The sequence below is a fragment of the Phyllobates terribilis genome, unplaced genomic scaffold (genome assembly GCF_046119375.1).
Source record: "Phyllobates terribilis strain yellow unplaced genomic scaffold, ASM4611937v1 Scaffold_2__4_contigs__length_985480577, whole genome shotgun sequence".
NCBI lineage: Eukaryota > Metazoa > Chordata > Amphibia > Anura > Dendrobatidae > Phyllobates > Phyllobates terribilis.
The window spans coordinates 963,198,128-963,270,216 of NW_027362762.1; the positions used below are offsets into that span (position 1 = coordinate 963,198,128).

Genomic DNA, 72,089 nt, shown 5'->3' on the forward strand with positions numbered 1-72,089 from the left:
CAGCTCCTCCTCTGTCAGGCGATGCACATGGAGGGCGTAAGGTCCTTTGGCACACTTGTGCCGGGTAAAGGTGACCTCGTCCCCGATATAAAGGTCACGACCTCTGTGCCCCTCCGGCAGATGGGACTCAACGTCTCTGCGCGTTACAAAAACGTCGCCGGGGGTGTTGTGGTCTCTGATGAAGCCCCACCCATGCTGCAGGTTAAACTTTATTACAGTCCCGGTGGTACGGGGACTGTGCGCTGCACGGGGGTCCCTCCTGGTTCGGCTCTTCTGCTCGGCGCTCCTTATTTGGGCCTGTTGCTCCCGGACCCGCCTCTCTCTCCGCTCCCTCGCAAACTCTTCGAGCTGCTGTCGGCAACACTCAGCACGCTCTGCTGCAGCTGCCCTGGTTTCCTGAGTGAACCCCATTAGGTCTTCTCCGGTGGGGTCCCACTCAAATTGGGCTTCTTCCAGAGGAGGCGAGATCCTTATCACGGGCTTCGGAGCCGGAATCAGGGGTGCACACATGGCCCCAACTCTCCTCTGGTGCTCCAGTTCATAATATTTCTGGGGCCAGATGAAAGGCTGCCCGTCCGGCCACGTGTGCTGGGCAAACAAGTCCTCTCCCAGACGCGGCACCCTTGGTTTTACGGGTGCGGGCGCGGTGGTGGTGGCGCCCGGGTTGCCCAGGCCTTGCGGCCAGGCCTGGGGCACCTGGAAGGTGAAGGGCACCGTTAGGACGGCGGCACCCTGGGCTACCTGGCCTTGCGGCCAGGCCGGAGGCTCCGCGGAGGTAGGGGGCGCTGTTGGTATTGCGGCGCCCGGGGGTACTAGGCCTTGCGACCAGGCTGGTGGTACTTCCTGCTTGGTCACGCTCGGGGTCGAGGCGTGTGACGTCACAGGGGTCGCGGCGGCGGCTTCCGGTTGGGGCCTAGTCTGCGTCGGTGACATGGCGTTTTCGGGCACAGCAGGGGGACTTTCGGGCTCTGCGACGGGGAGCTGGGGCAGGTGGGCGGTGTCCCGGCTTGGGGTGTAGACGTCCCCTTTACCTGCCTCCATGCGTTCGGCTCCCTTCTCGGCGCCGTCTCCGGCCTTTGGTCCTCCCGCGCCATCCTCAGAGGCGGTCTGTCTCCTCATCTTGGCTGGCGTGCTCCGGGTCTTGGTTTCAGCTTGCTGGGCCATCTCCCGGCTCCATTCCGCCAATATCTCGCGCTGTACCCGGGCCATCCTCCGTGCGAGGCCCTCCAGGGCAGTCTGTGCACACTCCCGGTCTCGGGGGAGCTGTGCAAGGACCTCCACTAGGCCTAGTGGGGTCGTGGTGTCTAGCAGGCTCCTGACCAACGGGTCGGTGCTGCTCTGCTCTTCTTCCAGCAGGCTCCTGGCCAGCGGGCCGGTGCTGCTCTGCTCTCTGGACATCTCCGGGTGAGCTTCTCTGCTACTCCTCTCCAGGCTTCTTGCCTCCGGGTGCGCTCGCTCCAGACTGCTCCAGGCGGCACCCATCTTCGTTCTTTTCTTTCGTCTCCTCCCACCTCGAGGGCGGTCCCGGGGCAACTCGGTGACTGTCAGCTCCAGGGGTAGTTCTTTCACGCTGACAGACACCTCCAGCATCACAGTCTCTGTTGGTGGGGGCGGTTTCCACTTTTGGCGCCATTTTCTGTCCCGGCCCACGATGGGAGGCGGCCTCTTGCCCTCCTTTGGCACGCCCATAATGGCGTCCGCTGCTCTTCCAAGGCGGGAAATCTTCGGATTTGGCGGGAAGCGTCGCCCAGTGGCGGGAAACTCTGCAGATGGCGGGAACAAGCTGGAAATGGCGGACAATCGGCGGGAAACGACCTGTGATGGGGTCCGATGGCGTGGACCCTCCGGAACCGGCGGGAGACTTCTTTCTGAGGTAAACTTGCACTTTTCTTCAGGCACGCAGTACCCGGTTGTTGTGGGCACGTAATCCTGCCGACTACGCCAAAGTTGACGCGCCCCTTGGGACATATTCCTTTTTGAGGGGAATACCCGGCACCGGATCAGATGGGGGGGTTGTAGTCTCCGAGCGGCTGTGACCCGGCCCGTGCCCAGGGCGTCAAACTCAGTGTTATGTGGCAGTCCTACAGATGTTATTAAGAGTTCTTTTGTGTCGACTACGCCACCCGTTGTGATGCGGTCACTGTGGCCGCCGCTGCAGCAGGGTCCGCTGAGGCTGATGGTGCAGGTGCAGCTTGAGATGGTATAACCCCCAACGGGTGGGGTATAGCCTCAGGGGGGACAGGTGCAGAGGATGGGGGTTGTGGTGGTGCAGTGCAGACGGCAGTGAAGACAGAGTCGGGTTGTGCAGTTAAGGGTGTTTACTTACTGCAGATGTTGTACTGGTCACTCCAGCTTCGAGTGACCACCCGAGCCGTGCTGCGTCCACCAGGTCCTGGATCCAGCCAACCCCCAAACAAGTCCGGAGCGTGGCCCTGAGCTCTCCTTCTGTCCCGTTCTCTGGCCGTCCCCACTATTGATCCACCTAGGTCCAGCTCCCTCGGGCCTTCTGTTGGGACACCCTTGGCCTTGGGTTCCCTGACCCTTCATGTGGTGTGCCTTCGGGGTGGATGTGGTGGGTGACCGTGGCAAACGCTGCCCACGGTCTCCGGTCTCTGGCTGGGGAATGTTTTTACCCCCACCAGCTTGGGTTCCGGTACCCTGATGCCGACTCTTCACCCGGGGGTTTAAGTTGGGATCTTGGAGTCCTTTTCTCCTGTGCCTCTGGGTCTCTCTCTCTCCTCTCTCACTCTGGGTCTTTCCTTCTCCTCTGCTCGCTGACTTGTTCTCTGCATCTGACCCTGTTCTTAGTTGGTGCCCACCTTATATACACCCTCTATGTGTGAGCTCAGGTGACCAGCACCCAATGAGCTCCTAACTTTACCCAGGCTGCTCCCCCTATCTGCCCCTACACTACTTGGGATGTACCACCCCCCTCCCACTCCAGCCAGGAACAGACTCGGTCGTACCTGCACATTTCTAAGTGGGAGTACCGTCGGTCTGCTCCTCGGAAATGGGATGTGTGTAGTGCATGCAGCCTACCGAGCTCAGTTCCACACTCCATCCTTACCCGGGAGTGGAATATCACACCTCTGGATTGAGGTGCAATACCCCTGTAGCAGCCGAATCCTCAGGGTGCTACATTCTCCCCCGCGTTCACACACTGCGCTGCTCTCTCCGCGCTCACATACTGCGCTGCTCTCCCCCGCGCTCACACACTGCGCTGCTCTCTCTGTGCTCACATACTGCGCTGCTCTCCCCGCGCCCACATACTGGACTGCTCTCTCCGCGCTCACACACTGCACTGCTCTCCCCCACGCTCACATACTGCGCTGCTCTCCCCCGCGCTCACATACTGCTGCGCTGCTCTCCCCCGCGCTCACATACTGCTGCGCTGCTCTCTCTCCCGCGCTCTCACACTGCGCTGCTCTCCCCCATGCTCACATACTGGGCTGCTCTCTCCGCGTGCACAGAGTGCGTTGCTCTCCCCCGCGCTCACATACTGCGCTGCTCTCCCCTGCGCTCACATACTGCGCTGCTCTCCCCCCACGTTCACATACTGCACTGCTCTCCCCCGTGCTCACATACTGCGCTGCTCTCCCCCGCGCTCACATACTGCGCTGCTCTCCCCCGCGCTCACATACTGCGCTGCTCTCCCCCGCGCTCACATACTGCGCTGCTCCCCCTCCCGCGCTCACATACTGCGCTACTCACTCCCCCGCGCTCACATACTGCGCTGCTCTCCCCCGCGCTCACATACTGAGCTGCTCTCTCCCCCACGCTCACATACTGCGCTGCTCTCTCCCCCACGCTCACATACTGCGCTGCTCTCACCTGCACTCAAATACTGTGCTGCTCTCTCCCCCGCGATCACATACTGCGCTGCTCTCCCCGGAACTCACACACTGGGCTGCTCTCTCCGCGCTCACATACTGCACTGCACTCTCCTGCGTTCACATACTGCGCTGCTCTCCCCCGCGCTCACACACTGTGCTGCTCTCCCCGACGCTCACACACTGGGCTGCTCTCTCCGCACTCACACACTGCGCTGCTCTCTCCTGCGCTCACATACTGGACTGCTCTCTCCACGCTCACACACTGCACTGCTCTCCCCCACGCTCACATACTGCGCTGCTCTCTCCCGCGCTCACATACTGCGCTACTCACTCCCCCGCGCTCACATACTGTGCTGCTCTGCCCCGCGCTCACATACTGTGCTGCTCCCTCCCCCGCGCTCACATACTGCGCTACTCTCTTCCCCGAGCTCACATACTGCGCTGTTCTCTCCCCCCGCGCTCACATACTGCTGCGCTGCTCTCCGCCGCGCTCACATACTGCTGGGCTGCTCTCTCTCCCACGCTCACATACTGCTGCGCTGCTCTCTCCTGCGCTCACATACTGCGCTGCTCTCCCCCGCGCTCACATCCTGCGCTGCTCTCTCCACGCTCACACACTGTGCTTCTCTCCCCCACGCTCACATACTGCTCTGCTCTCTCCCCCCGCGCCCACATACTGCTGCGCTGCTCTCCCCCGCGCACACATACTGCTGCGCTGCTCTCTCTCCCACGCTCACATACTGCTGCGCTGCTCTCTCTCCCGCGCTCACATACTGCGCTGCTCTCCCCCGCGCTCACATACTGTGCTGCTCTGTCCCGTGCTCACATACTGCGCTGCTCTCCCCCACGCTCACACACTGAGCTGCTCTTCCTCGCGCTCAGACACTGCGCTGCTCTCCTCCGCGCTCACATACTGCGTTGCTCTCCCCCGCGCTCACATACTGCTGAGCTGCTCTCCCCCGCGCTCACATACTGCGCTGCTCTACCTTGCGCTGCTCTACCTTGCGCTCACATACTGCGCTGCTCTCTCCGCGCTCACACACTGCGCTGCTCTCCCCCGCACTCACATACTGTGCTGCTCTCCCCCATGCTCACATACTGCACTGCTCTCAACCGCGCTCACATACTGCGCTGCTCTCCCCCGCGCTCACATACTGCTGCACTGCTCTTTCCTACGCTCACATACTGCGCTGCCCTCCCCCGCGCTCACATACTGCGCTGCTCTCTGCGCTCACGCACTGCGCTCCTCTCCCCGCGTTCACATACTGCGCTGTTCTCTCCCCCGCGCTCACATACTGTGCTGCTCTCCCCCGCGCTCACATACTGCTGCGCTGCTCTCTCTCCCGCGCTCACATACTGCGCTGCTCTCCCCTGCGCTCACACACTGCGCAGCTCTCTCCACGCTCACACACTGCGCTGCTCTCCCCCGCGCTCACATACTGCGCTGTTCCCTCCCCCCGCGCTCACATACTGCGCTGCTCTCCCCCACGCTCACATACTGCGCTGCTCTCCCCCGCGCTCACATACTGCTCTGCTCTCCCCCGCACCACATACTGCTGCGCTGCTCTCTCTCCCACTCTCACATACTGCTGCGCTGCTCTCTCTCCCGCACTCACATACTGTGCTGCTCTGTCCCGTGCTCACATACTGCGCTGCTCTCTCCACGCTCACACACTGCGCTGCTCTCCCCCGTGCTCACATACTGCGCTGTTCTCTCCCCCCGCGCTCACATACAGTGCTGCTCTCCCCCGCGCTCACATACTGCGCTGCTCTCCCCCGCGCTCACATACTGCTGCGCTTCTCTCCCCCGCGCTCACATACTGCTGCGCTGCTCTCCCCCGCGCTCACATACTGTGCTGCTCTACCTTGCTCTCACATACTGCGCTGCTCTCTCCGCGCTCACACACTGCGCTGCTCTCCCCCGCACTCACAGACTGTGCTGCTCTCCCCCCATGCTCACATACTGCACTGCTCTCAACCGCGCTCACATACTGCGCTGCTCTCCCCCGCGCTCACATACTGCTGCGCTGCTGTCTCCTATGCTCACATACTGCGCTGCCCTCCTCCGCGCTCACATACTGCGCTGCTCTCTCTGCGCTCACGCACTGCGCTTCTCTCCCCCGCGTTCACATACTGCGCTGTTCTCTCCCCCGCACTCACATACTGTGCTGCTCTCCCCCACGCTCACATACTGCTGCGCTGCTCTCTCTCCCGCGCTCACATACTGCGCTGCTCTCCCCTGCGCTCACACACTGCGCTGCTCTCTCCACGCTCACACACTGCGCTGCTGTCCCCCGCGCTCACATGCTGCGCTGTTCTCTCCCCCGCGCTCACATACTGTGCAGCTCTCCCCCACGCTCACATACTGCGCTACTCTCTCCCCCTCGCTCACATACTGCGCTGTTCTCTCCTCCCGCGCTCACATACTGCTGCGCTGCTCTCCGCCGCGCTCACATACTGCTGCGCTGCTCTCTCCCGCGCTCACATACTGCGCTGCTCTCTCCACGCTCACACACTGTGCTGCTCTCCCCCACCCTCACATACTGCTCTGCTCTCTCCCCCCGCGCCCACATACTGCTGCGCTGCTCTCCCCCACGCACACATACTGCTGCGCTGCTTCCTCTCCCACGCTCACATACTGCTGCGCTGCTCTCTCTCCCGCGCTCACATACTGCGCTGCTCTCCCCCGCGCTCACATACTGTGCTGCTCTGTCCCGTGCTCACATACTGCGCTGCTCTCCCCCACGCTCACACTGCGCTGCTCTTCCCCGCGCTCACACTGCGCTGCTCTTCCCCGCGCTCAGACACTGCGCTGCTCTCCTCCGCGCTCACATACTGCGTTGCTCTCCCCCGCGCTCACATACTGCTGCGCTGCTCTCCCCGCGCTCACATACTGCGCTGCTCTACCTTGCGCTCACATACTGCGCTGCTCTCTCCGCGCTCACACACTGCGCTGCTCTCCCCCGCACTCACATACTGTGCTGCTCTCCCCCATGCTCACATACTGCACTGCTCTCAACCGCGCTCACATACTGCGCTGCTCTCCCCCGCGCTCACATACTGCTGCGCTGCTCTCTCCTACGCTCACATACTGCGCTGCCCTCCCCCGCGCTCACATACTGCGCTGCTCTCTCTGCGCTCACGCACTGCGCTTCTCTCCCCGCGTTCACATACTGTGCTGCTCTCCTCCGCGCTCACATACTGCGCTGCTCTCCCCTGCGCTCACACACTGCGCTGCTCTCTCCACGCTCACACACTGCGCTGCTCTCCCCCGTGCTCACATACTGTGCTGTTCTCTCCCCCCGCGCTCACATACTGTGCTGCTCTCCCCCACGCTCACATACTGTGCTGCTCTCCCCCGCGCTCACATACTGCTGCGCTGCTCTCCCCCGCACCACATACTGCTGCGCTGCTCTCTCTCCCACGCTCACATACTGCTGCGCTGCTCTCTCTCCCGCACTCACATACTGTGCTGCTCTGTCCCGTGCTCACATACTGCTGCGCTGCTCTCTCTCCCGCACTCACATACTGCGCTGCTCTCTCCTGCGCTCACACACTGCGCTGCTCTCTCCACGCTCACACACTGCACTGCTCTCCCCCGTGCTCACATACTGCGCTGTTCTCTCCCCCCGCGCTCACATACTGTGCTGCTCTCCCCCGCGCTCACATACTGCGCTGCTCTCTCTGCGCTCACGCACTGCGCTTCTCTCCCCCGCGTTCACATACTGCGCTGTTCTCTCCCCCGCACTCACATACTGTGCTGCTCTCCCCCGCGCTCACATACTGCTGCGCTGCTCTCTCCTACGCTCACATACTGCGCTGCCCTCCCCCGCGCTCACATACTGCGCTGCTCTCTCTGCGCTCACGCACTGCGCTTCTCTCCCCCGCGTTCACATACTGCGCTGTTCTCTCCCCCGCACTCACATACTGTGCTGCTCTCCCCCGCGCTCACATACTGCTGCGCTGCTCTCTCCCGCGCTCACATACTGCGCTGCTCTCCCCTGCGCTCACACTGCGCTGCTCTCCCCCACGCTCACATGCTGCGCTGTTCTCTCCCCCCGCGCTCACATACTGTGCTGCTCTCCCCCACGATCACATATTGCGCTGCTCTCCCCCGCGCTCACATACTGCTGCGCTTCTCTCCCCCGCGCTCACATACTGCTGCGCTGCTCTCTCCCATGCTCACATACTGCTGCGCCGCTCTCTCTCCCGCACTCACATACTGCGCTGCTCTCCCCCACGTTCACACACTGCGCTGCTCTCCCCCGCGCTCACACACTGCGCTGCTCTCCCCCGCGCTCACACACTGCGCTGCTCTCACCCGCGCTCACACACTGCGCTGCTCTCACCCGCGCTCACACACTGCGCTGCTCTCCCCCGCGCTCACATACTGCGCTGCTCTCCCCCGCACTCACATACTGCGCTGCTCTCCCCCGCGCTCACACACTGCGCTGCTCTCCCCCGCGCTCACACACTGCGCTGCTCTCCCCCGCGCTCACACACTGCGCTGCTCTCCCCCGCGCTCACACACTGCGCTGCTCTCCCCCGCGCTCACACACTGCATTGCTCTCCCCCGCGCTCACATACTGCGCTGCTCTCCCCCGCGCTCACACACTGCGCTGCTCTCCCCACGCTCACACACTGCGCTGCTCTCCCCCGCGCTCACACACTGCGCTGCTCTCCCCCGCGCTCACACACTGCGCTGCTCTCCCCCGCGCTCACACACTGCATTGCTCTCCCCCGCGCTCACATACTGCGCTGCTCTCCCCCGCGCTCACATACTGCACTGCTGTTTCCCCAGCGCACACATACTGCGCTGCTCTCTCCGCGCTCACATACTGCACTGCTCTCCCCCGCGCTCACATACTGCGCTGCTCTCCCCCGCGCTCACATACTGCGCTGCTCTCCCCGCGCTCACATACTGCGCTGCTCTCCCCCGCGCTCACATACTGCGCTGCTCTCCCCGCGCTCACATACTGCGCTGCTCTCCCCCGCGCTCACATACTGCACTGCTGTTTCCCCCGCGCACACATACTGTGCTGCTCTCTCCGCGCTCACATACTGCACTGCTGTTTCCCCCGCGCACACATACTGCGCTGCTCTCCCCCGCACTCACATACTGCGCTGCTCTCCCCCGCGCTCACATACTGCACTGCTCTCCCCCGCGCTCACATACTGCGCTGCTCTGCCCCGCGCTCACATACTGCACTGCTGTTTCCCCCGCGCACACATACTGCGCTGCTCTCCCCCGCGCTCATATACTGCGCTGCTCTCCCCCGCGCTCATATACTGCACTGCTCTCCCCAGCACTCACATACTGCGTAGCTCTTTCCCCAGCACTCACATACTGCGTAGCTCTTTCCCCCGCGCACACATACTGCGCTGCTCTCTCCGCGCTCACATACTGCACTGCTCTCCTCCGCGCTCACATACTGCGCTGCTCTCCCCCGCGCTCATACTGCGCTGCTCTCCCCCGCGCTCATACTGCACTGCTCTCCCCCGCGCTCACATACTGCACTGCTCTCCCCCGCACTCACATACTGCACTGCTCTTTCCCCCGCGCACACATACTGCGCTGCTCTCTCCGCGCTCACATACTGCGCTGCTCTCCCCCGCGCTCACATACTGCACTGCTCTCCCCCGCGCTCACATACTGCGCTGCTCTCTCCCCAGCACTCACATACTGCGTTGCTCTTTCCCCCGCGCACACATACTGCGCTGTTCTCCCCCGCGCTCACATACTGCGCTGCTCTCCCCCGCGCTCACATACTGCGCTGCTCTCCCCCGCGCTCACATACTGCGCTGCTCTCCTCCGCGCTCACATACTGCGCTGCTCTCCCCCGCGCTCATACTGCGCTGCTCTCCCCCGCGCTCATACTGCACTGCTCTCCCCCGCGCTCACATACTGCACTGCTCTCCCCCGCACTCACATACTGCACTGCTCTTTCCCCCGCGCACACATACTGCGCTGCTCTCTCCGCGCTCACATACTGCGCTGCTCTCCCCCGCGCTCACATACTGCACTGCTCTCCCCCGCGCTCACATACTGCGCTGCTCTCTCCCCAGCACTCACATACTGCGTTGCTCTTTCCCCCGCGCACACATACTGCGCTGTTCTCCCCCGCGCTCACATACTGCGCTGCTCTCCCCCGCGCTCACATACTGCGCTGCTCTCCCCCGCGCTCACATACTGCGCTGCTCTCCCCCGCGCTCACATACTGCACTGCTGTTTCCCCCGCGCACACATACTGCGCTGCTCTCCCCCGCGCTCACATACTGCACTGCTCTCCCCCGCGCTCACATACTGCGCTGCTCTCCCCAGCACTCACATACTGCGTTGCTCTTTCCCCCGCGCACACATACTGCGCTGCTCTCTCCGCGCTCATACTGCGCTGCTCTCCCCCGCGCTCACATACTGCGCTGCTCTCCCCCGCGCTCACATACTGCGCTGCTCTCCCCCGCGCTCACATACTGCGCTGCTCTCCCCCGCGCTCACATACTGCGCTGCTCTCCCCCGCGCTCACATACTGCGCTGCTCTCCCCCGCGCTCATACTGCGCTGCTCTCCCCCGCGCTCACATACTGCGCTGCTCTCCCCCGCGCTCACATACTGCGCTGCTCTCCCCCGCGCTCACATACTGCGCTGCTCTCCCCCGCGCTCACATACTGCGCTGCTCTCCCCCGCGCTCACATACTGCGCTGCTCTCCCCCGCGCTCACATACTGCGCTGCTCTCCCCCGCGCTCACATACTGCGCTGCTCTCCCCCGCGCTCACATACTGCGCTGCTCTCCCCCGCGCTCACATACTGCGCTGCTCTCCCCCGCGCTCACATACTGCGCTGCTCTCCCCCGCGCTCATACTGCGCTGCTCTCCCCCGCGCGCTTTTCTTCCCCCAGCAGGATATATGTTTTCTCTTCCTCCTTCATGGAGCTGAAATCCGGGATAAGTATTTGGTGCAGTGCAGCAGGAGCTGGGTCTCATCCTCCAGGTCACAGCGTGGGAACAGTCTGTGCTCCTTGTAGCTCTCTGTGCCGGCCGGACTCTATGGCCATATTGTGTCTATACCGGCTCAGGATCTGGTGGTCTCTGGGGTCCGGGAGTTTCTCCAGATATGGAGCCAGTCTGTAGTCTCTCTGACTATCTCTCCTGGCCCTCGTCTACCATCTTCCTGATTGATATCTATATGCATTTTGGCTGACACACTGGGTGTTGTAGTTATGCAGTTGTAGACCCCTCCTCTGTATATTCAGCCCATCAGATGAGGCCCCCGTGGTTCAGGGCCCAGATATCAGGCTGTATCTGTATTCCCGTGTCTCGGTGTTATGTGATGGTCGCTGATTGTTTTCTATAAACGAATCTCTCTGACAAAATCGGCTTCACCCATCTGCCCCTTTTTGGGCACATTGATATAACCTGGCCGCTCCCAGGACTCATGCGCAGATGATGTGGTGTTACCGGCTGCACTCTGCTACATGTTGGGCTCTGCTGCATGCTCGGCTCTGCTACATGTTCGGCTCTGCTACATGTTCGGCTCTGCTACATGCTCGGCTCTGCTGCACTCTGCTACATGCTCGGGTTGCTACATGCTTGGCTCTGCTACATGCTTGGCTCTGCTGCGCTCTGCTACATGCTCGGCTCTGCTGCGCGCTCGGCTCTGCTGCGCTCTGCTACATGCTCGACTCTGCTGCGCTCTGCTACATGCTCGGCTCTGCTGCGCTCTGCTACATGTTCAGCTCTGCTACATGCTCGGCTCTGCTGCGCTCTGCTACATGCTCGACTCTGCTGCACTCTGCTACATGCTCGGCTCTGCTGCGCTCTGCTACATGCTCGACTCTGCTGCGCTCTGCTACATGCTCGGCTCTGCTGCGCTCTGCTACATGCTCGGCTCTGCTGCGCTCTGCTACATGCTCAACTCTGCTGCGCTCTGCTACATGCTTGGCTCTGCTGCGCTCTGCTACATGCTCGGCTCTGCTGCGCTCCGCTACATGCTTGGCTCTGCCTTTCCCAACCGGATAACTTGACGCAGGAGTCGGATCGTTCTGTCTCCGCCGCTTTCACTTTGGCAACAATTCCAGTTGTAGAAATGATCGCAATCTCCACGAGAGACGCTGATAATTGCCGTTTTCAGACTCCGAGTTCCCGGGGACTGCGGGGAGACCTCGAGGAGCGGCGCCCCCTGCACATGCCGCTTCTCTGCTGGTTAATACGATCACCGCCGATCGCCAATATTAATAAAGCCGCTGCCACGGTATCCTGGGGGTCACAGCGCGGCCCCCCAAATCATCAAGTAAGTTCTAGAAAGTCATCTCTACTTATTCTACGACTGGTTTAGCCATTTTTCAGTCCTGTCTGAACCTAGAAAAGCTGGGAAATATCCACTATGGCCGCCAATATACAGCGGGCGAAATAAGTATTGAACACGTCACCAATTTTCTAAGTAAATCTATTTGTAAAGGTGCTATTGACATGAAATTCTCACCAGATGTCGGTAACAACCCATCCAATACACACAGGCAAAGAAATCACCATAGATGTCCATAAATGATGTGTAATAATGAGAAATGACACAGGGAAAAAAGTACTGAACACATGAAGAAAAAGAGGAGCAAAAAGCCCCGGAAAGTCCAGACACCGGCTGAGATCTATCAGTAATTAGAAAGCGATCCTGCCACTTAGTGCCCAATAATATTAGCTGGGGCAGTGATATTAGGGTTCATCATCCCGACAGTCCAGACCCGGCTCCCAGTCATCACAACCTGAAGACATTTCTGTGGGGGCAACGATTCACACAAAGAGGCAGTAAGGCTATGTTCACACGTTGCATTTTTGCTGCATTTTTTCCTGCAGGCAAAACCTGTTCTCTTTTTTTTCAGTAAAGAAGCTGCCTACAAAAAGCAGGTTTTGCTGAGTTTTATCAGGTACATTTGTGTCTTGTGGATGTTGATAAAGTTTAAATCATAACAAAAAAAAAAAAACACTTCCTGTAGTTTTTGCACCAAAAAGGCAGCAAAACCCGATCCCTGCAGATTTTGCATTATGGGTGAAAAAAAAAATGCTGGAAAAACAATGAATTCCAATTCTGTCAGGAAAAAAAAGAACAACACAATGTGTGTGCATGAGATTTCTGAAATCTTTTGCTGTTACTGTAAAATGCAGCTTAAAATTTGCATTAAAAAAAAGCAGCAAAAACGCAACGTGTGAACATAGCCTAGAACAGGGAGCAAGAAGTCTTCTATTCGGAGGACATCCGATCAATGGAGGCGAAGTGGAATAAGTGTGGAGAAGTCAAGGGCGATTACATTAAAAGTTGTGAGATCAATTTTCTCAGAAAAGTTTATTTTCATACTCGGGTAGATAAATTATTGAACACGCCTCGTACTTGCACAGAAAGGGGATATCAGCTACAGACATGGGGGCAGGCAGACGTTTAGGCTCCGGCCTATGGTCTCCTCGATCCCTCGCTGCACATGAACATTTCAAACATTTCTAATCTTAAATTAATATTTTAAAAACTACAGAGCAGTGCCGGCCGGACAACAACTTGGTTTTGATTCCTGTTTGGTTTGTTTCTTGTCCGCGCATCCTCATTGTCAGTTTCATTGCTTTTCATCCCATTCATACACAAAAGGGCAAGAAGGGAAGCACTGATGTAGCAGAGCTGGAAGCACCGACGTAGCAGAGCAGGAAGCACTGACGTAACAAAGCTGGAAACACCGATGTAGCAGAGTAGGCAGCACCGATGTAGCAGAGCAGGAAGCACTGACGTAACAAAGCTGGAAGCACCGATGCAGTAGAGCAGGAAGCCCTGACGTAACAAAGCTGGAAACACCGATGTAGCAGAGCAGGCAGCACCGATGTAGCAGAGCAGGAAGCACTGACGTAAGAAAGCTGGAAGAAACGATGTAGCAGAGCAGGAAGCCCTGACGTAACACAGCTGGAAGCACCGATGTAGCAGAGCAGGAAGCCCTGACGTAACACAGCTGGAAGAACCGATGCAGCAGAGCAGGAAGCACTGACGTAACACAGCTGGAAGCACCGATGCAGCAGAGCAGGAAGCACTGACGTAACAAAGCTGGAAGCACCGATGTAGCAGAGCAGGAAGCCCTGACGTAACACAGCTGGAAGCACCGATGTAGCAGAGCAGGAAGCCCTGACGTAACACAGCTGGAAGCACCGATGCAGCAGAGCAGGAAGCACTGACGTAACAAAGCTGGAAGCACCGATGTAGCAGAGCAGGAAGCACTGACGTAACACAGCTGGGAGAACCGATGTAGCAGAGCAGGAAGCCCTGACGTAGCACAGCTGGAAGCACCGATGCAGCAGAGCAGGAAGCACTGACGTAACACAGCTGGAAGCACCGATGCAGCAGAGCAGGAAGCACTGACGTAACAAAGCTGGAAGCACCGATGCAGCAGAGCAGGAAGCCCTGACGTAACACAGCTGGAAGCACCGATGTAGCAGAGCAGGAAGCACTGACGTAACACAGCTGGGAGAACCGATGTAGCAGAGCAGGAAGCCCTGACGTAACACAGCTGGGAGAACCGATGTAGCAGAGCAGGAAGCCCTGACGTAACACAGCTGGAAGCACCGATGCAGCAGAGCAGGAAGCACTGACGTAACAAAGCTGGAAGCACCGATGTAGCAGAGCAGGAAGCACTGACGTAACAAAGCTAGAAGCACCGATGTAGCAGAGCAGGAAACACTGACGTAACACAGCTGAAAGCACCGATGTAGCAGAGCAGGAAGCCCTGACATAACAGAGCTAGAAGCACTGACGAAGCAGAGCTGGAAGCCCTCACGTAACAGAGCTGGAAGCACTGATATAGCAGAGCTGGAAGCACTGACATAACAGAGCTGGATGAACTGATGTAGTAGGACTGGAAGTCCTGACGTAACATAGCTGGAAGCCCTGATGTAGCAGAGCTGGAAGCACTGACATAGCAGAGCTGGAAGCACTGATGTAGCAGAGCTGGGCTTGTTTGAAATACTCGGGATGAAGGCGTCAGATGTGGCAGAAGTTTATCAGCTGGGTAAGAAGGTGATGATCAGGTGCAGAGGCGCTGAAGGTAACAGATCTAATAGGGAGGAACATTCCTGATGCAGCAGAGATATATTTGTACGGAGAAACATAATGGTGTAACAACAGAACAGACATAATCTCATCAACAAAATATATTGAAGCGGAGCATCGGAAATCCACATGAAGAGGCGTCTAATACCAAACCCGTCACCAGCAGATGTGGATCCCTCGATGACAGGATTGCTGCAGTACACAGAACGGTGAGATCTACAACCCCGGCAGCAGACAGTCCTCCTTTACAGACCCGACCAGTGCAGAAATATTCACGCCCAGGGAGCAGCAGTTATAAGATCTCCTGGTACAGCGGCGTTATACCCCAGGCCGGAGCTCAGGACGATTGTCTCTGGATCATCTGCTTCAGGTGGGAGAACTTTCCGTCACTCATCGCCTGACGCACGGACCGGAAGAAGCTGAAGTATTGCTGGAAGTTGTGCATCATGAGGAGGATCCCGGCCAGTAACTCCTTGGCGGTCAGGAGGTGATGGACGTAGGCGCGGCTGTGGTGGCGGCAGCAGTAACACGTGCAGCCCTCGAGCAGCGGCCCGAAGTCTTCACGAAACCTGCGAGACGAGGAAACACTTAGATTTATTTCATCCACATTCCGACATTTTCTATTATCACAGCTGCTGTCACTGAATATGAGGCGGCAGGAGAGGTCCTCAATGATCATTCACTGACTGCGAGCAGAGACCGTGTAACCTGCGTCATCAGGGTGTAGACCCATCACCGACTGCGAGCAGAGACCGTGTAACCTGCGTCATCAGGGCGTAGACCCATCACTGACTGCGAGCAGAGACCGTGTAACCTGCGTCATCAGGGCGTAGACCCATCACTGACTGCGAGCAGAGACCGTGTAACCTGCGTCATCAGGGAGTAGACCCATCACTGACTGCGAGCAGAGACCGTGTAACCTGCGTCATCAGGGCGTAGACCCATCACTGACTGCGAGCAGAGACCGTGCAACCTGCGTCACCAGGGCGTAGACCCATCACTGACTGCGAGCAGAGACCGTGTAACCTGCGTCATCAGGGCGTAGACCCATCACTGACTGCGAGCAGAGACCGTGTAACCTGCGTCATCAGGGCGTAGACCCATCACTGACTGCGAGCAGAGACCGTGTAACCTGCGTCATCAGGGCGTAGACCCATCACTGACTGCGAGCAGAGACCGTGTAACCTGCGTCATCAGGGAGTAGACCCATCACTGACTGCGAGCAGAGACCGTGCAACCTGCGTCACCAGGGCGTAGACCCATCACTGACTGCGAGCAGAGACCGTGCAACCTGCATCATCAGGGCGTAGACCCATCACTGACTGCGAGCAGAGACCGTGTAACCTGCGTCATCAGGGCGTAGACCCATCACTGACTGCGAGCAGAGACCGTGTAACCTGCGTCATCAGGGCGTAGACCCATCACTGACTGCGAGCAGAGACCGTGTAACCTGCGTCATCAGGGAGTAGACCCATCACTGACTGCGAGCAGAGACCGTGCAACCTGCGTCACCAGGGCGTAGACCCATCACTGACTGCGAGCAGAGACCGTGTAACCTGCGTCATCAGGGCGTAGACCCATCACTGACTGCGAGCAGAGACCGTGCAACCTGCGTCATCAGGGCGTAGACCCATCACTGACTGCGAGCAGAGACCGTGTAACCTGCGTCATCAGGGCGTAGACCCATCACTGACTGCGAGCAGAGACCGTGCAACCTGCATCATCAGGGCGTAGACCCATCACTGACTGCGAGCAGAGACCGTGTAACCTGCGTCATCAGGGCGTAGACCCATCACTGACTGCGAGCAGAGACCGTGTAACCTGCGTCATCAGGGCGTAGACCCATCACTGACTGCGAGCAGAGACCGTGTAACCTGCGTCATCAGGGAGTAGACCCATCACTGACTGCGAGCAGAGACCGTGCAACCTGCGTCACCAGGGCGTAGACCCATCACTGACTGCGAGCAGAGACCGTGTAACCTGCGTCATCAGGGCGTAGACCCATCACTGACTGCGAGCAGAGACCGTGCAACCTGCGTCATCAGGGCGTAGACCCATCACTGACTGCGAGCAGAGACCGTGTAACCTGCGTCACCAGGGCGTAGACCCATCACTGACTGCGAGCAGAGACCGTGTAACCTGCGTCATCAGGGCGTAGACCCATCACTGACTGCGAGCAGAGACCGTGTAACCTGCGTCACCAGGGCGTAGACCCATCACTGACTGCGAGCAGAGACCGTGTAACCTGCGTCATCAGGGCGTAGACCCATCACTGACTGCGAGCAGAGACCGTGTAACCTGCGTCATCAGGGCGTAGACCCATCACTGACTGCGAGCAGAGACCGTGTAACCTGCATCATCAGGGCGTAGACCCATCACCGACTGCGAGCAGAGACCGTGCAACCTGCATCATCAGGGCGTAGACCCATCACTGACTGCGAGCAGAGACCGTGCAACCTGCGTCATCAGGGCGTAGACCCATCACTGACTGCGAGCAGAGACCGTGTAACCTGCGTCATCAGGGCGTAGACCCATCACTGACTGCGAGCAGAGACCGTGTAACCTGCGTCATCAGGGCGTAGACCCATCACTGACTGCGAGCAGAGACCGTGTAACCTGCGTCATCAGGGCGTAGACCCATCGCTGACGGCGACGTCATCAGACAGCGGCGTATGTCACAGGTGCGGCCATTGTGAGAGGGGCCACGTCACGCGTGGGAGGGGCCACATCACGTGTGGGGGGAGCCACCCACCGTTTCTCCCTCAGGCAGATCTCGTAGGAGGAGACGTTGGAGCCGTCGCTCTCTGGATCCTCAGATTTCTCTTCGTTCTTCTCATTACTCAGCTCCTGCTGATCTAAGACTGGAAAAAAGAAAATTGTGGTCACAGCAAATATAAAGAACAACAAAGAAACGCTGCGCCGTTATCAGATAATGAGGTGCTGGTATTTTATAGAGGTGGAGTAGAGGCCGTTATATTACTGTAACGGTGGAGTAGAGGCCGTTATATTACTGTAACGGTGGAGTAGAGGCCGTTATATTACTGTAACGGTGGAGTAGAGGCCGTTATATTACTGTAACGGTGGAGTAGAGGCCGTTATATTACTGTAACGGTGGAGTAGAGGCCGTTATATTACTGTAACGGTGGAGTAGAGGCCGTTATATTACTGTAACGGTGGAGTAGAGGCCGTTATATTACTGTAACGGTGGAGTAGAGGCCGTTATATTACTGTAACGGTGGAGTAGAGGCCGTTATATTACTGTAACGGTGGAGTAGAGGCCTTACCATGCAGTGACTGTGCGTCTACTGGAGGACAATCCTCGGGGGGCGCTGTGCACTGTGAGACCAGAGGCGGCCTCCATAATGCGGGGGGCGTCAGTGGGAGCTCAGCAGGTGCATTAGTGAACACTTTGGTGATTTTGGGCAGGAAAGCGACACCCAAACTCGTGTGATGTAGAGGACGGTCACCCTGGTGACACCAAGCACAGCCTCCACTGTCAGCCTCCACCCCGTCGTCACGCTGTCTTGTGGGATATCTTAGACTCCAGGGTGTAATGGAGCGGATGGATAATCTGGAATATAATCTCTCTACGCTCATGTGCCGGGGATGATCGCCCGCGGGTTCGGCCCATTAACCCCGTGTCCTCCTCCGCTCGTCCTCAGTGCATCTTGCTGGGTTTGAATATCGCGTCTGATCTCTAGACCTTCACGCCCTTTACCAGACGGTGGCCGATCGCTCAGCCGGCAGCCATCATGCCCGCCTCTGCCATACACAGCAGCGCTCAGGCGGCCTCTATGAGACAGCCTCTATGAGACAGCCTCTATGAGACAGCCTCTATGAGACAGCCTCTATGAGACAGCCTCTGCTACACGTCTGCCAGGAGAACAATGCGGTCAGAAATCAGACATGTGATCGACATCTCCACACACATTAGAGTCAGCTGAACCCGTCGATATCGGCGAGTGTGACCTCCATTAGTCCGCTGTGTACGGGGCCTCCATTAGTCCGCTGTGTACGGGGCCTCCATTAGTCCGCTGTGTACGGGGCCTCCATTAGTCCGCTGTGTACGGGGCCTCCATTAGTCCGCTGTGTACGGGGCCTCCATTAGTCCGATGTGTACGGGGCCTCCATTAGTCCGATGTGTACGGGGCCTCCATTAGTCCGATGTGTACCGGGCCTCCATTAGTCCGATGTGTACCGGGCCTCCATTAGTCCGCTGTGTACGGGGCCTCCATTAGTCCGCTGTGTACGGGGCCTCCATTAGTCCGCTGTGTACGGGGCCTCCATTAGTCCGCTGTGTACGGGGCCTCCATTAGTCCGCTGTGTACGGGGCCTCCATTAGTCCGCTGTGTACGGGGCCTCCATTAGTCCGATGTGTACGGGGCCTCCATTAGTCCGATGTGTACGGGGCCTCCATTAGTCCGATGTGTACGGGGCCTCCATTAGTCCGATGTGTACGGGGCCTCCATTAGTCCGCTGTGTACGGGGCCTCCATTAGTCCGCTGTGTACGGGGCCTCCATTAGTCCGCTGTGTACGGGGCCTCCATTAGTCCGCTGTGTACGGGGCCTCCATTAGTCCGCTGTGTACGGGGCCTCCATTAGTCCGCTGTGTACGGGGCCTCCATTAGTCCGCTGTGTACGGGGCCTCCATTAGTCCGCTGTGTACGGGGCCTCCATTAGTCCGCTGTGTACGGGGCCTCCATTAGTCCGCTGTGTACGGGGCCTCCATTAGTCCGCTGTGTACGGGGCCTCCATTAGTCCGCTGTGTACGGGGCCTCCATTAGTCCGCTGTGTACCGGGCCTCCATTAGTCCGCTGTGTACGGGGCCTCCATTAGTCCGCTGTGTACGGGGCCTCCATTAGTCCGCTGTGTACGGGGCCTCCATTAGTCCGCTGTGTACGGGGCCTCCATTAGTCCGCTGTGTACGGGGCCTCCATTAGTCCGCTGTGTACGGGGCCTCCATTAGTCCGCTGTGTACGGGGCCTCCATTAGTCCGCTGTGTACGGGGCCTCCATTAGTCCGCTGTGTACGGGGCCTCCATTAGTCCGCTGTGTACGGGGCCTCCATTAGTCCGCTGTGTACGGGGCCTCCATTAGTCCGCTGTGTACGGGGCCTCCATTAGTCCGCTGTGTACGGGGCCTCCATTAGTCCGCTGTGTACGGGGCCTCCATTAGTCCGCTGTGTACGGGGCCTCCATTAGTCCGCTGTGTACGGGGCCTCCATTAGTCCGCTGTGTACGGGGCCTCCATTAGTCCGCTGTGTACGGGGCCTCCATTAGTCCGCTGTGTACGGGGCCTCCATTAGTCCAATGTGTATGGGACGTCACACCCCGAGGTTACGGGGGTCCAGGTCTCCCATTACTCCGTCCTCCACGTCTTTTTGCTCAGTCCCCAGTGCATTGGCTTCTCATTATTCGGAGGTTATTCAGATATTGGTTTGGAGGAGACGACACTTTAGTAAACTGCGCGGCTCTAATATTACCGGACGATTCAGTCGCTACTTTACCCGAAAAAACTGCTGCAACTTCTTGAAGGGACGATCGGACGCACTGAAATCCGGACTGTAGATAACTTGGGTCATGAGAAGCTGATGTTGTAAAGCAGATGGCGAGCGACAGGTCAGCGAGACACTCGGCGAGAGGATGATTGCACTCTCGCTTCTCATGAACCAAGTTACGTACAGTTGGATTTCAGAGCGTCCGATCGTCTCTTTTAGAAGTTACAGACTCTTTCCCGGGTCAGTGGTGAGTGAATCGCCCTGGATGATGGTGACGCCCGGATAACGTGTAACAGACAGATATGAAGCACATTTACCAGGGTGCTGCGGTTCACCTGCGGTCTCGGGGTCCGGCTGGTATTGGTGGGAGAAGCACAGGGCGCAGCCTCTCTCTGTCACTTCATAGGGGAAAGTGCTGTCAAACAGATCCACGCCGCGCTCAATGCAGTCCATGACCTGATCCGGCCGCCCCATGCCGTGGATGACCCTGGAGAAAAGAAGAGGAAAAGTATGAGAGTGATAAGCACTAAAAGGAAAAGACAGAAGAGTCATTGTCCCAAATTATCAGGTGGATTTCTGATCCCCAGTGACATAATACAATTCCACCGGCAGCCGCCACTAGGGGGAGCTCAGGAACCTACAGCATACTGTGCACAGGCCGCTGGCACTGAGCTCCCCCTGGTGGCGGCTGCAGGTAGAACCCTACATGACTTCACACCAGGCAGGGCGTGCGGAGTTCTGTATCACAAATGTGATGAAATGGATAAAGACTGTTTTTCAGGATCTCTGCCGGCTGTCACTGAATGTGGTTATCAGACACAGCGGAGGGATTGCTGCAGGCCATGCTGTGATGTGCCGGCTGCTCACCGCGGTTTGTCCTCTGGTAGCTCCGCCGTGACCGCGGAGATGAGCTCCAGCTTGGCCTCGTGGTTGGCACTGGGCCCCTGGAATCCGTCCAGCAGGAAGCCGCTCACGGGTCTCTTGGCCGTCTCCCGCGCTGACCGCAGCCGCTCCTCCTGGAGGTCTCCTCCCTCGATGGCTCCAATCACAACCTTCTGCTTCAGGGCCTGGAGGAAGAAGAAGAAGCCGCTGCTTACAGAGAATCCCTTTAAGAAGGAGTCATGGCTGCGTGCCCCCCGCGCCCGATCTCAGCTCCCCTTATCCTCACCTCGCTCTCCGACATCAGCCGGAGACATTCATCCAGAAACGCCAGAGATCGGTCCACGGACTTCTTCGCCCTCTTCCTGGAGCAGCCGTCGGCCATCACCTCCCCGTCAGACAAGCACTGGATCCAGTCCACCCTCAGGGCGCTCTGCAAGGAGACGAACTTCTGGGGCGTCAGCTCCAATCGCCCCCCTGACCCCCAGACTGACACGGTCTGTGGAGGGAGAAGAACATCAAGAAACAGGAGGCCCAGGATGAACAGTCCCTCCACGGGAAGGTCAATGCTCTTACATTTCCAATATCTCTGCTAGCAGTCAGTGAATGGCAGCGTCTTCTTTACAAAATATAGTATGAGCTGAGGGTTTGTTACAATTGTGTCCAGTCTACACAATCTTCTGTCACATTAGCCTTACAGTGGGCTGTCTTGGCTGGACACAACTGTAGCAGACCCTCAGCTGTGAGAACTATTGAATTAGGAACAGTTTTTGACCTCTGGTTGAGACGTCCTCCGGGTTCATGTTACCTTGTTGGTGTTAAATCCGGGGGCGGCCGGAGCGGCGGGGTCGTGTACTGAGCAATAGAGCAACGTGTCTGATAAACCTACAAGACAAACAAGACGACGAGCGGCGTTATCGGGGTCACATCCTGCGTCACAGCATCACCCCGACCACACAGGATGTCACCACAGGAAGTGATCTCACCAGACACAGGGGGGCGGAAAACACCCGAGACCCCAAAGGTCATCAGTGCAAGACAACAACAGGCTGCAGATCACAAGATAGAGCGATCGATAGATAAAGGACTACAGATACAGCCCTCATATCCAGGGCCTGGAAAAAGGAGAAAGGAAAGAAAAAAGAAGGGAAGGAAGAGAGGAAAGGAAGGAAGGGAAGAGAGGAAAAGAAGGAAGGGAAGAGAGGAAAAGAAGGAAGGGAAGAGAGGAAAAGAAGGAAGGGAAGAGAGGAAAAGAAGGAAGGGAAGAGAGGAAAAGAAGGAAGGGAAGAGAGGAAAAGAAGGAAAGGAAAGAGAGGAAAAGAAGGAAGGGAAGAGAGGAAAAGAAGGAAGGGAAGAGAGGAAAAGAAGGAAGGGAAGAGAGGAAAAGAAGGAAGGGAAAAGAAGAGAGGAAAGGAAGGAAGGAAGAGAAGAGAAGAAAGGAGGGAAGAGCGGAAAGGGAGGAAGGGAAGAGCGGAAAGGGAGGAAGGGAAGAGCGGAAAGGGAGGAAGGGAGAGAAGAAAGGAAAGGAAGGAAAGAGAGGACAGGAAGGGAGGAAGAAAGGAAAGAGGACAGGAAGGAAAGAGAGGACAGGAAGGGAGGAAGGAAGGAAAGAGAGGAAAGGAAGGAAGGAAAGGAAGAGAAGGAAGGAAGGGAAGAGAAGGAAGAGAGAAAAGGAAGGGAGGAAGGAAGAGAGGAAGGGAAGAGAAGAAAGGAAGGAAGGGAAGAGAGGGAAGGAAGGAGAGGGAAGGAAGGAAAGAGAGGGAAGGAAAGAGAGGACAGGAAGGGAGGAAGGAAGGAGAGGACAGGAAGGGAGGAAGGAAGGGAAGAGAGAAAAGGAAGGGAGGAAGGAAGGGAAGAGAGGAAAGGAAGGAAGGGAAGAAAGGAAGGAAGGGAAGAGAGGAAAGGAAGGAAGGAAGGGAAGAGAGGAAAGGAAGGCAAGAGAGGACAGGAAGAGAGGAAGGAAGGAAAGAGAGGACAGGAAGAGAGGAAGGAAGGAAAGAGAGGACAGGAAGGGAGGAAGGAAGGAAAGAAAAGAGGAAAGGAAGGAAGGAAAGAAAAGAGGAAAGGAAGTGTCAGGGACGCACAGAGTCGACACCATGGAGATCACACAATATCCCACCGTTGCCACCACTGTGTCAGGATTTCATCAGGAATTCGCGAACACACGATCCTGACTACTCATTATGTAGGTATCGGCAAGCGACCAGTGAGCTTATGGCGTCACACCTCTGGATTCCAACTCATGGAATATGTGTATATGCCCCGTAAGTTCACTGTCAGCTTCACGATAGCCCATTTATTAATATTCGCTGCCACCACAGGCCGAGTTTGAAATATAATACAGGCCTGGCCGGACGCCTGCGTTCTGGTAGCGTATATGGCTTCGGGGGAGGGAACGATTACAGAGCAAAAGAAACAGGACTATTAAATTTTATATTTAATCCAAAAAGGAGGCAGTGTTATGAAAAATATACAAGATTTTACAAAATAGGACAATTACGATACAGAATAGACAGTTACATTAAATAAACAGGACTAAAGAAGAAACTTACTCTATACAGTTCGCAAGGACGACTCAGTATAGGTGGAGGAGGGGCGCCCCGATTTGATTTGAGCGTTATCGAACGCGACCCGTTGCTTATAGTATCTATACCCCCCTGGCAAAGAATGCTCATCTATCCTCCGTGGACTCTTTTATGCCTAAGGGGAGGTCTGCCCACACGCCGCCCCCTGTGCTGACATCACAGGGCTGGTCTCCAGCCTGCACCTTTTATTTAAGATATCTGGTTTTCAGGATAACTTATCAGGTTGATCCTAGAAGCCCAAAAGTGATACCATATTTCTATTAAGATTTTACCTTCATTTAAAGACCACACATGGCGTAGCTGCGATCCGTTATTCTGGTGCTTTTGCAATACAGCTCCCCGGAGGGGCTTACAGCTACGAAAAAATAAGCATCATGTTCCTTGGTTGTCGCTGCCACTAAAAATATGGGTCCCCTTATTATCAGAATTATGGAACTTGAGCTATTCCATATTTCATATCGGTGTCGTGCGTCCTGGGATCCTCTATTAAATTCCCTGTTTTGTCCTGGGAAACAAGCTTCAACAGCTACGTGTACATTGATCGCAAGCCTGTGTCTAATCATCCCCTACTTCTGCCAGGGAGAAAGACCCTCGCATTTTAATTAGGTTGTAGCACTTCATGGCTGGCATTTGTATACAGGGCACTTCTCGGGAGTGTTAATTGCATACAGACAGAGCTCTCAGCCATCCTCTTGTGACAATGGGTGGATAAGGAAGGTGTGAGAGGGGCTTCAGAGAGACAAGGAATATTTTCAATATTTCCCTGACAGGAGGGAAGGAAGAAAAGTGAGGAAAGGAAGGAAGAAAAGAGAGGAAAGCTAGGGAGGACGGGAAGAGAGGAAAGGACGGGAAGAGAGGAAAGGACGGGAAGAGAGGAAAGGAAGGCAAGAGAGGAAAGGATGGGAAGAGAGGAGAGGAAAGGAAGGGAAGAGAGGAGAGGAAAGGAAGGGAAGAGAGGAAAGGAAGGGAAGAGAGGAGAGGAAGGGAAGAGAGGAGAGGAAAGGAAGGGAAGAGAAGAAAGGAAGGGAAGAGAGGAGAGGAAAGGAAGGGAAGAGAAGAAAGGAAGGGAAGAGAAGAAAGAAAGGGAGGAAGGGAAGAGAGGAAAGGAAGGGAAGGTGTCACACTCAAAGGTGGCGCACGTGGTTCGTGGACCTACTGTGCCCAGAGCGGACTTACCCTGGAGGGGCGTAACTAAGCAGCTACCTTGGTGTTCGCTGGAGCCTCTAGTGGTGAGGTCAGGCTTGTGCGGCAGGTAGCTGCCAGGTGCCACTCCAGGGTGATATTTCTGCCCCATGGTGTCTTTTACACTAAACGAAGCACAAATGCACCGAATTTATCACCGCGGCTCCAGCTGTTCCTTCAATCCAATATTAAATCACCACCTATTTCTTACTTTGTGCCAGAAATTGCGTCAAAAATGTTCTTTCGGATACTCAAATAATTTTTGCCCCTTCTTTCCTTATACGTTGTGCTTAATGTTTATGTAATTCTTCATATTTTTATGATATTTTATATATAGGACATTTTTTCCCACAGGGGCAGAAACAGCGATTCAGCCTGGAAATTTTTTTTTCTATAATTTATATTAAGAAAAACTTTTTGTGGCATTGTAACACAGTAATAGTTTCTTTTTCATTGTGGATTTCCCGTCAATGAGGCTGATACATCGGCCCCTGTTACAGTGGAAAATGCAGCCCCCCCGCATGTCTCCGAAGACCCAGCAGCTCCTGCTCCCTCCCTGCAACCAGTGATCACATGACTGCTGGGTCCAGAGGAGGAAGCGCCAACGGCGAATCTTAATCTGTTGTTTTTCAATGAAGGAGACGGGATTGGCAGTGCGGGCCTCACGGGTGACTGACCCGATAAAGACACACAAAGCCTGGTTACTGACCGCCATGTTCTCCTCAGGACGCTCCAGAAATAACGATGAACAGAAACACAACAGAAGGGAGGAAAGGTACAAAATTCAGACTTCACAACCACATGCAGATTGGTGGAGATGATCACTGCTAGAGGAATCCACAGTGGATTAAATCAATGGCGCACTTACTGTATTATGACTTTAGCTATGGACAGACGGACGGATTTTTTTCCTGCAGATAGATGTCCGCTCACCTGCAAACTTCCCGATCCCCCCCTTATATTCCTCCAGGACTTCCTGATGTTCTGCCCTGCAAAGAAGTCACAGCCTGAGGATCTGCTGTTACATCACTGCAGTGTAACCGGTTCTCTCCTGAAATACTCTGTGCTTCTGGGGGGATCCTACATCACTAGTCTGTCCTCTCCTAATATCCTCTGTGCTGCTGGAGAATTCTGTTGCACTAGTCTGTCCTCTGATAACATCCTCTGTACTGCTGGGAAGATCCCTCTGCACTAGCCTGCCCTCTCCTGACATCCTCTGTGCTGCTGGGAAGATCACTCTGCACTAGCCTGTCCTCTCCTGACATCCTCTGTGCTGCTGGGAAGATCCCTCTGCACTAGCTTGTCTTCTCCTGACATCCTCTGTGCTGCTGGGGCACCCTGCTGCTCTAGTCTATCCTCTCCTGACATTCTCTGTGCTGCTGGGAGGATCCTGCTGCACGAGTTTGTCCTCTGATGACATGCTCTGTGCTGCTGGGAGGATCCTGCTGCACTAGTCTGTCCTCTCCTGACATCCTCTGTGCTGCTGGAGGATTCCGCTGCACTAGTCTCTCCTCTCCTGACATCCTCTGTGCTGCTAGAGGATCCCGCTGCTCTAGTCTGTCCTCTCCTGACATCCTCTGTGCTGCTGGGAGATCCCACTGCTCTAGACGGTCCTCTCATGACATCCTCTATGCTGCTGGGGCCCCCGCTCAGTCCGCCACACTTACAGTGTGGAAAGGGTGATGTGGGTCACTGGTGGGACGCCGGCGATGCTCCGCAGGGTGTCGTGGGTGAGATGTGGGGCGGACGCCGTCCGTGTGTACAGCAGGCAGCCTGGGACCTCCAGCGTCTTCTCTCCGGTCCGCCCCCGGCTGGTGATGACCCCGAGGCGCGCTCTGCCGGTCACCGCACTGATCGTCAGCTTCATCCTCACACGGCGGCAACTGTAAGGAGAAAAGACATCAGTGAGAAGGAGACGAAGGCGGCAACCCCCTGTATATACAGGCCGCGACCCCCCGTATATATAGATGCCGCGTCCCCCCATATATATACTACCGTTCAAAAGTTTGGGGTCAATTAGAAATTTCATTCTTTTTGAAAGAAAAGCACATTTTTTTTCAATGAAGCTAACATTGAATGATTCAGAAATACACTCTATACATTGTTAATGTGGTAAATGACTATTCTAGCTGCAAACGTCTTGTATTTATTGCAGTATCTACATAGGTGTATAGAGGCCCATTTCCCACAACCACCACTCCAGTGTTTTAATGGTACATTGTGTTTGCTAACTGTGTAAGAAGCTAATGGATGTTTATAAAACCCTAGAAAACCCTTGCACAAGTATGTTAGCCCAGCTGAAAACGGTTTGGCTGATTGAGAAGCTATAAAATTGACCTTCCTTTGAGCTAGTTGAGAATCTGGAGCATTACATTTGTTTGTTCTATGAAACTCTCAAAATGGCCAGAAAAAGAGAACTTTCATGTGAAACTCGACAATCTATTCTTGTCCTTAGAAATGAAGGCTATTCCATGTGAGAAATTGCCAAGAACCTGAAGATTTCCTACAACGGTGTGTACTACTCCCTTCAGAGGAGAGCACAAACAGGCTCTAACCAGAGTAGAAAGAGAAGTGGGAGCCGCGCTGCACAACTGAGCAACAAGACAAGGACATTAGAGTCTCTAGTTTGAGAAATCGACGCTTCACAGCTCCTCAACTGGCAGCTTCATTAAATAGTACACGCAAAACGCCAGTGTCAACGTCTACAGTGAAGAGGCGACTCCGGGATGATGGCCTTCAGGGCAAAGTGGCAAAGAAAAAGCCATATCTGAGACTGGCTAATAAAAGGAAAAGATTAATATGGGCAAAAGAACACAGACATTGGACAGAGGAAGATTGGAAAAAAGTATTATGGACAGACGAATCAAAGTTTGAGGTGTTTGGATCACACAGAAGAACATTTGTGAGACGCAGAACAACTGAAAAGATGCTGGAAGAGTGCCTGACGCCACCTGTCAAGCATGGTGGAGGTAATGTGATGGTCTGGGGTTGCTTTGGTGCTGGTAAAGTGGGAGATTTGTACAAGGTAAATGGGATTTTGAATAAGGAAGGCTATCACTCCATTTTGCAACGCCATGCCATACCCTGTGGACAGCGCTTGATTGGAGCCAATTTCATCCGACAGCAGGACAATGACCCAAAGCACACCTCCAAATTATACATGAACTATTTAGGGAAGAAGCAGGCAGCTGGTATTCTATCTGTAATGGAGCGGCCAGCGCAGTCACCAGATCTCAACCCCATTGAGCTGTTGTGGGAGCAGCTTGACTGTATGGTACGAAAAAAGAGCCCATCAAGCCAATCCAACTTGTGGAGGGGCTTCAGGAAGCATGGGGGGGAAATGTCTCAAGAAACCTCAGCAAATTAACAGCTAGAAAAAGGTCTGCAATGCTGGAATTGCTGCAAAGGAGCATTCTGTGACCAAAGCAAAGTGTGAAGGAGAAAATTATTCTAATAAAAAGCATTATTTCTAACCTTGTCAATGTCAGGACTATATTTTATCATCATTTTATAACTCAATTGATAAATAAAAGTATGAGCTTTCATGGGAAACACGAAATTGTCTGGGTGACCCCAAACTTTTGAACGGTAGTGTATATGCAGGCCGCGACCCCACGAATATGGAGGCCGCGACCCCACATATATACAGGCCACAGGCTGTCAGGGCATGCTGGACGCTGTAGTGCTGGAGGTCGTGTTACATGTGGGTCCTGTGCACACAGGGACGTTCTACTAATGCGGCAATTACTCACCGGGACCTTCCTGAGAAAAATCCGAGCTTATAAAGGGTTAATAAAAGACCGACTGGTACAGAGAGGGTTAACGAGACCAGACATCAACGACGACTGAAAATCACACTTTACATGTGCAGGAAGGAAAGCAGACGCGGCCTTTCCGCATCACTCCAGCGGACCAATCAGCTATTGCGACGTCATCATTCATCGCCGAGCTAGTCCTTGTCATGTGACTCTGCGTTCTCTGCGTACTGTAACTATGGAAACAGCTAGACGCTTCCGTTCCAAGTGAAGCTTTTCGGGATTTGTAGTTCAGTCAGGCGCTGCCTTCTATCTGAGAAAAATAGGAAGTGGACCTGAAGAACTACAACTCCCAGCAGGCATCTGCGTCTCTGCACCTCTGCCGGCAGGTGGGCCCGCTGCAGGACTGGAGGATGCTGACGGGGACCGGGGACGTCATGAGAGCCGGGAACCACAAGCCCGAGCTGTACCGCTGGAGGAGGCAGAGCCCCGAACCCAAGGCGAAGGTCAGACCCTGCCACTAATGACAGTATCACACCGGGCAGGATTAGATACATAGCTCCGCAGACTGTATCACACAGGATAGGATTAGATACACGGCTCAGCAGACAGTATCACACAGGATAGGATTAGATACACGGCTCAGCTGACAGTATCACACAGGATAGGATTAGATACACGGCTCAGCAGACAGTATCACACCGGGCAGGATTAGATACACGGCTCAGCAGACAGTATCACACAGGATAGGATTAGATACACGGCTCAGCAGACAGTATCACACAGGATAGGATTAGATACATGGCTCAGCAGACGGTATCACACAGGATAGGATTAGATACACGGCTCAGCAGACAGTATCACACAGGATAGGATTAGATACATGGCTCAGCAGACGGTATCACACAGGATAGGATTAGATACACGGCTCAGCACACAGTATCACACAGGATAGGATTAGATACACGGCTCAGCAGTCAGTATCACACAGGATAGGATTAGATACACGGCTCAGCAGACAGTATCACACAGGAGAGGATTAGATACGCGGCTCAGCAGACAGTATCACACAGGATAGGATTAGATACACGGCTCAGCAGACAGTATCACACAGGATAGGATTAGATACACGGCTCAGCAGACAGTATCACACAGGATAGGATTAGATACACGGCTCAGCAGACAGTATCACACAGGATAGGATTAGATACACGGCTCAGCAGACAGTATCACACAGGATAGGATTAGATACACAGCTCAGCAGACAGTATCACACAGGAGAGGATTAGATACACGGCTCAGCAGACAGTATCACACAGGAGAGGATTAGATACACGGCTCAGCAGACAGTATCACACAGGATAGGATTAGATACACGGCTCAGCAGACGGTATCACACAGGATAGGATTAGATACACGGCTCAGCAGACGGTATCACACAGGATAGGATTAGATACACGGCTCAGCAGACGGTATCACACAGGATAGGATTAGATACGCGGCTCAACAGACGGTATCACACAGGATAGGATTAGATACGCGGCTCAACAGACAGTATCACACAGGAGAGGATTAGATACACGGCTCAGCAGACAGTATCACACAGGATAGGATTAGATACACGGCTCAGCAGACGGTATCACACAGGAGAGGATTAGATACACGGCTCAGCAGACGGTATCACACAGGATAGGATTAGATACACGGCTCAGCAGACGGTATCACACAGGATAGGATTAGATACACGGCTCAGCAGACGGTATCACACAGGATAGGATTAGATACACGGCTCAGCAGACGGTATCACACAGGATAGGATTAGATACGCGGCTCAGCAGACGGTATCACACAGGATAGGATTAGATACGCGGCTCAGCAGACGGTATCACACAGGATAGGATTAGATACGCGGCTCAACAGACGGTATCACACAGGATAGGATTAGATACGCGGCTCAGCAGACAGTATCACACATGATAGGATTAGATACACTGCTCAGCAGACAGTATCACACAGGATAGGATTAGATACACGGCTCAGCAGACAGTATCACACAGGATAGGATTAGATACACGGCTCAGCAGACAGTATCACACAGGATAGGATTAGATACACGGCTCAGCAGACAGTATAACACAGGATAGGATTAGATACACGGCTCAGCAGACAGTATCACACAGGATAGGATTAGATACACGGCTCAGCAGACAGTATCACACAGGATAGGATTAGATACACGGCTCAGCAGACAGTATCACACAGGATAGGATTAGATACACGGCTCAGCAGACAGTATCACACAGGATAGGATTAGATACACGGCTCAGCAGACAGTATAACACAGGATAGGATTAGATACACGGCTCAGCAGACAGTATCACACAGGATAGGATTAGATACACGGCTCAGCAGACAGTATCACACAGGATAGGATTAGATACGCGGCTCAGCAGACAGTATCACACAGGATAGGATTAGATACGCGGCTCAGCAGACAGTATCACACAGGATAGGATTAGATACGCGGCTCAGCAGACAGTATCACACAGGATAGGATTAGATACGCGGCTCAGCAGACAGTATCACACAGGATAGGATTAGATACGCGGCTCATCAGACAGTATCACACAGGATAGGATTAGATACGCGGCTCAGCAGACAGTATCACACAGGATAGGATTAGATACGCGGCTCAGCAGACAGTATCACACAGGATAGGATTAGATACGCGGCTCAGCAGACAGTATCACACAGGATAGGATTAGATACGCGGCTCAGCAGACAGTATCACACAGGATAGGATTAGATACGCGGCTCAGCAGACAGTATCACACAGGATAGGATTAGATACGCGGCTCAGCAGACAGTATCACACAGGATAGGATTAGATACGCGGCTCAGCAGACAGTATCACACAGGATAGGATTAGATACGCGGCTCAGCAGACAGTATCACACAGGATAGGATTAGATACGCGGCTCAGCAGACAGTATCACACAGAATAGGATTAGATACACAGCTCAGCAGACAGTATCACACATGATAGGATTAGATACACGGCTCAGCAGACAGTATCACACAGGATAGGATTAGATACACGGCTCAGCAGACAGTATCACACAGGATAGGATTAGATACACGGCTCAGCAGACAGTATCACACAGGATAGGATTAGATACACGGCTCAGCAGACAGTATCACACAGGATAGGATTAGATACACGGCTCAGCAGACAGTATCACACAGGATAGGATTAGATACACGGCTCAGCAGACAGTATCACACAGGATAGGATTAGATACACGGCTCAGCAGACAGTATAACACAGGATAGGATTAGATACACGGCTCAGCAGACAGTATAACACAGGATAGGATTAGATACACGGCTCAGCAGACAGTATCACACAGGATAGGATTAGATACGCGGCTCAGCAGACAGTATCACACAGGATAGGATTAGATACGCGGCTCAGCAGACAGTATCACACAGGATAGGATTAGATACGCGGCTCAGCAGACAGTATCACACAGGATAGGATTAGATACGCGGCTCAGCAGACAGTATCACACAGGATAGGATTAGATACGCGGCTCAGCAGACAGTATCACACAGGATAGGATTAGATACGCGGCTCAGCAGACAGTATCACACAGGATAGGATTAGATACGCGGCTCAGCAGACAGTATCACACAGGATAGGATTAGATACGCGGCTCAGCAGACAGTATCACACAGGATAGGATTAGATACGCGGCTCAGCAGACAGTATCACACAGGATAGGATTAGATACGCGGCTCAGCAGACAGTATCACACAGGATAGGATTAGATACGCGGCTCAGCAGACAGTATCACACAGGATAGGATTAGATACGCGGCTCAGCAGACAGTATCACACAGGATAGGATTAGATACGCGGCTCAGCAGACAGTATCACACAGGATAGGATTAGATACGCGGCTCAGCAGACAGTATCACACAGGATAGGATTAGATACGCGGCTCAGCAGACAGTATCACACAGGATAGGATTAGATACGCGGCTCAGCAGACAGTATCACACAGGATAGGATTAGATACGCGGCTCAGCAGACAGTATCACACAGGATAGGATTAGATACGCGGCTCAGCAGACAGTATCACACAGAATAGGATTAGATACACGGCTCAGCAGACAGTATCACACATGATAGGATTAGATACACGGCTCAGCAGACAGTATCACACAGGATAGGATTAGATACACGGCTCAGCAGACAGTATCACACAGGATAGGATTAGATACACGGCTCAGCAGACAGTATCACACAGGATAGGATTAGATACACGGCTCAGCAGACAGTATCACACAGGATAGGATTAGATACACGGCTCAGCAGACAGTATCACACAGGATAGGATTAGATACACGGCTCAGCAGACAGTATCACACAGGATAGGATTAGATACACGGCTCAGCAGACAGTATCACACAGGATAGGATTAGATACACGGCTCAGCAGATAGTATCACACAGGATAGGATTAGATACACGGCTCAGCAGACAGTATAAAGCCCCCGTCTCACATAGCGATGTCGCTATGTGTGACACTTTGCAGCGATCAGGCCCCTGCTGTGAGGTCGCTGATCGTTGCAAAGTGTCCTGGACCATTTTTTGGTCGTTGGCCTCCCGCTGGTCAGCACACATCGCTGTGTGTGACCAGCGGGACCAACGATCTGGCTGGTAACTATGGTAAACATCGGGTTACTAGGGGCACGCGCACTTAGTAACCCGCTGTTTACCATGGATACCACTCTGCTACGGTGCGCGGGAGCCTCCGTGCACCGTAGCAGAGTGGTATCCATGGTAAACAGCGGGTTACTAAGTGCGCGTGCCCCTAGTAACCCGATGTTTACCATAGTTACCAGCCTGCTCCTGCTTGCAGCAGGCTGGTAACGGGAGCAGGACATCGTGGAACGATTCTTTCCACGATATCGCTGATCGCTGGTGAGCCTGCCTGTTTGACAGCTCACCAGCGATGTATTAGCGATGCAGCAACGATCCCTGACAGGTCGTATCGTTGTTGGGATCGCTGCTGCATCGCTTAGTGTGACGGGGCCCTAACACAGGGTAGGATTAGATACACAGCTCAGCAGACAGTATCACACAGGATAGGATTAGATACACGGCTCAGCAGACAGTATCACACAGGATAGGATTAGATACACGGCTCAGCAGACAGTATCACACTGGTCAGGATTAGATACACGGCTGAGCAGACAGTATCACACAGGATAGGATTAGATACACGGCTGAGCAGACAGTATCACACAGGATAGGATTAGATACACGGCTCAGCAGACAGTATCACACAGGATAGGATTAGATACACGGCTGAGCAGACAGTATCACACAGGATAGGATTAGATACACGGCTGAGCAGACAGTATCACACAGGATAGGATTAGATACACGGCTCAGCAGACAGTATCACACAGGATAGGATTAGATACACGGCTGAGCAGACAGTATCACATAGGATAGGATTAGATACACGGCTCAGCAGACAGTATCACACAGGATAGGATTAGATACACGGCTCAGCAGACAGTATCACACAGTATAGGATTAGATACACGGCTCAGCAGACGGTATCACACAGGATAGGATTAGATACACAGCTCAGCAGACAGTATCACACAGGAGAGGATTAGATACACGGCTCAGCAGACAGTATCACACAGGAGAGGATTAGATACACGGCTCAGCAGACAGTATCACACAGGATAGGATTAGATACACGGCTCAGCAGACAGTATCACACAGGAGAGGATTAGATACACGGCTCAGCAGACAGTATCACACAGGAGAGGATTAGATACACGGCTCAGCAGACAGTATCACACAGGAGAGGATTAGATACACGGCTCAGCAGACAGTATCACACAGGATAGGATTAGATACATGGCTCAGCAGACAGTATCACACAGGATAGGATTAGATACACGGCTCAGCAGACAGTATCACACAGGATAGGATTAGATACACAGCTCAGCAGACAGTATCACACAGGATAGGATTAGATACACAGCTCAGCAGACAGTATCACACAGGATAGGATTAGATACACGGCTCAGCAGACAGTATCACACAGGATAGGATTAGATACATGGCTCAGCAGACAGTATCACACAGGATAGGATCAGATACACGGCTCAGCAGATAGTATCATACAGGATAGGATCAGATACACGGCTCAGCAGACAGTATCACACAGGATAGGATTAGATACACTGTGGGTCACATGATGATATAATCTTGTTGTGTTCCTTCAGGCGGCCTTTGACTATGACAATGTGGAGCACTGGATTAAGGTACGGACACTGCAGGCTCAGATACAGCAGAGGCTCAGATACAGCAGAGGTGATACACTTCCATCCTTTCTCTGTGTACAGCTCCATCCCTGGTGCTCTGTGTATATAGAAGGTGCTGCTGTATTCTCCTGTATACTCCTGGCTGCACCCTGTATATATTCACCACATAGCGGCCGTCCGCTTTTCTCCCAGACACTGTTCACACAGCGCAGACGCTGAACTGTTTTCTGTGTTTGACATTTCAAGCAAAGTGGAGGTGATTTCACAGAAACTTGTGTCCTCTGCGCGGAGAGACGCTGCTGAACTCTGCGGCTCTGGTGCGGTTTTCTCCAGAGGTTTCTATGGGGAAGATGAAAAAAAACACAGTAACAAAAAAAATGGAAGAAATCTGCACCAAAGACGCATAAAAAACGGCAAAATCAAAGCAGATTACTATTGTGTATGTGGAAGGTGAGCACCACCTGCTGGACACACAGGCGCACTGCAGCACACAATATCCAGTAACTCTGTCACATTTATTACTGCCTCCGCAGCCCCGTGTCACATTTAGGCCACGGCCCCACTATCAGTATTTGGTCAGTATTCGGTCAGTATTTTTTCTCAGGAGTGGGAGCCAAAACCAGGTGAGGAACAATCAGAGAAAAGGAATAATAGAAACAAGTCACCAATTCTGCATTTATCACCCACTCCTGACCGAATACTGATAGTGGGGCTGTGGCCTTATTCCTGCCCCCTTAACCCTGTGTCACATTTATTACTGTCCCCTCAGCCCCATGTGTTACATTTATTACTGTTCCCTCAGCCCCATGTGTTACATTTATTACTGTTCCCTCAGCCCCATGTGTTACATTTATTACTGTCCCCACGTGTTACATTTATTACTGTCCCCACGTGTTACATTTATTACTGTCCCCATGTGTTACATTTATTACTATCCTCTCTGTCCCCATGTGTTACATTTATTACTGTCCCCTCGGCCACCTGTGTTACGTTTATTACTGTCTCTTCCCCTGTGTTGCGTTTATTAATAACCCCTACCTCTGTCCCATGTGATTCTTGCCATAAGACCCCCCATCCCCACTCTCGTGTCGCCTCTGATGCGCTGAAGCTCGTCCTTTGCTGATTATCACATCTCCTGTAGCGGGTGGAGCAGGCATCAGAATTTGCTGTATCTGAAGTGTTTTCACCCAAGAAGCCCACCCAACGCGCTCAGAGACCCCCGCGCCCAGCACTGATCCTGCAGTCGGTGGATCAGCTGCACGACCACGATGATGCCTATACTGAAGGTAACGGCCCGGGAAGAGACTGGAGGATCGGTGGTGTGTGGACATCACAGCTTGTTCTATGTTTTGTTTTGTTTTCTCTTGGTTTGGAAACCATCAGCATGCTGCTGTTGATGCATCTTTTGGTCTTATTTTGTGGCTTTATTAGTCCTTTGATGATTTATTATTGTCCTGCTGTGAATGAGCAGAGACATATCCAGCGGAGATATGGTTCAGAATGTTTGGCCTGTGTTCGTGGGGGCAGCCTTCCCTGGTGGTCTCACTGTCCATTGTTAGAGTAATTCTGCGTTTATAATCTCAGCCAACAGCAGCTTAATGGAGGTTTCCAGGCAGCAGCGCAGTTTCTTTCTACACTCTACAAGGAAAGAAGGGTCCTATAACAATGGATGGTGGGGATGTACTTTGGTGACATTAATATTTAACCCTTCAGCCCAGGATCTGCTGAGCGGGTGGTTGAGCAATAAGCTGAAAATGGAGCTTGCAAGCGATGATGACGATGATCCAGAAGTGGACATTATGGAGCCAGCAAGACCATCCCCTCCAGAATTCATCAAGTACAGCAGATTTGATGGTAGGTTGATGAGGGAAATTATGTATATTGGGGTACTGTAATGGGGTCTAATCTCACCTCTCGACACATAACAGCACACTGAAGACATCAACAACCTACAGGCTGTCACCAAAGTCCTCTACTTTGACCCAGGGCTGTGGAGTCGGTAAGCCAAACCTCCGACTCCTCAATTTCCATGACACCGACTCCCTCATACACGACTCCGACTCCCTCATACACGGCTCATGTTTAAGTAATAAATTTAGTGTAGCACAGATTCATCTCAGCTAAAAGTCTAGACCCTTCGATCAGGAATAGGACAGACATTTATAGGTTATTTCATAACGTTTCCAAATTCTTTTGAAAAAAATATTCTCAACAAACTGCATTGAACTACTGTACCCAATTTATTATATATTTTAGGAGTTGGAATCGGTGCGTTTTATACCGACTCCACAGCCCTGCTTTGACCAGCTACAAAATGTGATTCAATATGTATATTAGGGGCTGTAAGGGGGTCTAACCTCACCCCTTAATGTCTTCTATACAGGGATGTTTTATGTGGATGTGTGGGGCTGTATAAGGGAGCCACATAGCAGCACACAGAATCCATCCACAGCTTAGTACCTTTGCTGGCTGCTGCTATAGTCTTTCCCTATGTTGGCTAGCTACACAATACAAAGCCATGTAGTATTTTTGGGCACTGTAATGGGGTCTGACCTCATCCCTTTACTCACATCTTCTATATATACAGTATTAATGATATCTTTTATTGTGGGCCTGATCAGGGGACGGACATACTGTTGCCATCCACATCCCAGCGCATAGTCCTTCCTTGTTTTGGCTAGCTTCACGCGGTCAGAGATCTCTGTGACTAGAAATGTGCATTACACTATTTATCTCATGCGTCTTACAGATCTCTATGATTATCTGGAGAAAGAAACAGAGAGCGCAAACACTCAGGATTTCCTGCAGACACTTTTACAGAAGGAAGTGGCCGATTCTGGGATATTGGAAAGTCTCAAGAGTGAGAAGATAACGATCACAAAGCAAAAAGACCCGAGAGTCACCATGGAAGTGAGACACCAACAGGTGGGGTGAAAAATCACACACATCACTCCCACAAAGAGAAAAATGCCCCCCTTTATATTATTGGCTTCTACCTCATTGATCGGACATTTATGTGAAATTAATATGCAGGTAACGGACGTTCCTCTATCCCATACTTTACACTGCGGCTTTGCTTTATAATTGGTGACTCCAACTTAGATGCATTGTCTGTTGGGAGTTTAAGGAAGTCTAAAGTCCTCCTCCTGTTTGGATATAAGCTCTAGCTCTGTCCCTTCTCTATGCTTTACACTGCAGCGCTGCTCGGGAAGTCTTGCATCATAGAGGTTCAGTTCACACGTGAATTGTTTATTCGATAAGCAGACTTCCCACGTACGGGATTATAACGAGATGTCGCGTGGTTTGCGCAGGTGAAGGAGAACCGGGCGCGGCGGCAGAGGGAGACGGAGCGGCGGAGGCAGGAGATGGCGCTGAAGAAGTCGGTCCTGTCGGAGGCGCAGACGCTGCTGCAAGACGAGAACAAGCAGAAAGCGCTGAAGGCCAAGAAGGAAGAGGAGGCGATCCAGAGAGAGATGGTGAAACTGCGCAAAGAGATGGGCGAGCGCCGGAGAGTGATGGAGGAAGCGAGGAGAGCGTAAGTGGGCGACTGCCATGACACCGCTCCGTACTGACAGCCGCCATACATGACATCTCCTCACAGGCTTCACCCAGCTCTCCCAGATGCCTGAGTGGCACTTTACATACAGATCGGAGTCTTTGCATGTTTATGGCTGTCATTCAGGGACCTGGGAAAGCTGGGTGACTGCCATCATGGCGACTGTATTAGATGTCACTCAGCTTTTCCAAGACTCTGAGATCCGTTCTCTTCTCCTTAGAGAGGTGAAGAGGCAGGAGCTGCAGAAGAAGAAGGAGCCGGCGCCGGCACAGCCAACGTCTCAGGAGCCGGAGAGGAGGAGGCTGGAGAAACTGGGGAAGATCCAGGAGCTGCTCCACCAGATCTACGCCGAAAACCACAGGGTGAGAGCGGCCGCAGCAAGCAATCTATTGTTCACTGCAATCTGCCACTTCATGCCTAGGGCAGGTAACATTCTTTTGTTCCCTGTTATCAGCCACTTCAGGATGGAGCTTGGGAACAATTGTAATTATTGTGCTGGTTATAGACCCCGGCGCCCCCTAGACACATCATTGGGGTCATGATCCCAGGATTCCGGGATCTCGTCCCCCGCACTGATCTGATTCTTGTGCTCACGTCTCGGCAGTGTCTTCAGAATCACTTCTCGGCCTGGTACAAGCTGGTCCTGGAGCGCAGGGTGCAGATGGGGAAGGCCCGGGCCCTGGCCGACTGGAGGCTTCAGCTGAGGACTTTCCGGGCCTGGAGGGACCACGTGTGGTCAGGAAGGATGGAGCGGGAGACCCGGCAAATGGAGACGAACCTGAGGGATCAGAACCGGTGCGTGATCCTGGGAACACACATGTGAACGGGGCACATACTTGTATCACTGCTCCCATCTATGTCCTGGGTGCTCTTACTCACTGACCTCAGGAAACAGCAGGCCGCCACCGAGTGCTATAACTATCGCCTCCTGCGCCGCTGCCTGACGGAGTGGCAGCTCTGGGGTCGAGGCGAGAAGGAGAAGCAACAGCTGGAAGCGCAGAAAGAGGAGACTAAGAGGAAGATGGCGGCTCTCCTGGATGCAGCCTCATCGGTCGGCAGCCGGAGACAGAGCAACGACGGTCAGACGGAGGCGACTGTCAGTAGCCACAAGGCCACAGGGACACAGGTAACTCCTCCTGTCAGCAGCCACGAGGCCACAGGTAACTCCTCATGTAAGCAGAGTGCTTAGTAATCGGGTTCATATGAGGCTGGACTGCCGGCGCGGTGACTTCTTACTCTGAATTCACACACTGCTGCTGCGTTATTTCAGGTCAGCCTTGACTTCCCTCAGAGCTGAAATCTTTCAAGCACATAGTAAGACGTTGTCTCCTCATAGGTGGAGACGAGCAGAAGCGCCAAGACCGAGGCTCCAGTCACATCCCACAAGATGACCACAGAGGAGCCGACCGCCGGTCCCCGGCACGCCTGGCAGGTGACCCTGCGGCATGCGTCCCTCACTCCTGAAGAGCTGGAGCAGCATCGTCTGCAGCATCGCAGCGCTTCCCTGGGGTCCGGCCACGACAGGAAGATCCCCCCGTACGGGGAGAACTTTGAGAACCGTCACAACTTCCAGCAGAAGCTGATCGAGGAGCAGAGGCGGCAGCTGCAGGAGCAGAAGGAGATGATCCTGGGACTAATGGAGAACCAGAGACTGATGATCGCCAAGCGGGAAGCCGAGACCGCCACCGCGGTAACTACAGAGCTGTCCGGGTGCAGCGTCCCTGCCAGGGTTAACCACAGGACGGGCAGCGCGCCTCCTACCCAGAGCCGCCCGGCACGTGAGACGCCGCCCAGGTACCAAACCCCTCAGAATCATCGCTGCTTTATATAAGAGCCAGGGGGTTATATCTGATCAGGTACAGCTGAGCGACAACAAATGGCCGCCATTACTGCTGCCGCCCGCTGCCAATATGTTGAATAAGTAGATGATGTGTCCTTCAGGACTCCAGGAAAGCTGGATGTTGCCCCCAATGTGGACATCAGTGCTGCCCATTTGTGTCCTGTCTGGGTTGTGTCTTCATAGATTGGCGCTATCATCGAAAACATCGGAACGACCCAATACAAGCCCCGCACCCAGGAAAAATGGCGGATCCTCCACCCCTCACCCTGCAGTGACCGGTACAAACCAGAAGCCAGGAGGGACCTGAATGGGGCAAATACCGCTACATGGGGAGAGGACGCGCAGTGTCACGGTTGCTGACGGGGAGGGAGTACGCGCGGTGTCGTGGTTACTGACTGGGAGGACGCGCAGTGTCGTGGTTACTGACGGGGAGGACGCGCAGTGTCGTGGTACTGATAGGGAGGGAGGACGCGCAGTGTCACAGTTGCTCACACAGGGGAGGATGCGCAGTGTCGCGGTTGCTCACACGGGAGAGGACACGCGGTGTCGCGGTTGCTCACACGGGAGAGGACGCGCGGTGTCGCGGTTGCTGGCGGGGAGGGAGGGCGCGCGGTGTCGCGGTTGCTGGCGGGGAGGGAGGGCGCGTGGTGTCGCGGTTGCTGACGGGGAGGGAGGGCGCGCGGTGTCGCGGTTGCTGACGGGGAGGGAGGGCGCGCGGTGTCGCGGTTGCTGACGGGGAGGGAGGGCGCACGGTGTCGCGGTTGCTCACACGGGAGAGGACATGCGGTGTCGCGGTTGCTCACACGGGAGAGGACGCGCGGTGTCGCGGTTGCTGGCGGGGAGGGAGGGCGCGCGGTGTCGCGGTTGCTGGCGGGGAGGGAGGGCGCGCGGTGTCGCGGTTGCTGGCGGGGAGGGAGGGCGCGCGGTGTCGCGGTTGCTGGCGGGGAGGGAGGGCGCGCGGTGTCGCGGTTGCTGACGGGGAGGGAGGGCGCGCGGTGTCGCGGTTGCTGACGGGGAGGGAGGGCGCGCGGTGTCGCGGTTGCTGGCGGGGAGGGAGGGCGCGCGGTGTCGCGGTTGCTGGCGGGGAGGGCGCGCGGTGTCGCGGTTGCTGGCGGGGAGGGAGGGCGCGCGGTGTCGCGGTTGCTGACGGGGAGGGAGGGCGCGCGGTGTCGCGGTTGCTGACGGGGAGGGAGGGCGCGCGGTGTCGCGGTTGCTGACGGGGAGGGAGGGCGCGCGGTGTCGCGGTTGCTGGCGGGGAGGGAGGGCGCGCGGTTGCTGGCGGGGAGGGAGGGCGCGCGGTTGCTGGCGGGGAGGGAGGGCGCGCGGTGTCGCGGTTGCTGGCGGGGAGGGCGCGCGGTGTCGCGGTTGCTGGCGGGGAGGGAGGGCGCGCGGTGTCGCGGTTGCTGACGGGGAGGGCCAGCGTGCACTGCCGTCCACTTTCAGGAGCGATTTTCATTTCCATTGATTTTTCCTACTGTCTCATTGCAGCCATGGAGGAGCGAGCAGCGCAGCGAGCAGACAGGAAGCGATTACTGGAGGAGATGAGGAGGCGGCGGGAGGAGGAGAAACTGGTGAGGAGTCTTATAATTACCTGGCCTCCATACATATCTGTCAGGCGTCGTTCACACATCCGCTTAAGACAGCAGTCGGCCCACAGAGGCTCATTGAGCCGTTCACACATCAGATGTAAGAGCTCGACCCACAGTGTTTGGGAACCCGTGAGCCTCGGATGACACACAGAGGGCGGAACATCGTACTTCAGTGTCTAGCTGTGTGTCGGACATATTTAACTGATTCGTTCTACATGGATGTGTGAATGTGGCTCTAGCCTTAGCTGACGTCTCCCTACAGGCGGAGCTGCGGGCGGCAGAGGAACAGAGGCTGCAGTTGGAGTCAGCGGAAAAGGAGGCGCAGCTGGAGAAGAAGAGGGAGGAAAAGAGGCTGCAGAGACAGGTAGTATCCCCCTCCCCAGGTCCACATCCTGATCGTGACATGCACCGTGCAGCCGCCACGTTGCTGACCGCTCATCCCGATCACTTGATTTTCCAGAAAGAAGAAGAGAAGCAAAGGCGGCTGCAGAAAGAAGAAGAGCTGCTACGGAGAGCGGAGCGGCACAACGAGCGGCGGCTGCTGAGGACCTGCGGCCTGGAGCCCTGGAGGAAGCTGCTGGCGGAACGCAGGCAGAACATAGAGGTAACGGCAGAGCACCAGCGGTGGCAGAGGTGTAAAACTCATCATTTTCTACTGCTGCAGCTCCACCTCTGACATCGTAGTACAATATGCAGTGTGACTACAAGCTGCATTTATAGCTTCAGAGCTGCAATCTCCCAGGACGTCTTACTTGTTCCCATGGAGATTTTCATACAGATAAGTGATGTGTTTGCACTGCACAGACCCTGCATTATAGGAGCTCAGCAGTTCACAAGCTTACTGACTGTTTCCAATACCCGCCACCCTTTCTCCTAATCATCTGACATCTTTCACCTTCCTCCTCTGCAGCGCGCAGAGTCTCACCACCGTCGTACCCTCCTGAGACGCGGCCTCCTGTGCTGGTCACAAGCAGCGAGGGAGCTCATGTCCGTGAAGGTTCTGCGCGCGGAGCAGCTGTGCTCCACCTTACTGCTACGCAGGAGCTTCCGGCACTGGCTGAAGGTTAGTTGTGCCCCAACGCTCATGGTAGCACGAGGGTCTCCTGTACATCCAACACTAAGGGACCCCGAGCAACCAGGTGGGAAGGGATGCTGGTTAATGCTCCATGTCCAGTGCAGAACTCCTGAACAGTGCACTGTTCCTTTAACTCCTAGCAGAAATGACTGCGATTCAGAACATCCTGCGCTGGGGTCATAGGTGTAACAGAGTTTTACGTTGCAGCCCTGGCACACCATCACTGTCATAGGGACCTTAGTAATGACTCTTATCTTTCAGTATAAGGACTATCTGTCCGTCCAGGAGGAGAGGGCAGTGCGGCGCCACAGGGCGAATCTCCAGAGACGGACGTTCCAGGCCTGGCTGAACGTGGCGCAGGACGAGAAGATGGCCACATGGGAGAAGCAGAGGACGGCAGCAGAGCACAACCAGAGGTGGGTGCAGATCGCAGAAGCTGCACTGTGCGCCCAGCAGGGGGCGCCCCATCATGGGTATAGGCAACTCATTATTGCACCGCACTGTCCTCCAGGAGACTCCTCCTGAGCGCGCTCAGAACATGGAGACGGTTCCCGAAGGAGATGAGAGAGCGGAGATTACAGGAGGAGCGAAGAGACGCGCTGAGGAAGAGGGTGGCCGAACTCCTCCCCGACTTCACTCCGGCCAGATAAATGTGAGGAGGAAGCAACGGGACACACGGAGCACAACCTCCATCATCTGCAGCAGGAGCTCCGCACTCAGGAGCGGGAAGCGGAAAGCTGCAAAACTTACTAATGAGGCTTCACTGGAAAAAGAAGCTTTACATAACGAATCCCTAATTATTCACTGTCGGTGCAGTGGCTCCTCCAGCAGTATACAGAGTGCAGCTCTGGAGTACACAGTGGCATGTAAAAGTTTGGGCGCCCCTGGTCAAAATTACTGTTATTGTGAACAGTTAAGCAAGTTGAAGATGAAATGATCTAAAAGGCCTAAAGTTATAGAGGACACATTTCCTATGTATTTTAGGCAAAATATATTGTCATTTTACATTTTAAAAATTCCAAAAAGGAGAATGGGCTGATGCAGAAGTTTGTGCCCCCTGCATGGTTAGCACATAGTAGCACCCCCTTTTGAAAGTATCACAGCTTGTAAACGCTTTTTGTAGCCAGACAATAGTCTTTCAGTTCTTCTTTGAGGTATTTTCTTCCATTGTTCCTTGGAGAATTCTTCCATTTCTGTGAGATTCCTGGGTCGTCTTGCATGCACTGCTATTTTGAGGTCTAGCCACTGATTTTCAATGATGTTCACATCAGGGGACTGTGAGGGCCATTGTAAAACCTTCAGCTTGCGCCTTTTGAGGTTGTCCATTGTGGATTGTGACCTGTGTTTAGGATCATTATCCATTTGTAGAACCGTCCTCTTTTCATCTTTTTTACAGATGGTGTTATGTTTGCATCAAGAATTTGTTGAAATGTCATTGAATCCATTCTTCCCTCTACCTGTGAAATATTCCCCGTGCCATTGGCTGCAACACAACCCCAAAGCATGATTGATCCTCCACCATGCTTAATGGTTGGGGAGATGCTCTTTTCCTGAAGTTCTGTGCCCTTTTTTCCCCACACATTTCTTTGATCATTGTGGCCAAAGAGTTCTATTTTACCCTCATTGGTCCACAGGACTTGTTTCCAAAATGCATCAAGCTTGTTTAGATGTTCTTTTCCATACTTCTGAATTTTATGGTGAGGATGCAGGAGAGGTTATCTTCTGATGAAGTCCATATTTCTGCAGGTTTCTCTGTACCACAGCTCCAGAGTCTGCTAAATATTTCTGAAGGTCTTGTGCAGTCAGGTAGGGGTTCCGATTTGCCTCTAGCACTTCTACGAGCAGCTCTCACTGAAATGTTGCTTGGTCTTCCAGATCTTATCTTGACCTCCACTGTTCCTGGTAACTGACATTGCTTAATTACATTTCCAACTGAGGAAAGGGCAACTTGAAAATGCTTTGTTATCTTCTTATAGCTTCTCCTGCTTTGTGGCCTCCACCATTCTCAATTCTCAGCGGCTGCTTAGAAGAACCCATGGCTGCTGGTTTTTGGCACAAGGTTAGAGGAGGTTTTTATAAAGCTGGGAAATTTGCATCACCGGCCTTTCCTAACGATGATAGTGAACAAGCCATAACCGTAAGAGGCTAATTAAGGTCTGAAACCTTGAGTCAAAGTTATCTGAGCACACAAATCTCCAAGGGTGCTCAAACTTTTGCATCGGTCCATTTTCCTTTTTGTTATTTTTTAAAATGTAAAAGATGAAAATATGTACTGTATAAATACACATACACAAAGGAAATGTGTCATCTTTAACTTTAGGCCTTTTAGAGATCATTTCATCTTCAACTTGCTTAACTGCTCACAATAACAGGGATTTTGACCAAGGGTGTCAAAACTTTTACATGTCACTGACCCCTTTAAATTTTTCACTCTTTGTTTCATTGCAGCCATTTGGTAAATTCTAAAAAGATCATTTTTTTCTCATTAAAGTCCACTCCACCCCATCTTGACTGGGTCATTGTCTTGTTGGAAGGTGAATCTTAGGCCAAGTCTGAGGTCCACAGCACTCTGGAAGAGGTTTACATCCAGGAGATCTCTGTACTTGGCCGCATTCATGTTTCCTTCAATTGCAACAAGTCATCCTGCCCTTCAGTTCTTCTTGCAGCTCTGCAGTATAACACAGGAGGTGACTCCGGATCAGTAATGTAATGTACGTACACAGTGACTGCACCAGCAGAATAGTGAGTGCAGCTCTGGAGTATAACACAGGAGGTGACTCCGGATCAGTAATGTAATGTACGTACACAGTGACTGCACCAGCAGAATAGTGAGTGCAGCTCTGGAGTATAATACAGGAGGTAACTCAGGATCAGTAATGTAATGTATGTACACAGTGACTGCACCAGCAGAATAGTGAGTGCAGCTCTGGAGTATAACACAGGAGGTGACTCCGGATCAGTAATGTAATGTACGTACACAGTGACTGCACCAGCAGAATAGTGAGTGCAGCTCTGGAGTATAATACAGGATGTAACTCAGGATCAGTAATGTAATGTATGTACACAGTGACTGCACCAGCAGAATAGTGAGTGCAGCTCTGGAGTATAATATAGGATGTAACTCAGGATCAGTAATGTAATGTATGTACACAGTGACTGCACCAGCAGAATAGTGAGTGCAGCTCTGGGGTATAATACAGGATGTAACTCAGGATCAGTAATGTAATGTATGTACACAGTGACTGCACCAGCAGAATAGTGAGTGCAGCTCTGGAGTATAATACAGGAGGTAACTCAGGATCAGTAATGTAATGTATGTACACAGTGACTGCACCAGCAGAATAGTGAGTGCAGCTCTGGAGTATAATACAGGATGTAACTCAGGATCAGTAATGTAATGTATATACACAGTGACTGCACCAGCAGAATCGTGAGTGCAGCTCTGGAGTATAATACAGGATGTAACTCAGGATCAGTAATGTAATGTATGTACACAGTGACTGCATCAGCAGAATAGTGAGTGGAGCTCTGGAGTATAATACAGGATGTAACTCCGGATCAGTAATGTAATGTACGTACACAGTGACTGCACCAGCAGAGTAGTGAGTGCAGCTCTGGAGTATAATACAGGATGTAACTCAGGATCAGTAATGTAATGTATGTACACAGTGACTGCACCAGCAGAATAGTGAGTGCAGCTCTGGGGTATAATACAGGATGTAACTCAGGATCAGTAATGTAATGTATGTACACAGTGACTGCACCAGCAGAATAGTGAGTGCAGCTCTGGAGTATAATACAGGAGGTAACTCAGGATCAGTAATGTAATGTATGTACACAGTGACTGCACCAGCAGAATAGTGAGTGCAGCTCTGGAGTATAATACAGGATGTAACTCAGGATCAGTAATGTAATGTATATACACAGTGACTGCACCAGCAGAATCGTGAGTGCAGCTCTGGAGTATAATACAGGATGTAACTCAGGATCAGTAATGTAATGTATGTACACAGTGACTGCATCAGCAGAATAGTGAGTGGAGCTCTGGAGTATAATACAGGATGTAACTCAGGATCAGTAATGTAATGTATGTACACAGTGACTGCACCAGCAGAATAGTGAGTGCAGCTCTGGAGTATAATACAGGAGGTAACTCAGGATCAGTAATGTAATGTATGTACACGGTGACTGCACCAGCAGAATAGTGAGTGCAGCTCTGGAGTATAATACAGGATGTAACTCAGGATCAGTAATGTAATGTTTGTACACAGTGACTGCACCAGCAGAATAGTGAGTGCAGCTCTGGAGTATAATACAGGAGGTGACTCAGGATCAGTAATGTAATGTATGTACACAGTGACTGCACCAGCAGAATAGTGAGTGCAGCTCTGGAGTATAATACAGGATGTAACTCAGGATCAGTAATGTAATGTATGTACACAGTGACTGCACCAGCAGAATAGTGAGTGCAGCTCTGGAGCATATTACAGGATGTAACCCAGGATCAGTACAGGATCAGTAATGTAATGTATGTATACAGTGACTCCACCAGCAGAATAGTGAGTGCAGCTCTGGAGTATAATACAGGATGTAACTAAGGATCAGTAATGTAATGTATGTACACAGTGACTGCACCAGCAGAATAGTGAGTGCAGCTCTGGAGTATAATACAGGATCAGTACAGGATCAGTAATGTAATGTATGTATACAGTGACTCCACCAGCAGAATAGTGAGTGCAGCTCTGGAGTATAATACAGGATGTAAATCAGGATCAGTAATGTAATGTATGTACACAGTGACTCCACCAGCACAATAGTGAGTGCAGCTCTGGAGTATAATACAGGATGTAACTCAGGATCAGTAATGTAATGTATGTATACAGTGACTCCACCAGCAGAATAGTGAGTGCAGCTCTGGAGTATAATACAGGAGGTAACTCAGGATCAGTAATGTAATGTATGTACACAGTGACTGCACCAGCAGAATAGTGAGTGCAGCTCTGGAGTATAATACAGAATGTAAATCAGGATCAGTAATGTAATGTATGTACACAGTGACTGCACCAGCAGAATAGTGAGTGCAGCTCTGGGGTATAATACAGGATGTAACTCAGGATCAGTAATGTAATGTATGTACACAGTGACTGCACCTGTAGAATGGTGAGTGCAGCTCTGGAGGATAATACAGGAGGTAACTCAGGATCAGTAATGTAATGTATGTACACAGTGACTGCTCCAGCAGAATAGTGAGTGCAGCTCTGGGGTATAATACAGGAGGTAACTCAGGATCAGTAATGTAATGTATGTACACAGTGACTGCACCAGCAGAATAGTGAGTGCAGCTCTGGAGTATAATACAGGATGTAAATCAGGATCAGTAATGTAATGTATGTACACAGTGACTGCACCAGCAGAATAGTGAGTGCAGCTCTGGAGTATAATACAGGATGTAACCCAGGATCAGTAATGTAATGTATTTACACAGTGACTGCACCAGCAGAATAGTGAGTGCAGCTCTGGAGTATAATACAGGATGTAACTCAGGATGAGTACAGAATCAGTAATGTAATGTATGTACACAGTGACTGCACCAGCAGAATAGTGAGTGCAGCTCTGGAGTATAATACAGGATGTAACTCAGGATCAGTAATGTAATGTATGTACACAGTGACTGCACCAGCAGAATAGTGAGTGCAGCTCTGGGGTATAATACAGGATGTAACTCAGGATCAGTAATGTAATGTATGTAGACAGTGACTGCACCAGCAGAATAGTGAGTGCAGCTCTGGGGTATAATACAGGATGTAACTCAGGATCAGTAATGTAATGTATGTACACAGTGACTGCACCAGCAGAATAGTGAGTGCAGCTCTGGAGTATAATACAGGATGTAACTCAGGATCAGTAATGTAATGTATGTACACAGTGACTGCACCAGCAGAATAGTGAGTGCAGCACTGAAGTATAATACAGGATGTAACTCAGGATCAGTAATGTAATGTGTGTGCACAGTGACTGCACCAGCAGAATAGTGAGTGCAGCTCTGGGGTATAATACAGGAGGTAACTCAGGATCAGTAATGTAATGTATGTACACAGTGACTGCACCAGCAGAATAGTGAGTGCAGCTCTGGAGGATAATACAGGAGGTAACTCAGGATCAGTAATGTAATGTATGTACACAGTGACTCCACCAGCAGAATAGTGAGTGCAGCTCTGGAGGATAATACCTCCTGTAACTCAGGATCAGTAATGTAATGTATGTACACAGTGACTGCACCAGCAGAATAGTGAGTGCAGCTCTGGAGGATAATACAGGAGGTAACTCAGGATCAGTAATGTAATGTATGTACACAGTGACTCCACCAGCAGAATAGTGAGTGCAGCTCTGGAGGATAATACCTCCTGTAACTCAGGATCAGTAATGTAATGTGTGTACACAGTGACTGCACCAGCAGAATAGTGAGTGCAGCTCTGGAGTATAATACAGGATGTAACTCAGGATCAGTAATGTAATGTATGTACACAGTGACTGCACCAGCAGAATAGTGAGTGCAGCTCTGGAGTATAATACAGGAGGTAACTCAGGATCAGTAATGTAATGTATGTACACAGTGACTGCACCAGCAGAATAGGGAGTGCAGCTCTGGAGTATAATACCGGATGTAACTCAGGATCAGTAATGTAATGTATGTACACAGTGACTGCACCAGCAGAATAGTGAGTGCAGCTCTGGAGTATAATACAGGATGTAACTCAGGATCAGTAATGTAATGTATGTACACAGTGACTGCACCAGCAGAATAGTGAGTGCAGCTCTGGAGGATAATACAGGAGGTAACTCAGGATCAGTAATGTAATGTATGTACACAGTGACTGCACCAGCAGAATAGTGAGTGCAGCTCTGGAGTATAATACAGGATGTAACTCAGGATCAGTAATGTAATGTATGTACACAGTGACTGCACCAGCAGAATAGTAAGTGCAGCTCTGGAGTATAATACAGGATGTAACTCAGGATCAGTAATGTAATGTATGTACACAGTGACTGCACCAGCAGAATAGTGAGTGCAGCTCTGGAGTATAATACAGGATGTAACTCAGGATCAGTAATGTAATGTATGTACACAGTGACTGCACCAGCAGAATAGTGAGTGCAGCTCTGGAGTATAATACAGGATGTAACTCAGGATCAGTACAGAATCAGTAATGTAATGTATGTACACAGTGACTGCACCAGCAGAATAGTGAGTGCAGCTCTGGGGTATAATACAGGATGTAACTCAGGATCAGTAATGTAATGTATGTAGACAGTGACTGCACCAGCAGAATAGTGAGTGCAGCTCTGGAGGATAATACAGGATGTAACTCAGGATCAGTAATGTAATGTATGTACACAGTGACTGCACCAACAGAATAGTGAGTGCAGCTCAGCAGTATAATACAGGATGTAACTCAGGATCAGTAATGTAATGTATGTACACAGTGACTGCACCAGCAGAATAGTGAGTGCAGCACTGGAGTATAATACAGGATGTAACTCAGGATCAGTAATGTAATGTATGTACACAGTGACTGCACCAGCAGAAAAGTGAGTGCAGCTCCGGAGTATAATACAGGATGTAACTCAGGATCAGTAATGTAATGTATGTACACAGTGACTGCACCAGCAGAATAGTGAGTGCAGCTCTGGAGTATAATACAGGATGTAACTCAGGATCAGTAATGTAATGTATGTACACAGTGACTGCACCAGCAGAATAGTGAGTGCAGCTCTGGAGTATAATACAGGAGGTAACTCAGGATCAGTAATGTATGTACACATTGACTCCACCAGCAGAATAGTGAGTGCAGCTCTGGGGTATAGTACAGGAGGTAACTCAGGATCAGTAATGTATGTACACAGTGACTCCACCAGCAGAATAGTGAGTGCAGCTCTGGGGTATAATACAGGATGTAACTCAGGATCAGTACAGGATCAGTAATGTAATGTATGTGCACAGTGACTGCACCAGCAGAATAGTGAGTGCAGCTCTGGAGTATAGTACAGGAGGTAACTCAGGATCAGTAATGTATGTACACAGTGACTCCACCAGCAGAATAGTGAGTGCAGCTCTGGGGTATAATACAGGATGTAACTCAGGATCAGTACAGGATCAGTAATGTAATGTATGTGCACAGTGACTGCACCAGCAGAATAGTGAGTGCAGCTCTGGAGTATAATACAGGATGTAACTCAGGATCAGTACAGAATCAGTAATGTAATGTATGTACACAGTGACTGCACCACCAGAATAGTGAGTGCAGCTCTGGGGTATAATACAGGATGTAACTCAGGATCAGTACATGATCAGTAATGTAATGTATGTACACAGTGACTGCACCAGCAGAATAGTGAGTGCAGCTCTGGAGTATAATACAGGAGGTAACTCAGGATCAGTAATGTAATGTATGTAGACAGTGACTGCACCAGCAGAATAGTGAGTGCAGCTCTGGAGGATAATACAGGATGTAACTCAGGATCAGTAATGTAATGTATGTACACAGTGACTGCACCAGCAGAATAGTGAGTGCATCTCTGGAGTATAATACAGGAGGTAACTCAGAATCAGTAATGTAATGTATGTACACAGTGACTGCACCAGCAGAATAGTGAGTGCCGCTCTGGGGTATAATACAGGATGTAACTCAGGATCAGTAATGTAATGTATGTACACAGTGACTGCACCAGCAGAATAGTGAGTGCAGCTCTGGAGCATAATACAGGATGTAACTCAGGATCAGTAATGTAATCTATGTACACAGTGACTGCACCAGTAGAATGGTAAGTGGAGCTCTGGAGCATAATGCAGGATGTAACTCAGGATCAGTAATGTAATGTATGTACACAGTGACTGCACCAGCAGAATAGTGAGTGCAGCTCTGGAGTATAATACAGGAGGTAACTCAGGATCAGTAATGTAATGTATGTACACAGTGACTGCTCCAGCAAAATAGTGAGTGCAGCTCTGGAGTATAATACAGGAGGTAAATCAGGATCAGTAATGTAATGTATGTACACAGTGACTGCACCAGCAGAATAGTGAGTGCAGCTCTGGGGTATAATACAGGATGTAACTCAGGATCAGTAATGTAATGTATGTACACAGTGAGTGCAGCTCTGGAGTATAATACAGGAGGTAACTCAGGATCAGTTATGTAATGTATGTACACAGTGACTGCACCAGCAGAATACTGAGTGCAGCTCTGGAGTATAATACGGATGTAACTCAGGATCAGTAATGTAATGTATGTACACAGTGACTGCACCAGCAGAATAGTGAGTGCAGCTCTTAAGTATAATACAGGAGGTAACTCAGGATCAGTAATGTAATGTAGGTACACAGTGACTGCACCAGCAGAATAGTGAGTGCAGCTCTGGAGTATAATACAGGATGTAACCCAGGATCAGTAATGTAATGTATGTACACGGTGACTGCACCAGCAGAATAGTGAGTGCAGCTCTGGAGTATAATACAGGAGGTAACTCAGGATCAGTAATGTAATGTATGTACACAGTGACTGCACCAGCAGAATAGTGAGTGCAGCTCTGGAGTATAGTACAGGAGGTAACTCAGGATCAGTAATGTAATGTATGTACACAGTGCCTGCACCAGCAGAATAGTGAGTGCAGCTCTGGAGTATAATACCGGATGTAACTCAGGATCAGTAATGTAATGTATGTACACAGTGACTGCACCAGCAGAATAGTAAGTGCAGCTCTGGAGTATAATACAGGATGTAACTCAGGATCAGTAATGTAATGTATGTACACAGTGACTGCACCAGCAGAATAGTGAGTGCAGCTCTGGAGTATAATACAGGAGGTAACTCAGGATCAGTAATGTATGTACACAGTGACTCCACCAGCAGAATAGTGAGTGCAGCTCTGGGGTATAATACAGGATGTAACTCAGGATCAGTACAGGATCAGTAATGTAATGTATGTGCACAGTGACTGCACCAGCAGAATAGTGAGTGCAGCTCTGGGGTATAATACAGGAGGTAACTCAGGATCAGTAATGTAATGTATGTACACAGTGACTGCACCAGCAGAATAGTGAGTGCAGCTCTGGAGTATAATACAGGATGTAACTCAGGATCAGTAATGTAATGTATGTACACAGTGACTGCACCAGCAGAATAGTGAGTGCAGCTCTGGAGTATAATACAGGAGGTAACTCAGGATCAGTAATGTAATGTATGTACACAGTGACTGCTCCAGCAGAATAGTGAGTGCAGCTCTGGGGTATAATACAGGAGGTAACTCAGGATCAGTAATGTAATGTATGTACACAGTGACTGCACCAGCAGAATAGTGAGTGCAGCTCTGGAGTATAATACAGTAGGTAACTCAGAATCAGTAATGTAATGTATGTACACAGTGACTGTACCAGCAGAATAGTGAGTGCAGCTCTGGGGTATAATACAGGATGTAACTCAGGATCAGTAATGTAATGTATGTACACAGTGACTGCACCAGCAGAATAGTGAGTGCAGCTCTGGAGTATAATACAGGATGTAACTCAGAATCAGTAATGTAATGTATGTACACAGTGACTGCACCAGCAGAATAGTGAGTGCAGCTCTGGAGTATAATACAGGATGTAACTCAGGATCAGTAATGTAATGTATGTACACAGTGACTGTACCAGCAGAATAGTGAGTGCAGCTCTGGAGTATAATACAGGAGGTAACTCAGGATCAGTAATGTAATGTATGTACACAGTGACTGCACTAGCAGAATAGTGAGTGCAGCTCTGGAGTATAATACAGGAGGTAACTCAGGATCAGTTATGTAATGTATGTACACAGTGACTGCACCAGCAGAATAGTGAGTGCAGCTCTGGAGTATAATACAGGATGTAACTCAGGATCAGTAATGTAATGTATGTACACAGTGACTGCACCAGCAGAATAGTGAGTGCAGCTCTGGAGTATAATACAGGAGGTAACTCAGGATCAGTTATGTAATGTATGTACACAGTGACTGCACCAGCAGAATAGTGAGTGCAGCTCTGGAGTATAATACAGGATGTAACTCAGGATCAGTAATGTAATGTATGTACACAGTGACTGCACCAGCAGAATAGTGAGTGCAGCTCTGGGGTATAATACAGGAGGTAACTCAGGATCAGTAATGTAATGTATGTACACAGTGAGTGCAGCTCTGGAGTATAATACAGGATGTAACCCAGGATCAGTAATGTAATGTATGTACACAGTGACTGCACCAGCAGAATAGTGAGTGCAGCTCTGGAGTATAATACAGGATGTAACTCAGGATCAGTAATGTAATGTATGTACACAGTGACTGCACCAGCAGAATAGTGAGTGCAGCTCTGGAGTATAGTACAGGAGATAACTCAGGATCAGTAATGTAATGTATGTACACAGTGACTGCACCAGCAGAATAGTGAGTGCAGCTCTGGAGTATAATACAGGATGTAACTCAGGATCAGTAATGTAATGTATGCACACAGTGACTGCACCAGCAGAATAGTGAGTGCAGCTCTGGAGTATAGTACAGGAGGTAACTCAGGATCAGTAATGTAATGTATGTACACAGTGACTGCACCAGCAGAATAGTGAGTGCAGCTCTGGAGTATAATACCGGATGTAACTCAGGATCAGTAATGTAATGTATGTACACAGTGACTGCACCAGCAGAATAGTAAGTGCAGCTCTGGAGTATAATACAGGATGTAACTCAGGATCAGTAATGTAATGTATGTACACAGTGACTGCACCAGCAGAATAGTGAGTGCAGCTCTGGAGTATAATACAGCAGGTAACTCAGGATCAGTAGTGTATGTACACAGTGACTCCACCAGCAGAATAGTGAGTGCAGCTCTGGGGTATAATACAGGATGTAACTCAGGATCAGTACAGGATCAGTAATGTAATGTATGTGCACAGTGACTGCACCAGCAGAATAGTGAGTGCAGCTCTGGAGTATAATACAGGATGTAACTCAGGATCAGTAATGTAATGTATGTACACAGTGACTGCACCAGCAGAATAGTGAGTGCAGCTCTGGAGTATAATACAGGATGTAACTCAGGATCAGTAATGTAATGTATGTACACAGTGACTGCACCAGCAGAATAGTGAGTGCAGCTCTGGAGTATAATACAGGAGGTAACTCAGGATCAGTAATGTAATGTATGTACACAGTGACTGCACCAGCAGAATAGTGAGTGCAGCTCTGGAGTATAATACAGGATGTAACTCAGGATCAGTAATGTAATGTATGTACACAGTGACTGCACCAGCAGAATAGTGAGTGCAGCTCTGGAGTATAATACAGGAGGTAACTCAGGATCAGTAATGTAATGTATGTACACAGTGACTGCACCAGCAGAATAGTGAGTGCAGCTCTGGAGTATAATACAGGAGGTAACTCATGATCAGTAATGTAATGTATGTACACAGTGACTGCACCAGCAAAATAGTGAGTGCAGCTCTGGAGTATAATACAGGATGTAACTCAGGATCAGTAATGTAGTGTATGTACACAGTGACTCCACCAGCAGAATAGTGAGTGCAGCTCTGGGGTATAATACAGGATGTAACTCAGGATCAGTACAGGATCAGTAATGTAATGTATGTGCACAGTGACTGCACCAGCAGAATAGTGAGTGCAACTCTGGAGTATAATACAGGAGGTAACTCAGGATCAGTAATGTAATGTATGTACACAGTGACTCCACCAGCAGAATAAGGAGTGCAGCTCTGGAGTATAATACAGGATGTAACTCAAGATCAGTAATGTAATGTATGTACATAGTGACTCCACCAGCAGAATAGTGAGTGCAGCTCTGGGGTATAATACAGGATGTAACTCAGGATCAGTAATGTATGTACACAGTGACTCCACCAGCAGAATAGTGAGTGCAGCACTGGAGTATAATACAGGATGTAACTCAGGATCAGTAATGTAATGTATGTACACAGTGACTGCACCAGCAGATTAGTGAGTGCAGCTCTGGAGTATAATACAGGATGTAACTCAGGGTCAGTAATGTAATGTATTTACACAGTGACTGCACCAGCAGAATAGTGAGTGCAGCACTGGAGTATAATACAGGATGTAACTCAGGGTCAGTAATGTAATGTATGTACACAGTGACTGCACCAGCAGAATAGTGAGTGCAGCTCTGGAGTATAATACAGGAGGTAACTCAGGATCAGTAATGTATGTACACAGTGACTCCACCAGCAGAATAGTGAGTGCAGCTCTGGAGCATAATACAGGATGTAACTCAGGATCAGTAATGTAATGTATGTACACAGTGACTGCACCAGCAGAATAGTGAGTGCAGCTCTGGAGTATAATATAGGATGTAACTCAGGATGAGTAATGTAACATATGTACACAGTGACTGCACCAGCAGAATAGTGAGTGCAGCTCTGGAGTATAATACAGGAGGTAACTCAGGATCAGTAATGTATGTACACAGTGACTCCACCAGCAGAATAGTGAGTGCAGCTCTGGGGTATAGTACAGGAGGTAACTCAGGATCAGTAATGTATGTACACAGTGACTCCACCAGCAGAATAGTGAGTGCAGCTCTGGGGTATAATACAGGATGTAACTCAGGATCAGTAATGTAATGTATGTACACAGTGACTGCACCAGCAGAATAGTGAGTGCAGCACTGAAGTATAATACAGGATGTAACTCAGGATCAGTAATGTAATGTGTGTGCACAGTGACTGCACCAGCAGAATAGTGAGTGCAGCTCTGGGGTATAATACAGGAGGTAACTCAGGATCAGTAATGTAATGTATGTACACAGTGACTGCACCAGCAGAATAGTGAGTGCAGCTCTGGAGGATAATACAGGAGGTAACTCAGGATCAGTAATGTAATGTATGTACACAGTGACTCCACCAGCAGAATAGTGAGTGCAGCTCTGGAGGATAATACCTCCTGTAACTCAGGATCAGTAATGTAATGTATGTACACAGTGACTGCACCAGCAGAATAGTGAGTGCAGCTCTGGAGGATAATACAGGAGGTAACTCAGGATCAGTAATGTAATGTATGTACACAGTGACTCCACCAGCAGAATAGTGAGTGCAGCTCTGGAGGATAATACCTCCTGTAACTCAGGATCAGTAATGTAATGTGTGTACACAGTGACTGCACCAGCAGAATAGTGAGTGCAGCTCTGGAGTATAATACAGGATGTAACTCAGGATCAGTAATGTAATGTATGTACACAGTGACTGCACCAGCAGAATAGTGAGTGCAGCTCTGGAGTATAATACAGGAGGTAACTCAGGATCAGTAATGTAATGTATGTACACAGTGACTGCACCAGCAGAATAGGGAGTGCAGCTCTGGAGTATAATACCGGATGTAACTCAGGATCAGTAATGTAATGTATGTACACAGTGACTGCACCAGCAGAATAGTGAGTGCAGCTCTGGAGTATAATACAGGATGTAACTCAGGATCAGTAATGTAATGTATGTACACAGTGACTGCACCAGCAGAATAGTGAGTGCAGCTCTGGAGGATAATACAGGAGGTAACTCAGGATCAGTAATGTAATGTATGTACACAGTGACTGCACCAGCAGAATAGTGAGTGCAGCTCTGGAGTATAATACAGGATGTAACTCAGGATCAGTAATGTAATGTATGTACACAGTGACTGCACCAGCAGAATAGTAAGTGCAGCTCTGGAGTATAATACAGGATGTAACTCAGGATCAGTAATGTAATGTATGTACACAGTGACTGCACCAGCAGAATAGTGAGTGCAGCTCTGGAGTATAATACAGGATGTAACTCAGGATCAGTAATGTAATGTATGTACACAGTGACTGCACCAGCAGAATAGTGAGTGCAGCTCTGGAGTATAATACAGGATGTAACTCAGGATCAGTACAGAATCAGTAATGTAATGTATGTACACAGTGACTGCACCAGCAGAATAGTGAGTGCAGCTCTGGGGTATAATACAGGATGTAACTCAGGATCAGTAATGTAATGTATGTAGACAGTGACTGCACCAGCAGAATAGTGAGTGCAGCTCTGGAGGATAATACAGGATGTAACTCAGGATCAGTAATGTAATGTATGTACACAGTGACTGCACCAACAGAATAGTGAGTGCAGCTCAGCAGTATAATACAGGATGTAACTCAGGATCAGTAATGTAATGTATGTACACAGTGACTGCACCAGCAGAATAGTGAGTGCAGCACTGGAGTATAATACAGGATGTAACTCAGGATCAGTAATGTAATGTATGTACACAGTGACTGCACCAGCAGAAAAGTGAGTGCAGCTCCGGAGTATAATACAGGGTGTAACTCAGGATCAGTAATGTAATGTATGTACACAGTGACTGCACCAGCAGAATAGTGAGTGCAGCTCTGGAGTATAATACAGGAGGTAACTCAGGATCAGTAATGTATGTACACATTGACTCCACCAGCAGAATAGTGAGTGCAGCTCTGGGGTATAGTACAGGAGGTAACTCAGGATCAGTAATGTATGTACACAGTGACTCCACCAGCAGAATAGTGAGTGCAGCTCTGGGGTATAATACAGGATGTAACTCAGGATCAGTACAGGATCAGTAATGTAATGTATGTGCACAGTGACTGCACCAGCAGAATAGTGAGTGCAGCTCTGGAGTATAGTACAGGAGGTAACTCAGGATCAGTAATGTATGTACACAGTGACTCCACCAGCAGAATAGTGAGTGCAGCTCTGGGGTATAATACAGGATGTAACTCAGGATCAGTACAGGATCAGTAATGTAATGTATGTGCACAGTGACTGCACCAGCAGAATAGTGAGTGCAGCTCTGGAGTATAATACAGGATGTAACTCAGGATCAGTACAGAATCAGTAATGTAATGTATGTACACAGTGACTGCACCACCAGAATAGTGAGTGCAGCTCTGGGGTATAATACAGGATGTAACTCAGGATCAGTACATGATCAGTAATGTAATGTATGTACACAGTGACTGCACCAGCAGAATAGTGAGTGCAGCTCTGGAGTATAATACAGGAGGTAACTCAGGATCAGTAATGTAATGTATGTAGACAGTGACTGCACCAGCAGAATAGTGAGTGCAGCTCTGGAGGATAATACAGGATGTAACTCAGGATCAGTAATGTAATGTATGTACACAGTGACTGCACCAGCAGAATAGTGAGTGCATCTCTGGAGTATAATACAGGATGTAACTCAGGATCAGTAATGTAATCTATGTACACAGTGACTGCACCAGTAGAATGGTAAGTGGAGCTCTGGAGCATAATGCAGGATGTAACTCAGGATCAGTAATGTAATGTATGTACACAGTGACTGCACCAGCAGAATAGTGAGTGCAGCTCTGGAGTATAATACAGGAGGTAACTCAGGATCAGTAATGTAATGTATGTACACAGTGACTGCTCCAGCAAAATAGTGAGTGCAGCTCTGGAGTATAATACAGGAGGTAAATCAGGATCAGTAATGTAATGTATGTACACAGTGACTGCACTAGCAGAATAGTGAGTGCAGCTCTGGGGTATAATACAGGATGTAACTCAGGATCAGTAATGTAATGTATGTACACAGTGAGTGCAGCTCTGGAGTATAATACAGGAGGTAACTCAGGATCAGTTATGTAATGTATGTACACAGTGACTGCACCAGCAGAATACTGAGTGCAGCTCTGGAGTATAATACGGATGTAACTCAGGATCAGTAATGTAATGTATGTACACAGTGACTGCACCAGCAGAATAGTGAGTGCAGCTCTTAAGTATAATACAGGAGGTAACTCAGGATCAGTAATGTAATGTAGGTACACAGTGACTGCACCAGCAGAATAGTGAGTGCAGCTCTGGAGTATAATACAGGATGTAACCCAGGATCAGTAATGTAATGTATGTACACGGTGACTGCACCAGCAGAATAGTGAGTGCAGCTCTGGAGTATAATACAGGAGGTAACTCAGGATCAGTAATGTAATGTATGTACACAGTGACTGCACCAGCAGAATAGTGAGTGCAGCTCTGGAGTATAGTACAGGAGGTAACTCAGGATCAGTAATGTAATGTATGTACACAGTGCCTGCACCAGCAGAATAGTGAGTGCAGCTCTGGAGTATAATACCGGATGTAACTCAGGATCAGTAATGTAATGTATGTACACAGTGACTGCACCAGCAGAATAGTAAGTGCAGCTCTGGAGTATAATACAGGATGTAACTCAGGATCAGTAATGTAATGTATGTACACAGTGACTGCACCAGCAGAATAGTGAGTGCAGCTCTGGAGTATAATACAGGAGGTAACTCAGGATCAGTAATGTATGTACACAGTGACTCCACCAGCAGAATAGTGAGTGCAGCTCTGGGGTATAATACAGGATGTAACTCAGGATCAGTACAGGATCAGTAATGTAATGTATGTGCACAGTGACTGCACCAGCAGAATAGTGAGTGCAGCTCTGGGGTATAATACAGGAGGTAACTCAGGATCAGTAATGTAATGTATGTACACAGTGACTGCACCAGCAGAATAGTGAGTGCAGCTCTGGAGTATAATACAGGATGTAACTCAGGATCAGTAATGTAATGTATGTACACAGTGACTGCACCAGCAGAATAGTGAGTGCAGCTCTGGAGTATAATACAGGAGGTAACTCAGGATCAGTAATGTAATGTATGTACACAGTGACTGCTCCAGCAGAATAGTGAGTGCAGCTCTGGGGTATAATACAGGAGGTAACTCAGGATCAGTAATGTAATGTATGTACACAGTGACTGCACCAGCAGAATAGTGAGTGCAGCTCTGGAGTATAATACAGTAGGTAACTCAGAATCAGTAATGTAATGTATGTACACAGTGACTGTACCAGCAGAATAGTGAGTGCAGCTCTGGGGTATAATACAGGATGTAACTCAGGATCAGTAATGTAATGTATGTACACAGTGACTGCACCAGCAGAATAGTGAGTGCAGCTCTGGAGTATAATACAGGATGTAACTCAGAATCAGTAATGTAATGTATGTACACAGTGACTGCACCAGCAGAATAGTGAGTGCAGCTCTGGAGTATAATACAGGATGTAACTCAGGATCAGTAATGTAATGTATGTACACAGTGACTGTACCAGCAGAATAGTGAGTGCAGCTCTGGAGTATAATACAGGAGGTAACTCAGGATCAGTAATGTAATGTATGTACACAGTGACTGCACTAGCAGAATAGTGAGTGCAGCTCTGGAGTATAATACAGGAGGTAACTCAGGATCAGTTATGTAATGTATGTACACAGTGACTGCACCAGCAGAATAGTGAGTGCAGCTCTGGAGTATAATACAGGATGTAACTCAGGATCAGTAATGTAATGTATGTACACAGTGACTGCACCAGCAGAATAGTGAGTGCAGCTCTGGGGTATAATACAGGAGGTAACTCAGGATCAGTAATGTAATGTATGTACACAGTGAGTGCAGCTCTGGAGTATAATACAGGATGTAACCCAGGATCAGTAATGTAATGTATGTACACAGTGACTGCACCAGCAGAATAGTGAGTGCAGCTCTGGAGTATAATACAGGATGTAACTCAGGATCAGTAATGTAATGTATGTACACAGTGACTGCACCAGCAGAATAGTGAGTGCAGCTCTGGAGTATAGTACAGGAGATAACTCAGGATCAGTAATGTAATGTATGTACACAGTGACTGCACCAGCAGAATAGTGAGTGCAGCTCTGGAGTATAATACAGGATGTAACTCAGGATCAGTAATGTAATGTATGCACACAGTGACTGCACCAGCAGAATAGTGAGTGCAGCTCTGGAGTATAGTACAGGAGGTAACTCAGGATCAGTAATGTAATGTATGTACACAGTGACTGCACCAGCAGAATAGTGAGTGCAGCTCTGGAGTATAATACCGGATGTAACTCAGGATCAGTAATGTAATGTATGTACACAGTGACTGCACCAGCAGAATAGTAAGTGCAGCTCTGGAGTATAATACAGGATGTAACTCAGGATCAGTAATGTAATGTATGTACACAGTGACTGCACCAGCAGAATAGTGAGTGCAGCTCTGGAGTATAATACAGCAGGTAACTCAGGATCAGTAGTGTATGTACACAGTGACTCCACCAGCAGAATAGTGAGTGCAGCTCTGGGGTATAATACAGGATGTAACTCAGGATCAGTACAGGATCAGTAATGTAATGTATGTGCACAGTGACTGCACCAGCAGAATAGTGAGTGCAGCTCTGGAGTATAATACAGGATGTAACTCAGGATCAGTAATGTAATGTATGTACACAGTGACTGCACCAGCAGAATAGTGAGTGCAGCTCTGGAGTATAATACAGGATGTAACTCAGGATCAGTAATGTAATGTATGTACACAGTGACTGCACCAGCAGAATAGTGAGTGCAGCTCTGGAGTATAATACAGGAGGTAACTCAGGATCAGTAATGTAATGTATGTACACAGTGACTGCACCAGCAGAATAGTGAGTGCAGCTCTGGAGTATAATACAGGATGTAACTCAGGATCAGTAATGTAATGTATGTACACAGTGACTGCACCAGCAGAATAGTGAGTGCAGCTCTGGAGTATAATACAGGAGGTAACTCAGGATCAGTAATGTAATGTATGTACACAGTGACTGCACCAGCAGAATAGTGAGTGCAGCTCTGGAGTATAATACAGGAGGTAACTCATGATCAGTAATGTAATGTATGTACACAGTGACTGCACCAGCAAAATAGTGAGTGCAGCTCTGGAGTATAATACAGGATGTAACTCAGGATCAGTAATGTAGTGTATGTACACAGTGACTCCACCAGCAGAATAGTGAGTGCAGCTCTGGGGTATAATACAGGATGTAACTCAGGATCAGTACAGGATCAGTAATGTAATGTATGTGCACAGTGACTGCACCAGCAGAATAGTGAGTGCAACTCTGGAGTATAATACAGGAGGTAACTCAGGATCAGTAATGTAATGTATGTACACAGTGACTCCACCAGCAGAATAAGGAGTGCAGCTCTGGAGTATAATACAGGATGTAACTCAAGATCAGTAATGTAATGTATGTACATAGTGACTCCACCAGCAGAATAGTGAGTGCAGCTCTGGGGTATAATACAGGATGTAACTCAGGATCAGTAATGTATGTACACAGTGACTCCACCAGCAGAATAGTGAGTGCAGCACTGGAGTATAATACAGGATGTAACTCAGGATCAGTAATGTAATGTATGTACACAGTGACTGCACCAGCAGATTAGTGAGTGCAGCTCTGGAGTATAATACAGGATGTAACTCAGGGTCAGTAATGTAATGTATTTACACAGTGACTGCACCAGCAGAATAGTGAGTGCAGCACTGGAGTATAATACAGGATGTAACTCAGGGTCAGTAATGTAATGTATGTACACAGTGACTGCACCAGCAGAATAGTGAGTGCAGCTCTGGAGTATAATACAGGAGGTAACTCAGGATCAGTAATGTATGTACACAGTGACTCCACCAGCAGAATAGTGAGTGCAGCTCTGGAGCATAATACAGGATGTAACTCAGGATCAGTAATGTAATGTATGTACACAGTGACTGCACCAGCAGAATAGTGAGTGCAGCTCTGGAGTATAATATAGGATGTAACTCAGGATGAGTAATGTAACATATGTACACAGTGACTGCACCAGCAGAATAGTGAGTGCAGCTCTGGAGTATAATACAGGAGGTAACTCAGGATCAGTAATGTATGTACACAGTGACTCCACCAGCAGAATAGTGAGTGCAGCTCTGGGGTATAGTACAGGAGGTAACTCAGGATCAGTAATGTATGTACACAGTGACTCCACCAGCAGAATAGTGAGTGCAGCTCTGGGGTATAATACAGGATGTAACTCAGGATCAGTACAGGATCAGTAATGTAATGTATGTACACAGTGACTCCACCAGCAGAATAGTGAGTGCAGCTCTGGGGTATAGTACAGGAGGTAACTCAGGATCAGTAATGTATGTACACAGTGACTCCACCAGCAGAATAGTGAGTGCAGCTCTGGGGTATAATACAGGATGTAACTCAGGATCAGTACAGGATCAGTAATGTAATGTATGTGCACAGTGACTACACCAGCAGAATAGTGAGTGCAGCTCTGGAGTATAATACAGGAGGTAAGTCAGGATCAGAAATGTAATGTATGTACACAGTGACTGCACCAGCAGAATAGTGAGTGCAGCTCTGGAGTATAATACAGGAGGTAACTCAGGATCAGTACAGGGTAAGTACTGTAATGTATGTACACAGTGACTGCAAAAGCAGAATAGTGAGTGCAGCTCTGGAGTATAGTACAGGAGGTAACTCAGGATCAGTAATGTAATGTATGTACACAGTGACTGCACCAGCAGAATAGTGAGTGCAGCTCTGGAGTATAATACCGGATGTAACTCAGGATCAGTAATGTAATGTATGTACACAGTGACTGCACCAGCAGAATAGTAAGTGCAGCTCTGGAGTATAATACAGGATGTAACTCAGGATCAGTAATGTAATGTATGTACACAGTGACTGCACCAGCAGAATAGTGAATGCAGCTCTGGAGTATAATACAGCAGGTAACTCAGGATCAGTAATGTATGTACACAGTGACTCCACCAGCAGAATAGTGAGTGCAGCTCTGGGGTATAATACAGGATGTAACTCAGGATCAGTACAGGATCAGTAATGTAATGTATGTGCACAGTGACTGCACCAGCAGAATAGTAAGTGCAGCTCTGGAGTATAATACAGGATGTAACTCAGGATCAGTAATGTAATGTATGTACACAGTGACTGCACCAGCAGAATAGTGAGTGCAGCTCTGGAGTATAATACAGGAGGTAACTCAGGATCAGTAATGTAATGTATGTACACAGTGACTGCACCAGCAGAATAGTGAGTGCAGCTCTGGAGTATAATACAGGATGTAACTCAGGATCAGTAATGTAATGTATGTACACAGTGACTGCACCAGCAGAATAGTGAGTGCAGCTCTGGAGTATAATACAGGAGGTAACTCAGGATCAGTAATGTAATGTATGTACACAGTGACTGCACCAGCAGAATAGTGAGTGCAGCTCTGGAGTATAATACAGGAGGTAACTCATGATCAGTAATGTAATGTATGTACACAGTGACTGCACCAGCAAAATAGTGAGTGCAGCTCTGGAGTATAATACAGGATGTAACTCAGGATCAGTAATGTAATGTATGTACACAGTGACTCCACCAGCAGAATAGTGAGTGCAGCTCTGGGGTATAATACAGGATGTAACTCAGGATCAGTACAGGATCAGTAATGTAATGTATGTGCACAGTGACTGCACCAGCAGAATAGTGAGTGCAGCTCTGGAGTATAATACAGGAGGTAACTCAGGATCAGTAATGTAATGTATGTACACAGTGACTCCACCAGCAGAATAAGGAGTGCAGCTCTGGAGTATAATACAGGATGTAACTCAAGATCAGTAATGTAATGTATGTACATAGTGACTCCACCAGCAGAATAGTGAGTGCAGCTCTGGGGTATAATACAGGATGTAACTCAGGATCAGTAATGTATGTACACAGTGACTCCACCAGCAGAATAGTGAGTGCAGCACTGGAGTATAATACAGGATGTAACTCAGGATCAGTAATGTAATGTATGTACACAGTGACTGCACCAGCAGATTAGTGAGTGCAGCTCTGGAGTATAATACAGGATGTAACTCAGGGTCAGTAATGTAATGTATTTACACAGTGACTGCACCAGCAGAATAGTGAGTGCAGCACTGGAGTATAATACAGGATGTAACTCAGGGTCAGTAATGTAATGTATGTACACAGTGACTGCACCAGCAGAATAGTGAGTGCAGCTCTGGAGTATAATACAGGAGGTAACTCAGGATCAGTAATGTATGTACACAGTGACTGCACCAGCAGAATAGTGAGTGCAGCTCTGGAGTATAATATAGGATGTAACTCAGGATGAGTAATGTAACATATGTACACAGTGACTGCACCAGCAGAATAGTGAGTGCAGCTCTGGAGTATAATACAGGAGGTAACTCAGGATCAGTAATGTATGTACACAGTGACTCCACCAGCAGAATAGTGAGTGCAGCTCTGGGGTATAGTACAGGAGGTAACTCAGGATCAGTAATGTATGTACACAGTGACTCCACCAGCAGAATAGTGAGTGCAGCTCTGGGGTATAATACAGGATGTAAGTCAGGATCAGTACAGGATCAGTAATGTAATGTATGTACACAGTGACTCCACCAGCAGAATAGTGAGTGCAGCTCTGGGGTATAGTACAGGAGGTAACTCAGGATCAGTAATGTATGTACACAGTGACTCCACCAGCAGAATAGTGAGTGCAGCTCTGGGGTATAATACAGGATGTAACTCAGGATCAGTACAGGATCAGTAATGTAATGTATGTGCACAGTGACTACACCAGCAGAATAGTGAGTGCAGCTCTGGAGTATAATACAGGAGGTAAGTCAGGATCAGAAATGTAATGTATGTACACAGTGACTGCACCAGCAGAATAGTGAGTGCAGCTCTGGAGTATAATACAGGAGGTAACTCAGGATCAGTACAGGGTAAGTACTGTAATGTATGTACACAGTGACTGCACCAGCAGAATAGTGAGTGCAGCTCTGGAGTATAATACAGGAGGTAACTCAGGATCAGTAATGTAATGTATGTACACAGTGACTGCACCAGCAGAATAGTGAGTGCAGCTCTGGAGGATAATACAGGAGGTAACTCAGGATCAGTAATGTAATGTATGTACACAGTGACTCCACCAGCAGAATAGTGAGTGCAGCTCTGGAGGATAATACAGGAGGTAACTCAGGATCAGTAATGTAATGTATGTACACAGTGACTGCACCAGCAGAATAGGGAGTGCAGCTCTGGAGTATAATACCGGATGTAACTCAGGATCAGTAATGTAATGTATGTACACAGTGACTGCACCAGCAGAATAGTGAGTGCAGCTCTGGAGTATAATACAGGATGTAAGTCAGGATCAGTAATGTAATGTATGTACACAGTGACTGCACCAGCAGAATAGTCAGTGCAGCTCTGGAGTATAATACAGGAGGTAACTCAGGATCAGTAATGTAATGTATGTACACAGTGACTGCACCAGCAGAATAGGGAGTGCAGCTCTGGAGTATAATACCGGATGTAACTCAGGATCAGTAATGTAATGTATGTACACAGTGACTGCACCAGCAGAATAGTGAGTGCAGCTCTGGAGTATAATACATGATGTAACTCAGGATCAGTAATGTAATGTATGTACACAGTGACTGCACCAGCAGAATAGTGAGTGCAGCTCTGGAGTATAATACAGGAGGTAACTCAGGATCAGTAATGTAATGTATGTAGACAGTGACTGCACCAGCAGAATAGTGAGTGCAGCTCTGGAGGATAATACAGGATGTAACTCAGGATCAGTAATGTAATGTATGTACACAGTGACTGCACCAGCAGAATAGTGAGTGCAGCTCTGGGGTATAATACAGGATGTAACTCAGGATCAGTAATGTAATGTATGTACACAGTGACTGCACCAGCAGAATAGTGAGTGCAGCACTGGAGTATAATACAGGATGTAACTCATGATCAGTAATGTAATGTATGTACACAGTGACTGCACCAGCAGAATAGTCAGTGCAGCTCTGGAGTATAATACAGGATGTAACTCAGGATCAGTAATGTAATGTATGTACACAGTGACTGCACCAGCAGAATAGTGAGTGCAGCTCTGGAGTATAATACAGGAGGTAACTCAGGATCAGTAATGTATGTACACAGTGACTGCACCAGCAGAATAGTGAGTGCAGCTCTGGAGTATAATACAGGAGGTAACTCAGGATCAGTAATGTATGTACACAGTGACTCCACCAGCAGAATAGTGAGTGCAGCTCTGGGGTATAGTACAGGAGGTAACTCAGGATCAGTAATGTATGTACACAGTGACTCCACCAGCAGAATAGTGAGTGCAGCTCTGGGGTATAATACAGGATGTAACTCAGGATCAGTACAGGATCAGTAATGTAATGTATGTACACAGTGACTCCACCAGCAGAATAGTGAGTGCAGCTCTGGGGTATAGTACAGGAGGTAACTCAGGATCAGTAATGTATGTACACAGTGACTCCACCAGCAGAATAGTGAGTGCAGCTCTGGAGTATAATACAGGAGGTAACTCAGGATCAGTAATGTAATGTATGTACACAGTGACTCCACCAGCAGAATAGTGAGTGCAGCTCTGGAGTATAATACAGGATGTAACTCAAGATCAGTAATGTAATGTATGTACACAGTGACTGCACCAGCAGAATAGTGAGTGCAGCTCTGGAGTATAATACAGGAGGTAACTCAGGATCAGTAATGTAATGTATGTACACAGTGACTGCACCAGCAGAATAGTGAGTGCAGCTCTGGAGTATAATACAGGAGGTAACTCAGGATCAGTAATGTAATGTATGTACACAGTGACTCCACCAGCAGAATAGTGAGTGCAGCTCTGGGGTATAGTACAGGAGGTAACTCAGGATCAGTAATGTATGTACACAGTGACTCCACCAGCAGAATAGTGAGTGCAGCTCTGGGGTATAATACAGGATGTAACTCAGGATCAGTACAGGATCAGTAATGTAATGTATGTACACAGTGACTGCACCAGCAGAATAGTGAGTGCAGCACTGGAGTATAATACAGGATGTAACTCAGGATCAGTAATGTAATGTATGTACACAGTGACTGCACCAGCAGAATAGTGAGTGCAGCTCTGGAGTATAATACAGGAGGTAACTCAGGATCATTAATGTATGTACACAGTGACTCCACCAGCAGAATAGTGAGTGCAGCTCTGGGGTATAGTACAGGAGGTAACTCAGGATCAGTAATGTATGTACACAGTGACTCCACCAGCAGAATAGTGAGTGCAGCTCTGGGGTATAATACAGGATGTAACTCAGGATCAGTACAGGATCAGTAATGTAATGTATGTACACAGTGACTCCACCAGCAGAATAGTGAGTGCAGCTCTGGGGTATAGTACAGGAGGTAACTCAGGATCAGTAATGTATGTACACAGTGACTCCACCAGCAGAATAGTGAGTGCAGCTCTGGAGTATAATACAGGAGGTAACTCAGGATCAGTAATGTAATGTATGTACACAGTGACTCCACCAGCAGAATAGTGCGTGCAGCTCTGGAGTATAATACAGGATGTAACTCAAGATCAGTAATGTAATGTATGTACACAGTGACTGCACCAGCAGAATAGTGAGTGCAGCTCTGGAGTATAATACAGGAGGTAACTCAGGATCAGTAATGTAATGTATGTACACAGTGACTGCACCAGCAGAATAGTGAGTGCAGCTCTGGAGTATAATACAGGAGGTAACTCAGGATCAGTAATGTACGTACACAGTGACTCCACCAGCAGAATAGTGAGTGCAGCTCTGGGGTATAATACAGGATGTAACTCAGGATCAGTACAGGATCAGTAATGTAATGTATGTGCACAGTGACTGCACCAGCAGAATAGTGAGTGCAGCTCTGGAGTATGATACAGGAGGTAACTCAGGATCAGTAATGTAATGTATGTACACAGTGACTCCACCAGCAGAATAGTGAGTGCAGCTCTGGAGTATAATACAGGATGTAACTCAAGATCAGTAATGTAATGTATGTACATAGTGACTCCACCATCAGAATAGTGAGTGCAGCTCTGGGGTATAATACAGGATGTAACTCAGGATCAGTAATGTATGTACACAGTGACTCCACCAGCAGAATAGTGAGTGCAGCACTGGAGTATAATACAGGATGTAACTCAGGGTCAGTAATGTAATGTATGTACACAGTGACTGCACCAGCAGAATAGTGAGTGCAGCTCTGGAGTATAATACAGGATGTAACTCAGGGTCAGTAATGTAATGTATGTACACAGTGACTGCACCAGCAGAATAGTGAGTGCAGCACTGGAGTATAATACAGGATGTAACTCAGGGTCAGTAATGTAATGTATGTACACAGTGACTGCACCAGCAGAATAGTGAGTGCAGCTCTGGAGTATAATACAGGAGGTAACTCAGGATCAGTAATGTATGTACACAGTGACTCCACCAGCAGAATAGTGAGTGCAGCTCTGGGGTATAATACAGGATGTAACTCAGGATCAGTACAGGATCAGTAATGTAATGTATGTGCACAGTGACTGCACCAGCAGAATAGTGAGTGCAGCTCTGGAGTATAATACAGGAGGTAAGTCAGGATCAGAAATGTAATGTATGTACACAGTGACTGCACCAGCAGAATAGTGAGTGCAGCTCTGGAGTATAATACAGGAGGTAACTCAAGATCAGTACAGGGTCAGTATTGTAATGTATGTACACAGTGACTGCACCAGCAGAATAGAGAGTGCAGCTCTGGAGTATAATACAGGAGGTAACTCAGGATCAGTAATGTAATGTATGTACACAGTGACTGCACCAGCAGAATAGTGAGTGCAGCTCTGGAGGATAATACAGGAGGTAACTCAGGATCAGTAATGTAATGTATGTACACAGTGACTCCACCAGCAGAATAGTGAGTGCAGCTCTGGAGGATAATACAGGAGGTAACTCAGGATCAGTAATGTAATGTATGTACACAGTGACTGCACCAGCAGAATAGGGAGTGCAGCTCTGGAGTATAATACCGGATGTAACTCAGGATCAGTAATGTAATGTATGTACACAGTGACTGCACCAGCAGAATAGTGAGTGCAGCTCTGGAGTATAATACAGGATGTAACTCAGGATCAGTAATGTAATGTATGTACACAGTGACTGCACCAGCAGAATAGTGAGTGCAGCTCTGGAGTATAATACAGGAGGTAACTCAGGATCAGTAATGTAATGTATGTAGACAGTGACTGCACCAGCAGAATAGTGAGTGCAGCTCTGGAGGATAATACAGGATGTAACTCAGGATCAGTAATGTAATGTATGTACACAGTGACTGCACCAGCAGAACAGTGAGTGCAGCTCGGCAGTATAATACAGGATGTAACTCAGGATCAGTAATGTAATGTATGTACACAGTGACTGCACCAGCAGAATAGTGAGTGCAGCACTGGAGTATAATACAGGATGTAACTCAGGATCAGTAATGTAATGTATGTACACAGTGACTGCACCAGCAGAATAGTCAGTGCAGCTCTGGAGTATAATACAGGATGTAACTCAGGATCAGTAATGTAATGTATGTACACAGTGACTGCACCAGCAGAATAGTGAGTGCAGCTCTGGAGTATAATACAGGAGGTAACTCAGGATCAGTAATGTATGTACACAGTGACTCCACCAGCAGAATAGTGAGTGCAGCTCTGGGGTATAGTACAGGAGGTAACTCAGGATCAGTAATGTATGTACACAGTGACTCCACCAGCAGAATAGTGAGTGCAGCTCTGGAGTATAATACAGGAGGTAACTCAGGATCAGTAATGTAATGTATGTACACAGTGACTCCACCAGCAGAATAGTGAGTGCAGCTCTGGAGTATAATACAGGATGTAACTCAAGATCAGTAATGTAATGTATGTACACAGTGACTGCACCAGCAGAATAGTGAGTGCAGCTCTGGAGTATAATACAGGAGGTAACTCACGATCAGTAATGTAATGTATGTACACAGTGACTGCACCAGCAGAATAGTGAGTGCAGCTCTGGAGTATAATACAGGAGGTAACTCAGGATCAGTAATGTATGTACACAGTGACTCCACCAGCAGAAT

At 50.0% G+C, this 72,089-nt stretch overlaps 2 protein-coding genes across 5 annotated transcripts; one reads left to right on the plus strand and one right to left on the minus strand.

Moving 5' to 3' along the window:
• Positions 1–14,924: 14,924 nt before the first annotated feature.
• QTRT2 (queuine tRNA-ribosyltransferase accessory subunit 2) lies at positions 14,925–35,454 on the minus strand. 3 transcript variants are annotated; one of them, XM_073668620.1, is made up of 9 exons: positions 35,320–35,454; positions 26,714–26,929; positions 25,980–26,035; positions 22,088–22,164; positions 21,569–21,778; positions 21,268–21,467; positions 20,718–20,887; positions 17,657–17,765; positions 14,925–15,473 (listed from the first exon to the last, which is right to left on the minus strand). In XM_073668620.1, exons 1-9 carry the CDS (start codon positions 35,394–35,396, stop codon positions 15,242–15,244), a joined length of 1,347 nt encoding a protein of 448 aa, XP_073524721.1. In that variant the 5' UTR covers positions 35,397–35,454; the 3' UTR covers positions 14,925–15,241. The 3 variants fall into 3 exon arrangements, with proteins under 3 accessions (XP_073524721.1, XP_073524722.1, XP_073524723.1); XM_073668621.1 differs by having other exon boundaries at positions 20,736–20,887; positions 35,320–35,338; XM_073668622.1 differs by lacking the exon at positions 35,320–35,454 and adding an exon at positions 28,799–28,984.
• On the plus strand, positions 29,128–44,118 carry CCDC191 (coiled-coil domain containing 191). Of its 2 annotated transcripts, XM_073668617.1 has the most exons (17): positions 29,128–29,307; positions 35,118–35,156; positions 36,298–36,442; positions 36,870–37,010; positions 37,906–38,081; positions 38,468–38,691; positions 38,933–39,074; positions 39,317–39,507; positions 39,601–39,838; positions 40,049–40,506; positions 40,736–40,830; positions 42,041–42,123; positions 42,404–42,505; positions 42,602–42,745; positions 43,052–43,204; positions 43,478–43,632; positions 43,728–44,118. In XM_073668617.1, exons 1-17 carry the CDS (start codon positions 29,215–29,217, stop codon positions 43,864–43,866), a joined length of 2,718 nt encoding a protein of 905 aa, XP_073524718.1. In that variant the 5' UTR covers positions 29,128–29,214; the 3' UTR covers positions 43,867–44,118. The 2 variants fall into 2 exon arrangements, with proteins under 2 accessions (XP_073524718.1, XP_073524720.1); XM_073668619.1 differs by lacking the exon at positions 36,298–36,442 and having other exon boundaries at positions 29,205–29,307.
• The last annotated feature ends 27,971 nt before the right edge of the window (positions 44,119–72,089 follow it).

Bases quoted from the DNA above. Each gene is read 5' to 3' on its own strand.
- CCDC191 (XM_073668617.1), top strand. From the start codon at position 29,215: ATGCTGACGGGGACCGGGGACGTCATGAGAGCCGGGAACCACAAGCCC. The intron at 39,075-39,316 runs GTGAGAGCGGCC...ACGTCTCGGCAG, and splicing joins TCTACGCCGAAAACCACAGG to TGTCTTCAGAATCACTTCTC. The intron at 40,831-42,040 runs GTACAAACCAGA...GTCTCATTGCAG, and splicing joins CCCTCACCCTGCAGTGACCG to CCATGGAGGAGCGAGCAGCG.
- QTRT2 (XM_073668620.1), bottom strand. From the start codon at position 35,396: ATGTCAAACACAGAAAACAGTTCAGCGTCTGCGCTGTGTGAACAGTGT. The intron at 21,468-21,568 runs GTGAGGATAAGG...TTCTTCCTCCAG, and splicing joins GGCTGATGTCGGAGAGCGAG to GCCCTGAAGCAGAAGGTTGT. The intron at 15,474-17,656 runs GTGGGTGGCTCC...CTCGTCTCGCAG, and splicing joins ATCTGCCTGAGGGAGAAACG to GTTTCGTGAAGACTTCGGGC.